Here is a 72,089-nt window from a genome sequence, read left to right as displayed (position 1 = left end):
AAAATCAATGAAAGTATGTACTAGCCCTGAATCAATGGATGGTGATAAACTAAGAGTGTGCTCAGCCTTGAGTGGACAAAGGATCTTTTGAAGCATATACCAGAATTAACACACTGGATTGTGATGAATTATTGGTTATGTATTTTCTGGAGAGAATGAAGAAGCAGTTGAGCAGGAAACAGCATTGAAACACTGGATGATGATAAACTACGGGGTTTGTTTGATACATGTTGAATGAGGAGAAACTGAAAGCATGGCACAGATTAAAACATGGGACCATCATAAACTTCTAAACGCGTTTTATCTAGAAAGGACTAAAGAAGGACTTTAAACTCTTCACAGAACCGAAACAGGAATTGTGATAAGCTACCTACCATATTTTATCTGAAGAGGATAAAGAAGTACATGAGGCATGCCACAGTACTGGAACACTGAATAGTGGTAAACGACAGGGAGTGTTTGACTACATGAGACAAAGGGACCCTTCAAGCCGGTAATAGCACAACATCAAGGAATGACGATAATTTACAGGGTGTGTTTTACCTGGAGGGGATGGAGGAGGCTCACAACATGTCACAATACAGAAAAAATGAATAGTGATAGCTGTCACATTAATTTCTCCTGGAGTGGATTAAAAACCACTTGAAGCATATCTAAACTTACACACTGGATGGGGATATAATATTGTGTGTATTTAATGCCAATAAGAAATAGAGGGAACAATAGAATAGGAAAGACGAGAAATCTTGCCCAGAAACTGAGAGACTCCAAGGGAATATTTCATGCAGACATGGGCACAATCCAGGACAGAAGTGGTATGAACCTAGAAGAAGAAGAAAATGTGATGAAGTGTTGGCAAGAGTATAAGAGAAGAGCTGTACCAAAGCAAGGTCTTAATCACCTGCTGCTGCTGCTGCTGCTGCTGCTGCTGCTGCTGCTGCTGCTGCTATGCCACTTCTCTCGTGTCCAACTCTTCAGCACCCCCATGGACAGCACATTACCAGGCACCTCTGTCCATGGGATTTTCCAGGCAAGAATATTGGAGTGGGGTGCCATCGCCTTCTCTGCTTAATCACCTATATAACCATAATGATGTGATAACTCACGTAGAGCAGAAAACCGGGGGTGTGAAGTCAAGTGGATCTTAGGAAGAATTACCACAAACAATGCTAGTCGAGAGGATGGACTTGAAGCTCAGCTATTTCAAATTGTTAAAGATAATGCTGTTAAAATGCTGCACTCAATGCTCCAGGAAATTTGGAAAACTCATCAATGACCACAGGACAAGAAAGTGTCAGATTCACTTTGATCCCAAAAAGGGGCATTGTGAAGGCATGCTCAAACTATGGCACAGTCGCTCTCATTTCATATGCTGGCAAGGCAATGCTCAAAATGCCTCCATCTAGGTTTCAACAATATGTGAACTGAGATCTTTCAAAAGTACCAATTGGATTATGAAATGCAGAGGAATCAGAGATCAAATTGCCAACATTCATTGGATCATAGAAAAAGCAGGGAATTCCAGAAAATGATCTACTTCTGCTTCATTCACTATGCTAAAGCCTTTGACTGTGGGGGTCACTGAAAGTGTGGAAAATTCTTAAACAGATGGGTATACTAGACCACTTTAGCTGGCTCCTGAGAAACCTGTATGCAGGTCACGAAGCATCAGAATCAGACAGGAGCAATGGAGTTGTTCAGAATTGGTAAAGGAGTATGTCAAGGGTGTCTTGTTGTCACCCCACTTATTTAAATTACATGCACATTATATTATGCAAAATGTCAGACTGGATGAAGTGCAAACTGGAATAAAAATTGCTGGGAGAAATATAAATAAACTCAGACATGCAGATGACAGAAAGTAGACAACGGATTAGAGCTCTTTGTTGAGATGAAAGTGTAGATTAAAAACTTGACTTAAAACTCGATATTCAAAAATTAAGATCATGTCATCCAGTCCCACTTCTTGATAGCAAATAAATCAGGATACAATGGAAACTGTGAAAGATTTTTATTCTCATGAGTTCCAAAATCACTGTGCATGGTGACTGCAAACATGAATTTAAATGACACTTGTTTCTTGCAGGAAAAGCTACGACAAACCCAGACAGCATATGAAACCAGAGACATCCCTTTGCTGGCAAAAGTCAAGGTGTGGTTTTTCCAATAGCCGTGCATGGATGTGGGATCTGAACTATAAAGAAGGTGGAATGCAAATTAATCGACGTCTTAGAACTTTAGTGCTGGAGAAGACTCTTGAGTCCCTTGAACTGCAAACGGATCAAACCAGTCGGTCCTAAAGGAAATCAACACTGACTACTTATTGGAAGGACTGATGTTGAAGTTGCAATAATTCGGCCACCTGATGCAACAGCCAAATCATTAGAAAAGACTAATGCTGGATTAGATTGTAAGCAGGTGGGGATGGGTGTGACAGAGAATAAGACGGTTGACTGCTGGCATAACTGTCTCAATGGGCACGAATTTGAGCTAATTCCAGGAGATAGTGAAGGACAGGGAAGCCTGGTGTGCTGTAGTTCATGGGATTTCAAAGAGGTGGACATGACTGTGTGACTGACAAACATCAATCATGGGTAAATAAAGAAGCATCTGAAATGTGTCACACTACTTAAACACTAGATGTTGATAAACTACTGTATGTATTTGAAAGAGGATAGTTGAGGAAGCACTTGTGCATTAATCAGCACTGAAAGAACGGATGTGTGTATTAACCCAGAGCAGTTAAGGAAGCACTGTAGTATGTCACAGCACTGATAGAATGAATGGTGATAAAACACTTGTTGAGTTTCACCTCTGGGGATCAAACAAGCTCCTACTATATGCCTTAAGTTACGGCCCTGAAACCTTGGCTAATGATAGAATGCTGGGAATGTGCAACTGATGTGGACCATTAAGCACTTGAAGCATATCACTGTACTTAATATTGGATGATGATACACTAATGAGTATGTTTTACAGGATAGGGTGAATCACATGAAGCCCATTACAGCACTGAAGCACTGAAGGGTGGTAAACTCCAAGGAGTGACGGGCCAGGATTGACAAAGGAGCATATGCAGTGATTTACAGTACTGAGATATAGATGTTGGAAATCTATTGAGTATTTGACACCAGGTGGACAAAGAAGCATTTGGAGCATGTCCTCTGTCAAGGCACTGAGCACTGCATGGTGATAAATGTTGGTTACTAGGAGTGAAATGACACAGAACATACGAGACATAAGAGATGTACACAAGAGACATACACTCTGGCCAGAGGGACAAGAACTGGGCAAACTAATTGCCATTTATTATTATAAAGCCCTCCTTAGGCAGAATTCCAGGCTGTAAAAATAAGCCTTTTCAGTACAGTGCAGGTGCATACATGTTATCGTACAGCAAAGGGGAGTGAAATCTCTGTCTACTGCAGAGTCTGCACAAAGCCTACATCTCCTTCTTATCTCAGGAAGGGAATGCTCCATTAAACTCAAGGCTGTGTCCACGCTCTTTGGCAGAACACCTCGTATGCAAGGACGCTCAGCCTGAGCAGAGAGACCCATTTGCAGGCACATCTCTGCTACCCTATTAACCCTTCATCTCCCCCCCCCCTTTTTTTTTTTATTTAAGCCCTCGAGACATTTGTATTGATGTTTTGTAGAGCAAGGCGTTAAGCTGTAGGTGGCCAGCCTCCAGCCTTGCCATCCCCTCTTGTGGCTGTGCCTGTCTTAGGTTGCCCTCCTCTGAGGGTCTTACCCATCATTGGCTATCCAGCCACCTCTTGGGGGCTAGGCAGAATCTCTCTAGAAGATGGGCATCTAGAACTCTTTTTATTTATATGTCTCGGTTAATCTCTTGAAGGGCTCATGTTAAATGGTACAGGTGTTATACAAAACAGAAGAATTCCAATCATATTTCAACACACTTCATGTAGATTAAACAGCCAATTGATCTCCAAGCCAGGAAATGGTGTGTTTGAAGATTAAGCACGTCAGTAGCAAGTTGTGCATCCAAATCTGGCTGTTGTTGCCATAACAAATGAGAGTCTTTTTGACAGTCCCAAACAAAATCAGCTGTTTGAATTCCTTAGTGTAATGCAAGAGTTGCCACCGCTGCTGTTGCAGTTACTGATGCAACTGCGAGAATTGAAGCAATGACCACACCAAGCATATGTCCAGATCAGTGTAGCAAAGTCTGTACAGTGGTTACTAGATGAGAAACAGCAAAAGAACCTGACCATGCTGAGTCAAATTTATAGGCAACCATGCTTCTGTCTGAGCTTTAATAATTACTAGCGAGAAATTGGAGTTAAAGGCTTGTCTTTCAAATTTTTCCTACCAAGACATTTACACATTGAGTTAAATTACAATAGTCACATGACATAGACCCCACAGTATCATTCCAGGTCCAATTCCCATATAACAATGCAAAAGGATATTTTACACATGCCGTTGCAGAATAAGATTTATTAACATGTAAATTAACATGGAATGGACCCGAAGAGTCACCACTGTCTAAAATAGAGTTTCCTGACCAGATAGCGAGATTACCAGAAACTGCCCATAGTTTCCAAATATCTCCTTGCAATTGTAATTGAGGAGGGGCAAGTGCAAAATGCTGCCATTTAACTGTTTCATTACCATTTTCCATCAAAGTGCCATTTGCATGAGCCACCTAAGAGATTTATCTGATCATTTTTCTAAGAATTGCCCATGATCTGGACTCCAGTCTACAATGATGGCCCCAGAATAATTCATGACCATAAAGGGTCAATGACCTCGGCAACGTTCCCACTCCAAAGATTCTAGAGAAGGTGCCAAAAAGTTAACAGGACATAGAGACATGTGTTTTCGATTATGAGTATCCAGCGGTTCTGTGGAGGTATTAAATCCCCTGGTGGAAACAAGCACAGTAAAAGTAGCAAAATGGTAATTATTATACTTTACACCCCATGTATTATAAAAATGATGAGAATGTTCCTTAGTGGACAGACAAAAGGGATGTCCCCCATACATAAAGGAATACCTTCCATTGCAATTCTCAAATTACTAATATTATATTGTTGTTTATGATAAGATAGTTGTTCTATTCCCCCGCAAGCTGGCAGGGGAAAGAAGGCAGTCTCATTAGTACATACCTGCACTTCTGGTTCCCCCCAGGAAACTGTTCTTACTAATGGGGGATTAGGTATATATGCCCAATATGTATGATTACTAGGTGATACACTGATTACCTGACATGTCACCACCACCATCATGGCAAGTAAAAGATTGGTTGGATTCAGAAGTTGCCCAGCTTTCACTGTCTTTTCTGCTTTCTGGGTCAACCTCTTCATTTGACCCCATGCAGGAGGTGTTGCTTCCCTTGTATGGGAGGTAAGGCTTCTCTGCATAGTAAGCTCTTCGAATTTTTGAACAAGGGGATCAGCCATTGTTGATTTTGATCAATCTTCCTAGGGTCCAAAACCTGTAATTATAAACAGAAATGAAAGCATACCCTCATCCAAAATATATTAAGGATGCTGGGATCCAACCTTTCTCTTTATCTTTATACCAAATAGGCATATTCAAGATCTTCTTATCCTCTTCTTTCCCTTGAAAATGGAACTCTGCTGCTGATAGATTTCCCTCGCTCCAAACATTCAAAAAATTTAGGGTAAGTAAGGTTTTATTCAGAATGTCTTTAGGTTTCATAAATCTTTCTTGTTCCCCCTTTTTTATTTTTTCAAGATAATCACGCAAGGTACGATTAGCTCTTTCAATGATAGCTTGCTCTTGACTATTATAAGGAATACCAAAAGTATGAGTTAGATGGTATTGAGATAAAAAGTGAGCTAATTTTGCGGATTGGTAAGCAGGTGCATTATCAGTTTTCAATTTAATTGGTAAACCCATAAGTGCAAAACAAGACAACAAATGAGTAATAACAGCGTCAGCCTTTTTAGAATGCAATGCAGTGGCCCATTGAAAATGTTTGCCAGTGTCTATAGTATGATGTACACGTTTTTGTTTTCTGAAAGAAGAAATGCAAATTACATTCATTTGCCATATCTGATTTGCTTGTTGACACCTGGTGGGTTAACAGCAAAGCAAAGGGTGCACATATGGAACAAGAACAAACAATATTTTGAGCTTGTTTTCGAGTAATAGCATGAGATTTTTGTAACCCTTTGGAGTTGGTATGCTGTAAGAGATGTTCTTGCTTTGCTGCTTCTATAGGATTAAGTAAGGCACCAATTGCAGCATTTCCGAATGATAAGGGTCCAGGAAGGGCAGAATGTGCAAGGATGTGAGTAAAGAAAACTAACTCTGAACGTTGCAAGAGTAATTGTTGTACTTGGTAAAACAATTTATCAATAGCTGTTTTAAGAGTCAGTGGAAGGGAGACATGAGGAAGCTGTAGGCAAGAGAGAACAGCATATCGAGAATCTGAAACAATGTTAATAGGAAGTTGGGGAAAATCTTGTAAAACTAAATAGATAGCCCACAATTCAGCGGGCTGTACAGAAGAAAAGAAGTGGGAGAGAACCTTAGAACTTGCCGGGGTCCAATATCCAGCAGTATTTTTATTTGCATCTGTAAAAATAGTAGGTTCCTTAGCTGGAACATCTGAAATTGGGGAAAAGACATCATAGTGTTAGTCTGGAAAAAGTCAGTTAATTTAGATGATGGATAATGATTAGAAAATGAACCAGGATATGAAGCAAGAAAAATTTGCCAGTTTTCATTAAATTGTAAACATCGAGATATTTGAGCAGTTGTTAACTGAGTAACAGTCTGGTGTGGTTTATATCCTGATAGTTGTAAAATACGATAGCAACCTTTCTGTATAAGGAAGGCTAATTTATCCATATATATATAGTCAATTTTTTGGAAAAACTGTTAGGTTAGAAAACCCATTCTATTAATCCTTCTTCTTGAGCAATTACACCAGATGGGCAATAAGGGGTATGAAATATGATAAGAGAAATAGGTTGAGTCGTATGTAAGTAAGTAAAAAAACCGTCATTCAGTTGTTGTTCAACAAATTGAAGTTCCTGTAAAGCCAATGGGGTTAAGGTCCGGGGGCTATCCAAAGCTGAATCTCCTTCTAAAGTAGAAAACAAATGTCATAGCTGATAAGTAGGAATCCCAAGTACGGGGCGTAGCCAATTAATAGCTCCCAATAATTTTTGAAAATCATTTAAGGTTCTGAGATTGTCTCTTCTAATTTTTAACTTTTGGGGCCTAATTCTATGTTGTTCCAATATTGTCCCTAAATATGAAATAGGAAAGTCCTTTTGAATTTTTTCCAGGGCTATTTGCATATTGTATAGTCTTAAAGCTTCTTGTACTTTTAAAAAGAATTCATCACATTCAGCAATACTAGCAGCTGCCAATAGGAGATCATCCATATAATGATATAGAATATAATTGGGATACATTTGATGGAGGGATTGTAAAGAGCGAGGTATGAATTCTTTACATAAGGTAGGACTATTTATCATTCCTTGTGGTAGGACTGTCCATTGATAACGCTTAACAGGCTGAGCATGATTAAGAACAGGAACTGTAAAAGCAAATTTATCTCTATATTGCAATTGCAGGGGAATGGTAAAAAAAAAAAAAAGCAAAAAAACAAAAAAACTGTCTTTTAAGATCTAGCACTATTAAGGACCAATTCTGAAGAATAAGAGCTGGAGTCCCAATTGCAATGCTCCCATAGGTTTAATACGTTTATTAACCTTTTGTAAATCAGTTAACATTTTTTAGATTTTTTTAAAATAACAAAAACAGGAGAATTTTAGGGAGAGGTAGAGGGCTCTATATGACCAAGTTGGAGTTGTTCTTGTACCCCTTGTTCTAATGCCTCGAGCGTCATTTGTGGTAATGGCCATTGCTCAACCCATTCTGGAGTATTAGTTAACCATTTTAATGGGAGTGCTCAAGGAATTTGAGCAGTGGCTACTAGTTTTTTGATGGAATGGTTACAGAAGCCCCCAAAGGAGAGAGAAGATCTCTCTTCCATATATTAATAGGTATATTTACAATATAAAAAGTAACAAACACTGATCTTCCATTATGGAATTGGCATTGCAAGGGATGGGTACTCTTCCAGACATCTGCAATGGAGCCCAATCCCGTTAGCATTAAAGGTTTTTTTCTTTTCTTTTCTTTTATCCCCCAATCTTGGGGCCATTGTTGAGAAGAAATGACTGAAACATCCGCCCCTGTATCTACTAGTCTCTCAAAGTTGTTTTTTTGTATAATCAAGGAGAGAACAGGGCAAGAATCTCTGATAAGCATTTCCCAAACTATACGTCACTCAGTACTTCCAAATCCCCCTGTTCATTTATTAGGAAGAGCCAAAAAGGGGTGATAAGTTAGGAGAAGTATTTGAGCAATACGTTCTCTAGCTAACAATGAAAGTATGGTAGAAGTAGAAACCATAATCAAAATTTTTTCAACATAGTCACAGTCTATTACCCCAGGAATTATGGTTAAACCTCTCAAAGCCGTGATGGTACGGCCTAATATCAAGCCAAAAGTGCCTTTAGGCAGTGGTCCAAATACATTCGTTTTTAATTTATAAATGCCTCCCCATGGTGACAAAAGAACATTATCAGCTAGTGGCAAATCAGCAGCAGCACTCCCTGAAGTAGCAGACCATAAGTCCGAAATCATCATCTGATGTCTTTTCAACGGGGCAGATGGAATGGGAGGAGGGCAAGGAGGAGAATTCCCCAGTATTGTTCCTGGGCCCTAAGGTCTCAGGCCCGCAGGATAGTTTCCCGGTACTGGGTTACCCATTTTATCTGTTTTAGATCTGCATTCATTACTCCAATGAAACCCCTTCCCATACTGACAGCAAAGTCCAGGAGGAGTCTTATTTTTCCCAGCAGGTGATCCGTCTTTAGGAATTGCACCTTGATCAGCTTTTAATTTTTGACACTCTTTTTTTTTTTTTTAAATATGACCAGGTTTTTTACAATGAAAGCAGTTACCTCCCTTTGGTGGTCTCAACCTTGGCCAAGGCTGTAGCAAAGACATTAGCCTGATGCTGTTTCTCCTACTCCCGAGCAGGCTCTGATGTATTCAGCTATAGATGCACCCTGTCCCTTTAAAGGTCCCAGTATACGCTTGCATTCAGGATTTGCATTTTCAAATGCCAAAGTTTGTAATAATATCCCTGAGATTTCATCCCTCCCTACAGCCCGTTCCATAGCTACCCTCAGTCTTGCTAGAAAATCAGTATATGGCTCATTAGGGGCTTGCACTGTTTTAACAAAGGAGGGCTGGGCTTGGCCAGTAGGCACCACATGGCGCCATGCTCGTAAAAAGACTTGGCAGACTTGTTGTAAGTCCTGATCAGAATATTGAGCCTGTTCTCTTAAAGCTCGAGAGAACCAGGGGGATTTTGTCCCTCGTTAATCTGAGCCTGCTTTCTAGCTTCTTCTTCCCACCAGCTATGAAGTTGCAACCATTGAGAACCCTCCAAGACAGCTTGGGCAATAGATTCTCAATCTAATGGAATGATTAATTTGCCTTTTCCCAATGATTTCAACATAGTCAAAACAAAGGGAGATAGAGGACATTACTGCACTACTACAGCTTTAAGATCTTCAAAAAATTTATATTCCAAAGGAGTGTATTGAAAATTTATCGCATTGCCATCCTGTTGTCTCTGGATGGGAAACAATTGCGGAGGGTCAATAAACCCACCAGGGGGAGCACATAGGTCATCATCATGAAGCATAGACAAGGAAAGGAGAACCAACAATGTTCCCTGCCCAAATTGGGCTGATGAACCACAGTGGGGAAAAGAGAAGCACAAGGAGGAGCAGAGGGTTTAGATTTTTTCTCCTCCTTATGGGATTTCCACTATTCCTGGAATAGATGGGTCGTTTCTTTAATCTATTTGCCCTCCTCTGACGAAACCAAAGAAGTCTCCGAATCTGATTCTGAACTATCAGATGTTTCACCATTTCCAGAAGGAGGCTTATTTGTATCCTTACTTTCAGGCAATGCAGAAATTCCACCAACATTTGGCATATCCTCATAAATTGTCTCTTCCTTCATTAAAGTATTAGATTTAGTCTCATTATCAGTAGATAGCAAAATCAAAGCCTGTGTTATAGCATTACATAAATTCTATAACATGATTCAATATATAAATTCACATATTGTGCCCGTAATGAGCATTTATTTCTTCCTAGCAGGATTTCCCCATGGTTTTTTGAACCATGAACTTTTGAAAGTTCCCCATCTGCTAGGGTGAAGAATTCCCCATGATTATGTACAAGAATTCACCTAGCAATTTTTTTCCGCTAGGGTGAGGAATTCCCCATGTTTCCGAAGGCTCCCCTGCTATGGATCTAAAATCCCCCCGGGGTTTCTTACCTCTTTAGGTTTCACTCGAGCCCCATCCGTTGGGCACCAGATGTTGGTTACTATGAGCAAAATGACACAGAACATACAAGACATACAAGATGCACACAAGAGATATACACTCTGGCCAGAGGGACAGGAACTGGGCAAACTAATTACAGTTTATTATTATAATGCCCTCCTTAGGCAGAATTCCAGACTGTAAGAATAAGCCTTTTCAGTACAGTGCAGGTGCATACATGTTATCGTACAGCAAAGGGAAGTGAAATCTCTGTCTACTGCAGAGTCTGCACAGAGCCCTCTTCTCCTTCTTATCTCAAGAAGGGAATGCTCCCTTGTTTGCAAGGGGCCATTAAACTCAAGGCTGTATCCAGACTCTTTGGCAGAATGCCTCGTATGCAAGGATGCTCAGCCTGAGCAGAAAGACCCATTTGCAGGCACATCTCTGCTACCCTATTAACCCTTCAATAAACTACAGAGTGTGTTTTTCCAGAGAGTGGATGAATAGGCACTTGAATCATCATAGCACTGAAACACTGACTTTAGTAAAGTACTGGATGTATTTTTCCAGTCTGGATGATGCAGCAGTTTGTGTCACAGCTTGGAAGTGCTGGATGGTGATAAACTCCTGGTGTGTTTGATAAAGATGCACTTGAACTTGTGACAGCAGTGAAAAGCAGCAAGTGATAAGCTGGTGAGGCTATTTTACCTGGGGTGGAGAAAGATGTGGCTGAACCTCCTCTCTGAAGTGTGGATAATGATAAGCTGCTTAGTATGTTAGACCAGGGGTGGATGAAGAAACACTGAAAGCATGTCACAGCAGTGAAACACTGGATGGAGATACACAACTGGATGTGTTTGACCCAGGGTGCATGAAGAATAACTCGAGGTGTCACTGCACTAAAACAGTAGATGATGATAATCTATTGGATACGTTCAACCAGTAATCAATGAAGAAGCACATGGAATGGCACTACATTGTGATAAACACCTGCTTGTATTTGACCAGTGTGGATGAAAAAGTTCCTGAAGCATGTCCAATCTTTGCAACCCTGGATGCTGATATGTTCCCATCAAACAATGTGTCTCTTTCATATGAGGTGTAAAAGCAGGCACTTACAGCATGTCACAGGGCCTCTCCTGGTGGTCCAGCGGTTAAGCATCCACCTTGTAGTGTAGGGGATGAAGGTTCAATCCCTGACTGGAAAACTAACATTCCATATGCTACAGAGTAACTAAACCTGCATAGCTGCAAATACTGAAGCTCTCACACTCCAGAGACTGAATGCCATGCTTAGAGTTGGCTTGTCTCAAGGACTATCTTACATGACACAACTAAGACCCAACACAGCCAACTAAATAAATTAAGAAGAATCACGTCACAGGTGAAACACTGGTGACAAACTGCGGAGTGTGCTTTACCTGGAGAAAAAGAAGAAATACGTGAATCATCTCACTGCACTGAAACATGGGATAGTGATAAGCTACTTGGTATGTTTGACATGGGGTGCATGAAGAAGACCTGTGGGATGTTCCACAGTTAAAACATTGGATGATGATAATCTACTGAGTGTATTAGACCTGGAGTGGATAGAAACATGTCACAAAGTGAAACACTAAGGGTGGTAAACTACTGTTGTGTTTAACTAGGGGAGGATGAAGAAACACTTAACCTGTCACAGTACTGAATACTAGATATGTCTGTCCTGGAGTGAGTTGAACAACCACTCGAAACAGGTTACAGAACTGAAATAAACACTGGATGGTGGTAAATGACACAGAGTTATGACCAGAGATGAAGAAGCAATGGAAACATCTCATGACAGCGAAACACTAGATGATGATAAACAGTGTTAGTAGTGGCAAGATGCATCCAGAGTTCAGGTTCAAGACGCAGCATGTTTGCACTAGAATACGGGCTTAATAAGTTTGTGATGCCTCCCCTAAAGTGCAAATTCAGCAGTTACCACAGCTTACCCTGGATCGTGATGTCAGAAGGGGTAAAATGAGAGCTGGAGGCTGCAAGCTCAGAATGTGCATGATGTGCACTAGAATGTGGGCTCCTTGGTGGCTGAAGCATGCATTAGGTTGCAATTTCAGAAGCTGTGACATGGCTATCCTATATCACCCATATAATAAAACCTCACACTGGTCTTCTATTTTTTACATATGGTACCGTACACATTTAAATGCGCTTTTCTCAAGTCATCCCACCTTCACCTTCTCCCACTGAGTCAAAGGTCTGTTCTTTAGATCTTTGTCTCTTCTCCTGGCCTGTGCATAGCCCATCTTTCTAAATTCCACATTTGTGAGTTAATATACAGCTTTGTCTTTCTCTTTCTTAGTTCCTTCACTCTGTGTAATAGGTTTCATGCTATTCCCACTCATTAGAGCTGACTCAAATGCATGACTTCTTATAACTGAGTAATATTTCATATGTATATGCAGCAAAACTTCCTTAACCGTGCATGTGCCGATGGACCTCCTGGTCACTTTCACATCCTAGGTATTGCAAACAGTGCTTCAATAAACATTGGAGTACTGTGTTTCTTACCATTCTACTTTCCTTGAAGTTCATGCCTAAGAGTGGGATCGCTGGGTCATATGGTATTTCTCTTTCCAACTTTCTAAGGCGTCTCCATAATGGTTGTACCAGTTTGCATTCCCATCAACAGTGAAAAAAGGTTCCCTTTTCTCCACACCCTCTCCAGCAATTATATTGTAGATATCTTAATGATGGCCAATCTGACTGGTGTGAAATGATACCTCAATGTGGTTTTGATTTGCATTTCTCTTATACTGAGTGATGCTGAGCAACGTTTCTGTGTCTCTTAGTAGTCTGTATATCTTCTTTGCAGAGGGCTTTACCTATGTTTTGATTGGTGGTTTGTTTACTGAGTAGTATGTGTAGCTGAGTATTGAGATGCATGAGCAGCTTGCATATTTTGGAGACTAATTTTTTGTTAGTTTTTCAGTTGCTATTCAGTTCAATTCAGTTCAGTTGCTCAGTCGTGTCTGACTCTTTGCGACGCCATGAATTGCAGCACGCCAGACCTCCCTGTCCATCGCCAACTCCCGGAGTTCACTCAGAGTTGCTATTATTTTCTCCCAATTCTGAAGCTACATATTCACCTTAATTATAGTTTCCTTCATTGTACAAAAGCTATAGAGCTTAATTAGGTTCCTTTTTAAAAACTTATTTTTATTTCCTTTAGGCAATGGGCCACAGAGGATCTTGCTGTGACTTATTTTGTGGTGGTTATACCTACGTTTTACTCTGAGAGTTGTATATTTTCTGGTCTTACTTTTACACCTATAATCCATTTTGAGTTTATTTTTTGAACATGATGTTGGATAGCGTTCTAGTTTCTACACATAGCTGTCCAGTTTTCCCAGTGACAATTTTTGAGGAAAATGTCTTTTTCTGTTGCACATTTTTGCCTGCATCGTCAAAGATAATGGGTGCATGAATCTATCATTGGACTTCATATTTTTTTCCATTGGTCTATATTTCTATGTTTATGCAAGTTTCATACTCTCATGATATCTTTGTAGTGTAGTCTGAAGCTAGAAAATTTGACTCCTCTAGTTCCATTCTTCTTTCTCAAAACTGCTTTGGCTCTTCGAGGTCTTATGTGTTTCCATGCAAATCATAAAATAATTTGTTCTAGTTTTATGAAAAATATTGTTGGTAGTTTGAGAGGTATTGTATTGAATCTATTGATTGTTTTGGCTGGTATATTCATTTTAACTCTATCAATTAGTCGAATCCAAGAACATGATATCTTTCTGCATCTATATATGTTTTGATTTCCTTCCTCAGTGCTTTCTTTTATCCTTCTGGGAAAGTGAATGTTGTTCAGTCACATCTGACTCTTTGCAATCCCATGGAATATGCAGTGTATGGAATTTGAAATTCTCCATGCCAGAATATTGGAAAGGGTAGGTTTCCCTTCTCCAGAGGATCTTCCCAACCCAGTGATCAAACACTGGTCTCACACATTGCAGGAGGATTCTTCACCAGCTGAGGCCACAAGGGAAGCCCAAGAACACTATAGTGGGTAGCCTATCCATTCTTCAGGGGGTCTTCCTGACCCAGGAATCAAATGCAGGAGTCTCCTGCATTGCAGGCAGCTTCTTTACCAATTGAGCAATCAGGGAAGTCCTTTGTCTCTTTATGCAAACTTATTTCTAGTTATTTTATTCCTCTCATTGCAATGGTGAACATGATTGTTCCTTATGTGGAGGATTATAAGGGTTTCTGTGTATTAATTTTATACCCTGCACATTTACTGTATTCATTGATTAACTCCAGTAATTTTCTGGTGACATCTCCTGGGTTTTCCTTGTAAAGGGTTATATCATGTGCAAATAGACAGTTATACCTCTTCTTTTCAAATGGGGATTTTTTTATATCTTTTTCTTCTTTGAAAATTGCGGCTAGAATTCCCAGAACGAGTAGTGATAAGTGTGGGCACATTGTCTTAATGCTGATTTTAAAGGAAAATTTTTCAGCTTTTCATTATTAACAATAATGTTTGCAATGGTTTTTGTCATATTTGGCTTTCATTATGTTGAGGTATGTTCCACCTATGACTACTTTGGAAGAGTTGGTTTTTTTTTTTTTCCTCTCTCTTCATAAAAACTCTGACTTTTGTTGAATTCAAATTTGAATTTTGGGCGGTTTAGCCTCCAAATTATTTGTGTTTCGTCTAGTTGTTGTTGTTGTTTTTCCTGTAGTTGATATGTGATCTAACAACATTGTGATCAGAAAATATGCTTGAAAATATTACAATTTCTTGAATTTATCAAGGTTAGATGTGATCTAACCTTGAATGTGATCTGTCCTAAGATAATGTTCCATTTGCACTTGAGAGAAAGGAGAAAAAAAGGAGAAAAAGGTGAAATCTGTTCTTTTGCGGTGGGATGACCTGTAGATATCAATTAGCTCAAACTGGTCTAATCTATCTTCTAAAACTTGAGTTTTCCTTATTTCATTTTCTGTCTGGATGATCTGTTCATGTTATGAGTGAAGTATTAAAATCACCTAATTCTATTGGTTAGTGTCTATTTCTGCTCTTATAGTTGTTGGCATTTGCTTCTTGTATTGAGGTTCTCCTACATTGGGTGCATATAGCTTCTTCTTCGATTGATACCTTGATTGTTATGTAATGCAACCTTCTTTGTCTCCTATAGTGGTCTTTAATTAAAGTCCATTTATCTGATATGAATACTGTTCCTCCTACTTTTGCTCTCCATTTTCACAAAATAGCTTTTCCCTGGCCATCACTTTCAGGCTGTATGTGTCCCTAGTAATGAGGCGGTTTTCTTGCAGACAGTATATTCTTGTATGCATTCCCCCAGTCTTTGTCTTTTTATTGGAGCTTTTAGCCCATTTCTGTTTAAGGTAGTTGTTGATAAGTATGATCTTCTTACCATTTACTATATATTTTGTGGCTCTGTTTTTATAAGCTTTTCTTTTTTCTTTCTAGAGAAGATCCTTCAGCATTTCCTGAAGTGCTGGTTTGGTGGTTCTGAACACTAACTGCTTTTGTTTGTTTGTATAGCTCTTGTTTTCTCTTTTGAATGAGAATACTATCATTCTTGGATACAGTAATTTTGGCTTTAGGTTTTTGCCTTTCAGTACTTCAGGTGCATCCTGCCATTCCCTTCTAAGCTGAAGAGTTTCTATTATAAGATCAGATGTTATCCTTATGGGGATTACTTTCTATGTTATTTGTTGTGATTCCTTTGTTACCTTGAATATTTGTTCATTGTGTATATTTATTTGTTTGTTTGTTTTTATTTTGATTAATGTGTGTTCTGACATGTTTTGTCTTTGTTTTATTCCTATGGGACACACTGGGATTTTTCATTTTAGGTGTCTATTCCTTTTCCCATTTCAGGGAAGTTCTTAACTATTTCTTCCTCAAATATTTCTCATGCCCTTTCCTTTTGTCTTATTTCTCCAAGAAACCTATGATTTAAATATGGGGGCATTTAACATTGTCCCATAGGTCTCTGAGATTTTCTTCGTTTCTCTCTCTCTTTTTTTTTCTATTCTGCTTCATTTATTTCCAATATCTGATCTTCCAGCTCACTTAGTCTTTCTTCTGCCTCAGTTACGCTACCGTTCCTGTTGTCCAGGGTGATTTCTATCTCAGTTATTTCATTGTTCATTATTGATTGACTACTCATTATTTATTCTAGGTCCATTTAAAACACCCCTTTCATCTTCTCAATCCATGCTTGAAGTCTATTTATCTGTAGATCCATTTGTTTCCAAGACATTGACTATTATTGTGCTGAACTGTTTTTCCTGTAGACTTCCTACCTCCTCCTCTTTCATTGGTTTGTTGATTTTTATTGTGTTCCTTCATATCCTCTGCTGGATATGTCTCTGCCTTTTCATGTTGTTTCAATGACTGTCTTCAAGGGCCATCATTGCTATTAATTGGGTGGTCTCCTCCAAGTGAATGTGGTGGGACAAGTGGCTTCTAAAAGTTTTCTAGTTGAGATAACTTTCTGTTGTTGTTGTTGTTGTTGTTGTTATAGAAGATGGCTGTTGATTTCATTTGATCTGAGAGTCAATGCAGTGTCCATTAGAGAATTAGGGGGCTCTATTATGGCTTTGATTCCAGATGAGCTATTTCAAATTCTTGAAGATGATGCTGTGAAACTGATGTACTCAATATGACAAGAAATTTGAGGATCTCAGCTCTGGCTCAATTGGAAATGGTCATTTTTCATTCCAATCTCAGAAAAAGCAATGCCAACGAATGCTCAAACTACCATGCAATTGCATGCATCTCACATGCTAATAAAGGAATGCTCACAATTCTCCAAGCCAGGCTTCAGCAATATGTGAACCATGAACTTTCAGATATTCAATCTTGTTTTAGGAAACATAGAGGAACCAAAGATCAAATTCCCAAGATCTGCTGGATCTTCAAACAAAGCAAGTAAGTTCCAGAAAAACATCTAGTTCTGCTTTACTGAGTATGTCAAAGCCTTTGACTATACAGATCAAAATAAACTGGAAAATTCTGAAAGAGATGGTAAAAGCACAGCACCAGACCTGCCTCTTGAGAAGCCTGTATGCAGTTCAAGAAGCAACAGTTAGAACTGGACATTGAATAACAGACTGGTTCCAAATAGGAAAAGGAGTACCTCAAGAGTATGTATTGTCACACTGCTTATTTAACTTCTATGCAGAGAAATGTTTAGCTGGAGGAAATGCAAACTGGAATCAAGACTACCAGGAGAAATGTAAAAAACTTCAGATATGTAGATGACACCACCCTTATGGCAGAAACTGAAGAGGAACTGAAGAGTCTGTTGATGACAGTGAAAGAGGAAAGTGAAGAGGTAGGCTTAAAGCTCTTCATTAGGAAAACTGAGGTGGCATCCAGTCCGATCACTTCATGGCAAATAGATGGGTAAACAGTGGAAATGGTGGCAGACATTTTTTTGGGGGGGTGGTGGTGGGGGGCTCCAAAATCACTGAAGATAGTGACAACAGCCATGAAATTAAAAGATGCTTACTCCTCCTAGACAGCATAAAACAAGACCAGAGGCTGACTGCGGCTCAGATCATGAAGTCTGTATTGCCAAAATTCAGACTTAAATTGAAGAAAGTAGGAAAAACCTGCTAAACCATTCAAGAATGACCTATATCAAATCCCTTATGATTATACAGTGTAAGTGAGAAATAAATTTAAGGGACTAGAACTGATAGAATGCCTGACGAACTATGGAGGGAGGTTCATGACATTGTACAGGAGACAGGGATTAAGACCATTCCCAAGAAAAAAGAAATGCAAAAAGGCAAAATGGATGCCTGAGGAGGCCTTATGATTATCTGTGAAATGAAGAGAAATGAAGGCAAAGGAGAGGAGGAAAGGTATACCTATATGAACACAGACTTCCAAAGAATAGCAAGGAGAGATAAGAAAGCCTTCCTCAGTGATCAGTGCCAAGAAATAAAGCAAAGCAATAAAATGGGGAAGACTAGAGATTTCTTCAAGAAAATTTGAAATACCAAGGGGGCATTTCATGCAAAGATGGGCACAATAAAGGACATAAATTGCATGGACCTAACAGAAGCAATAGATATTAAGACGAGGTGGCAAAGAATACACAGAAGAACTGTACATCAAAGATCTTCACAACCCAAATAATCATGATGATGTGATCACTCACCTACATCTGGATATCTTGGAATGTGAAGTCAAGTGGGCATTAAGAAGCATCACTATGAACAAAGTTATTGGAAGTGATACAATGCCAGTTGAGCTATATGAAATCCTAAAAGATTATGCTATGGAAGTGTTTCCCTCAATATGTCAGCAAATTAAAAAAAAAAAAAAACTAAACAGTGGCTCATGACTGGGAAAGGTCAGTTTTCATTCCAATCCCAAACAAAGGCCAAAGAATGCTCAAACTACTGAGCAATTGCCCTCATCTCACACCCTAGCAGAGTAACACACAAAAATATCCAAGCCATGCTTCAGCAATACGTGAACCATAAACTTCCAGATGCTCAAGCTGGTTTTGGAAAAGTCAGAGGAACCAGAGATCAAATGGCCAACATCCACTGCATCATCAATAAAGCAAGAGAGTTCCAGAAAAAGATCTACTTCTGCTTTGTTGACTATTCCAAAGACTTTCACTGTGTGCATTACAATAAACGCTGGGAAATTCTGAAAGAGATGTGAATATCAGAGCAGCTGACCTGCCTCTTCAGAGGCCTCTATGCAGGTCAGAAAGCAGCAGTTTGAATGGAATCTGAACAACTGCTTCTGCATAGGAAAAGGAGTATGTCAAGGCTGTATATTGTCACTCTGCTTATTTAACTTCTATGCAGAGTACATCATGAGAAAGGCTGTGCTCGATGAAGCACAAGCTGGAATCAAGTTTGTCAGGAGAAATAACCTCAGATATGCAGATGACACCACCCTTATGGCAGAAAGGGATGAAGAACTAAAGAGCAGTTTAATGAAATTGAAAGAGGGGAGTGAAAATGTTGGCTTAAAGCTCAGCATTCTAGAAACTAAGATCATGGCATCTCATCTGATCACTTTATGCCAAATAGATGGGCAATCACTGTTTCACTTTCTTTTGAGGGGCTCCAGAATCACTACAGATGGTGACTGCAGCTATGAAATTCAAAGATGCTTACTCTTTGGAAGGAAAGTTATGACCAACCTAGACAGCATATTAAAAAGCAGAGACTTAACTTTTCTGACAAAGGTCTGTCTAGTAAAAGCCATGGTTTTTCTAATAGTCGCGTATGGATGTGAGATTTGGACTATAAAGAAAGTTGAGCATCGACAAACGGATGCTTTTGAATTGCAGTGTTGGGGAACTCTCTTGAGAGTCCCTTGTACTGCAAAAAGATTCAACAAGTCCATCCTGATGGAAATCAGTCTTGAATATTTATTGGAAGGACTGATGCTGAAGCTGAAACTCCAATATTTTGGCGACCTGATGCAAAGAGCTGACTCATTTGAAAAGACCTTGATGCTGGGAAAGATTGAGGCCCAGAGGAGAAAGGCATGCCAGAGGATGAAATGGTTGGATGGCATCACTGACTCAGTGGCCATGAGTTGAGTAAACTTTGAGAGTTGGTAATTGACAGGGAGGCCTGGTGCACTGCATTCCATGGGGTTGCAAAGAGGCAGAGACAATTGAGTGACTGAACTGAGAAGGCTGTCTTTTAATTTTCTTTAGTGTGTCCCTGTTTTTCTGGAAGATGAGCATGGGTTGTCTTGCACTGGAGCTTGCTGCTCTTGGGTGGAGCTTGCTTTCAGTGTAGGCATGTATCCTTTTGTATGGGATCTTGTTTATCACTATTCCCTGGTGCCAGGGGTTCTATGATGATCCAAAATTCTGGAGCTGTGCTACCTGCCTCTGGCTTTTGGTCCCCCTCTTTAAGTAACCTTGACTACTTTTTCAACATTGCACAGAAGAAAAAGCCCCATGTGAGTAATGAAACAAGTCCACATCCTGAACTGTCAAAGAGATTCACAGTGTTATATAGAGAAAAGAAGAGGGAAGAGCTAGATAGATATGATGAGGAGGAGAAAAGAAAGTCAAAGGAAAAGAGAGCAATCAAGCCTGTAATGAAATCCCTGAGTGAAAATAGATATTAAAACAATAGAGTCTTAATGCTACAGCAACGGCAACCCACTCCAGTACTCTTGCCTGGAAAATCCCATGGATGGAAGAGCCTGGTAGGCTGAAGTCCCTGGGGTCGCTAAGAGTTGGGCACGACTGAGCGATTTCACTTTCACTTTTCACTTTCATGCATTGGAGAAGAAAATCTTAACCCACTCCAGTACTCTTGCCTGGAGAATGCCAGGGACAGACGAGCCTAGTGGGCTGCTGTCTATGGGGTCGCACAGAGTCGGACACGACTGAAGCGACTTAGCAACAGCAGCTACAAAACTAATAGCAAATATCAGAAAGCAAAATTTAAAACATAGACTAGAATTTGGGCTCCCCAATGTGCAATAGAAAATAAATCAAAAAATAATTAAACACAAAAATTAGAAAAAATATTGTGGGGTCTGTTCAGTGTCAGGCAATCCCTTGCTCTAGCTTGCACTTTTTTTCAAAGTCTGCAATAGTCCTTAAATGCAATTTTACTTCTTGACTTTAATCTGTTGTACCTGTCACTTCTGGAATGGATCTCCTGTTTTATCTTTACTTAGGATGGCCTCCTCAGCTTACAAATCTTTTCAACATCTAATCTTAGCCATAATAGGAAGTGGTAACAGTAGACTTTATTCAGGGTCACTTGCCCTTCTGTGCGGTGGAGAGGCAGGAACACTGCAAAGAAATACCACTGGGATTTGTGGGGAACCCTGGTATGAATGGAAAGCACAGGGTCTGCCAAAATCCAAGGTGATGTGCACTTCTCAGATCCAACCACTCAAGCTCCTGGGTGCTCCGTGAAGGTGCAGTCACAGCTGGGCCATGTATCTGTATCTCATGCACTTCCCAGGTCCATGCTGCTCAGGTTCCAGGATGTTCCAGAGTACATGGTTCCAATGAGCAACTCAGGCTCTCGGGATAGCTGTGATGTCATAGTACCTGGTGGGCCATCATTTTCGTACACTGCTCAGGTTCAATCTGGGCAGTTTCTCAGATACTTCAAAAAGATACAGTCCATGGTGAGCTGTGCATCTCCTCAGAGGAGCTGATCTCAGGTTATGACACTCTTGGCAGCTTTACACTGTCCCAGATCCCAGGAAGCCATGGTTAGAGGCTGTTCATGGATAGACTCTGCTCACAGCTTAGAAGGAGATGCAGTCTCCTGGGCCTAAAAGTTTATGGCCTTCTGCCTCTGGTTATCAACAGAAACTTTGCCTCCTGGGAGGGCTGTAATGGAAGCTGGCTTGCTCTCCTTTGGTAAATACTAGGGTACAATCTGTTATGTGAGCAGGTCAGGGGTCGCTTTGTGGTCTTAGAGCCTTCTTATAGGAACATTCCTTTTATTTATTAAATTTTTTTAAATTTTATCTATCTAGCATTCTGTGGTTCGGGCTGCTACATTACATTAGTCCTCTCAGAGTGTCCTCAGGGCATTGAAACCCCATCTTTATTCTAAGGACTGAAGATGCAGAGGGCGCCTCCGTACATAGCCCCCACTCAAGGTGGTTGAACACGAGAGTGTGAGGCAATTCTTCACTGATAATTGCCTTTTTGGCTTGAATTCTGAGATGATTTTTGTTTGAGGGGGAGTGGGTGCTTATACTACGCTCTGAGATTCCAAAGTGGCCCACTGAATCAACTTCTGAGAGGGTTTCCTGCGGTATGGAAACTTCTCCTTCTCTAATAGCTTAAGATGAATAGTTCCATAAACATAATCTCTGAAGAAGAAGATTTAACTTCAGGATCAGGGACCAGACTTGATCACTCAAGAGCTCTTGCACAGCAGAGTTTTATTAAAGTAAGAAAAGGGACAGAGAAAGCTTCTGACATGGACATCAGAAGGGGACCGGAGAAAGCCCCCCCGACCCCACCCCTTGCTAGTGTTAGCTAGGGTGTTACACACATTTTAATATAGCTATTATAATAAATCAAAAGAATGTCTCAAGTTTGTGAAAATTTTACCAGACCTATTCCCACAATTTATATTTTAGGATCAAAGGATTAGAATTTAACAATAGAAAGACCCTACCAGACCCACTCCGATAATACACCTTCTAAAATATTAGGATTAGTCAGAAGGTTTTCAGAAAGGAGAAACTGTCCTCAAACATGATACACTGTTGCTATACAATCTCAGTTACAGAGTTTAAACTGAGTTGTTTTCTGTGTAATCATCAGTTCCATTTTTAAAGGAAAAAAAAAAGCACTTTATGTGACTAAGACTAAGGAATATAGAGAATATAGGAATATAGAGAAATGCAAACAACCAGCAAACAAACATGTTTGCCATTTTCTCCTCCTTGAGAATTCTAGACCCCTCCATCTCCTCCTCAACAATCCAGACACCTTTCTCTGCTTTGGGGAGCCCAGACTTCTTATCAAACTAACTCAGAATTGGCTTTCTATCCCCAACACAAGTTCAGTTCAGTTGCTCAGCTCAGCTATTTGTAACCCCAAGAACTGTGGCACACCCTGCTCCTCTGTCCATCACCAGCTTCCATAGCTTGCTCAAACTCATCTCCATTGAGTCAGTGATGGACTCAATCTCATCCTCTCTCATCCACTTTTCCTCCTGCCTTCTTCTTCATTTGTGAGAGTCAGTTCTTCGCATCAGGTAGCCAAGGTATTGTAGCTTCAGCTTTAGCATCAGTCCTTCCAATGAATATTCAGAACTGAATTTCTTACTGACTGATTTTATTTCGTTGCTATCCAAGGGACTCTCAATAGTCTTCTCCAACACCACACTTCAAAAACATCAAGTTTTCAGGGCTCAGCTTTCTGTATAGTTCAACTCTCACATCCATTCATGACTACTGGAAAAATTATAGCTTAGACTAGAAAGACATTTGATGGCAAGGTAATGTCTCTGCTTTTAAATATGCTGTCTAGTTTGGTCAGAGCTTTATTTCCCAAGAAGCATGTATCTTTTAATTTTATGCTGCAGCCACCATCTACAGTGACTTTGGAGCCAAGAAAATAAAGTCTCACACTGTTTCCATTGTTTCCCCATCTACTTGCCATGAAATCATGGGACCAGATACCATGATCTTCATTTTTGAATGTTGAATTTTAAGCCAGCATTTTCACTCTCCTGTTTCACTTTCATCAAGAGGGCTCTTCAGCCCCTCTTCGCTTTCTGCTATATGGGTTTTGCCATCTGTGTATCTGAAGTTATTGCTATTTCTCCCAGCAATCTTGATTCAGGCTTGTGTTTCATCCAGTCTGGCATTTCACATGATGTACTCTGCATCTAATTTAAACAAGCAGGGTTACAATTCAGAACCAGTCCATTGTTGCATGTCCGGTTCTAGAATCAGTCTCTATCCCTAAATCATTTGTTCCTCTATTCTTGTTTATCCCTTCTCCTACCTCATTATTGGCCTTTCTGGGTATCTAGTGTCCTCTGCCAGCATATAGAACTTGTTTAGTGAAAGTTACTCCATATCCTGACAATCTTTGGAGGTATTTACTGAGGAATATTTGAACTCCTTCTCATATGTCACTGCCATCTTAGGATGAGTCTGCTGAGTTTATTTTCAGAGTATGCATTCTGTCACTACTAAGCAAGTGCTCTAAAGTAAGCATACTGTCAACATAACACCATCAAGTACTGTTTAGCTCATAGTGTGAAGCATGCACTCAGTGAAGCTACTGAGCTCACCCTCTGTAGTATGCATCCAGCAGCAACTTACTTTGAACTCTGAAGTATGCTTCTTACCACTGTTGTGCCCCATTTGGTGGCAATTATCCTGCAGTTCATGATCTGACACTCATGAGTGTATGCACCACTACTTCGGATTATGCATGCAGCAACTACTGAGGTTGAAATCACGAGTTTGCATTCTGCTTTTACTAAGAATTGAATTAGGGCAGGTGCAGTATTTAGCTAGGACTCTGGAACATACATTACAACTCTAGAGCATAAGTATCACAACCAAGTGCGTCTGCACTCTGGACCTGGCATGTGTTAACGACTGAAAATGCAAGAAGCTTTTCACAGTTACTGACCCCTGATTTGAAACTGCTGCTGCTGCTGCTGCTGCTGCTGCTGCTGCTGCTGCTGCTGCTACTGCTGCTAAGTCACTTCAGTTGTGTCCGACTCTGTGTGACTGCATAGATAGCAGCCCACCAGGCTCCCCTATCCCTGGGATTTTCGGGGCAAGAATACTGGAGTGAGTTGCCACTTCCGTCTCCAATGCATGCATGCATGCTAAGTCGCTTTAGTCTTATCCGACTCCGTGCGAACCTATGGACAGTAGCCCACGATGCCACTCTGTCCACAAGATTCTCCAGACAAGAATATTGGGGTGGGTTGACATTTCCTTCTCTTATTTAAAACGACTCATGCTACAAACACTGAGCTTGCCCTCTGGAATATGCGCTTGTCAATACTGAGGCCGCCATGTAGAGGACTCTCGCCTGGACTACTTAGTTTCCAATCTGGATCACCCTTTCTGCCACTATTGAGATTATCAACAAGCTTTAGAACAAGTGCATTTCTGTCACTGAGACTGCACAGTAGAGCATACATCCCATCACTCCTAAACCTGGATTCTTTAGGATATGGCCTGCCACTACTGAGCCTGTCCTTAAAACATGCATGTTGTAAGTACACATACACTTTTTGTATATTACACTCTGGATCCTGCATCCCTGTACAACTGAAATTGCCTTCCAGAAGAAGAGTTCATCACCGGCTGAACTTTCACTCTAAAGCATAAATATCACGATCAGTAGCTTGTTGCTTTATAGGTAAGTCAGGCCACTACTCAACCTGCACTGTAGTTCAGGTGTGCCTAAACTGTTACTGAACTTGCACTCTGAAGTTCGCTTCTGGACACAACTGAGCCAGCACTCCTGTAGACAGAGTGAGTTTAAACACTGGAGGATATTGTATGCCTCTACTGAGCATGAGCTCAAGTGCAGGCATCTGGACATGGCTGAGAACATGCTCTAGTTGCACACATGCCACAGTAACTGAACGTGCAGCTGGGAGTACAGATCTCATGACTACAGAGTGAGTACATTTCATCATGGGTTTTGCACTACTGAGATTTACTTAGAAGCATATATCCCATCATGGCTGCGTGTGCCTTCAAGAGCCAATGTTCTGACACTACTGAGACTGTGCTGTCAAGTAAGAATGCCTGAACTACACAACTGCACACTGAATCATGCATCCCAGCAGTATAAATCCTAACACTACAGCACACTTGTCACTTCTGAGTCCTTAAACTAAGCAGGCATGGCACAGCTAGTGAACATGTGGTCTAGAGCATGTGTGTGGCCATTACTTATTTCAGACTCGGAAGCCTGTGTCTTGCCACTTGTAAGCCCAGACCCCAAAATATTCACGTTTCAGCTACTGATTCTGCACCCTGGTACACTGCTTTATCACTGCTGAGCCTGCCTTATACAGCATGAGTTCCAGTACTACTAATCTTGCTCGATGGCCTGTGTGCTTAAACCTGTGAGCCTACACTCTGCAGCTGAAAATTACCAATGACTTGGCTTGCCCTCTGTTGCATATTTTCCCCACTGTTCTTCCTGAACTCTAGAGCAGGTGTCCCAACTACTGAGGTTGCACTCTGGAGGACCTACTCCAGGAGGCTGCTTTCTAAAACACATATCCTACCCACAAGTGAACCGTCATTCTAGATCAACTGTGTGACCACTAGTGACCTTGAATTCTGAAGTATTATATTAACTTCCTTGAGGTATTGCTCGAGAAGGTGTGTGCAACAATTACCCCAGTGACATTTTATACCAGCCATTTTGCTGCTAGTCACCTAGCACTCTAGACTGTGCAAGCTGTGAGTAGTGTACCTGTATATATATGGGTGACATGCCACCACTACAGACTTGGTGTATACTTCATATGTCCTGCCTCAATTGGTCGTGTGTCACAATATGCATATGCCACAACCCTTGCGCTTGCACTGTTGAGGGCTTGTCTTCCCACTACTGAGCTTGTGTGGCAGAGCAGGTATATCACATTTTCTGAATTTAATCTCTGGATATGCAGCCAAAAATAAAAACCCAGCTTTCAAGAGAACATGTCCCTCTGCAGTCTGCACTCTTGAGCAAGAGCACTGCAACTCCTGAGACAACACTCTGAAGCACATGTAGAGCAGGCATGCTGCATCTGCTGAACTTAGCTCTTCAACATGCCTCTCAACAGTGAAACACACTTTAGGCATATCCCTGTTAATACAGACCCATGATCTAGAGCAGGCATGCTTCAAATACTGAATCTTGGCTTTAGAGAACACGTGCTTCATCTTCTGAGATGGTGCTTTTGCGGATTCTCCCCACCACTACTTAGACTGTGCTCTAGAGCGGGTGTGACACAAATAGTAGGATGGCACTTTGAAGCCTGCATGCATCACTACTGCGTCTTAGCTCTAGCCTGGAAGTACTGAAACAGCTTAGCTTGCAATCTGGAGCACACGTTCTGCCACTAGTGTGCTTGCACTTAAAGCAGGCTGTCTGAAGCCATCCCATTGGCACTGGCAACATGCTTCCAGCCACTGCTGAATGCACACTAGAGCACAGTTCCTGCCACTATTGACCATGTACTCTACCACAAGATGTCTAAAACTGCTCAGTTGCATTGCGGAGCATACCTCTTTTCACAATTAAACTTGCATTCTACAGGAAATGTTACACAACCACTGATCTTGCGCTCTAGAATTGGCACACCATAAATAATTTTCTTTACATTTGAAGCATGTGTCTGGCCAACACTAAAGGTATGCTTTAGATCAGCTGTGCTAAAATCACTGAGCTTGCCCTCAAGAGTATATCCGAACTCACATTTTATAGCACACACACTACGACGGTGGATTCTGTGCTCTAAAACTCTCTTGAAATGAGAGAACAAGATGATGGAGCTGTAAGTGGATGTGGAGTACATCTCTCCATGGATACATCAGGCATACACCTTCAGACACAGAAGAGTAATCAGAACAGTACCGGAAAGTAGACAGGAGTACCTGACAAGTGGAAAAGAATATATAGAACCATGCAAAACTTAGTAGGATGAAAGAACTGGGGGTAAATCAGGAGTATTAGTAGGACTGGATCTACCCTGAGTGGGTGAAGCAACTGAAGCTGAGGTCCAATCCCACATTGGGTCAATCGTCTGAATCATAGAATACACATTTAAAGCTGAGAGTGAAACAGCTGATCTGTGGAAAGCTAGGTGCAATGAGAATCAGAGGGTCCTTGCTGCAGCCATACATTCCCCAACAAGGACATCTATCCCCTGAAAGGCACGGTGGCTGGGAACTGCAGTTTAGGGATTTTGCAAAAATTCATGGGGAGGGCTGCTGTTTACTGGGGAGAGATAGAGAGAGGGGGTGTGAGGGAGGAGACTGTGGTAGGGTCTGCCTGTGCAGGAAAGCCAGGCAGCCATGAAAGCAAGGCAATAACACCGAGTCACATGTAGGGGGTGGAGCAATCACCATAGCCTCTCTCTCCCCACATGCTAGCATCAGCAGTTACTACAATAGTGAAGCTGACCCATCAAATGCTGAACACACTGAAATGCAGAGCAGGACATCACCTGCAGGGTCCTCCTTTAAGTGCCTGATGCACCATGCTAGAGTAGAATCCCACTCAGGATACTCCTTAAAGTGTCAGATGCACTGATTTACACAGTAGGACCCCAGCCAGGAAGTTCTCTCTATGTGTTGATACATTGAACGACAGAGAAGGATCCCAGGCAAGGAAGCCTTCTGAATGGCTGAATAGGTGGAACTAGGGAGAAGACTGGCCAAAGACGCCTTCTTATCACCTGATACAAGACCTAAAAAAAAAAAAAAAAAAAAAGATTCTGGTAGGGCCATAACTCCTGTGGTGTAGTTAGTCTGTGTCCCTGCACCCTCCCCATTTGACACCACCTGAGTCCCTCAAAGCCAAGCAGCTGCTCCACCTTCACAGTCAACTCTCATTGGAAAAAAGCTGCTACAGGTTAAAAAAAAAATCTTGCAACTATTTGCACAGGATTGCTTCAGTCTTGTCTAACTCTGTGTGGAACATATTTCACCACTACAGAGAAGAAGCTCTAAAATGCATATACTGGAACAGCTGATCTTTTCCAGTCTTGTAGCCACTGCTGAGTTTTCCAAATTTGCTTGCATATTGAGTTCAGCACATTCACAGCACTATCTATTAGGATTTGAAATCACTCAACTGAAGTTCTGTATCTCCACTAGCTTTGTTTCTATTGATGCTTCTTGCGGCCCGCTTGACCTCACATTCCAGGATGTTTGGCTCTAGGTGAGTGATTAGATCATGATAATTATCTGGATCATGGAGATCTTTTCTGCATAGTTCTTCAATCTTTGCTGTATAGATTTTTGCTACCTCTTCTTAATATCTTCTGCTACTGTTCAGTCCATAGAATCTCTGTCCTTTATTGTGTCCACCTTTGCATGAAATGTTCCCTTGGTATCTCTAATTTTCTTAAAGAGATCTCTAGTCTTTCCCATTCTGTTGCTTTCACCTATTTTTTTGCACTCATCACCGAGGAAGGCTTTCTTATCGCTCTTTGCTATTCTTTGGTTCACTGTATTCATATGGGTATATCTTCCCTTTTCTCCTTTGCCTTTTGTTTCTATTCCTTTCTCAGTTATTTGTAAGGCCTCCTCAGACAACCATTCTGCCTTTTTGCATTCATTTTCTTGGGATGGTCTTCATCACTGCCTCCTCTACAATTTCATGAACCTCCATATGTAGTTCTTCAAACACTCTATTATACCTAATGCCTTAAATATTTTCTCATGTCCACTGTACCATCATAAGGGATCTGATTTAGGTCAAACCTGAATCATCTAGTGGTCTTCCCTACTGTCTTCATCTTAAATCTAAGTCTATAGCAAATACTGAACTTCCACTCTGAACCTTCCTTCTTACAAGTATTTGTCCACCATTTTAGAGCACTTTTGCTGCACCTATTTATCTTCACTCTGAAACATACGTACCGTCACTCCTGAAAGGATGCTCAAGTGCATGCATTTAACTCCTACTGAGCCTACGCTCCACAGTAGTCATGCTGATCTACTAAGCTTGCATTCTGCTGCATGCATCTTTCACTATTTAGATTATGATACTGAGGTCATGCTGCAACTGCATAGTTGCAATCTCAAGCTTATCTTCTTCGACTTTCAGCTTTTATACCAGCACACATGTTCTGCCCCTCCTAAGCCCGCTTTCTTGAATAGATATGAAACAACTGTTGAGGTTGTATTCTGGAGCATGTCCCTGTGATTTCTGAATGCACTCTTTTTTATTTCTTCATATTTCTTTTAAAAAATGATTTTTTTCATTGGAATAGAATTACTGTGTATTACTGTGTTGGTTTTTGACATATACATCAAAATGAATCAGCCACATGGATATATGTGCCCCCCTATCCTGAACACAACTCAAACCTCCCTTGTTACCCCATGCTTCTGGGTTCTTCCACAGCACAAGAGTTGGATGTATCTTTCATGCATTGAACTTGCACTAGTCATCTCTTTTGTATATGGAAATGTACCTGTTTCAATGCTATTTTCTCAAATCATCCCATCCTTGAACTCTCCCACTGAGTCTCAGTGTCTGTTCTTTATATGTGGATCTTTTTTACTATCCTTCATGCAGAATCATTGTTACTGTCTTCCTAAATCCCATTTATACACATTAATAAACAATATTTGCCTCTCTCTTTCTAACTTTTTTTTTTACTCTGAATAATAGGCTGCAGGTTGAACTGCCTCACTAAAAGTGACACAAATATATATTTTTCTGTAGCTAAGTAATATTCTGTTTGAATATATAACACAACGTCCTTATATTTTCATTGGCTGATGTGCATCTAGATTACATCCATGTCATAGTTTTGTAAAGAGAATTGTAATAAACATTTCGGTACATGTGTCTCTTTTGATTGTAATTCCCTCTGGGTATATGCCAAGAAGGGGTGTTGTTCAATTGTATGACAGTTCTAGTCCCAGTTTCTCAAGGATTCACCAAATTGTTCTGCATGCAGGTTGTACCAGTTTGTGTTACCACTAGCAGTGTATTAGGATTAACTTTTCTCCACAACCTCCCCAGGATTTCGTGCTTGTAGAATTTCTGGTGATGGCCACTCTGAACAGTGTGACATGACTACACATTAATTTTAATTTTTTGTTTCTCTAATAAGGAATGATTTTAAGCATATTTCCTGTGTTTGTTAGCCATCTGTATGTCTTCTTTAAAGAAATGTCTGTTTACGGATTTTGCCCCCTTTTAGAGGTGCCGTGAAAGTGCTTCACTCAATATGGCAGCAAATTTGGGAAACTCAGTAGTGGCCACAGGACTGGAAAACATCAGTTTTCATTCCAATCCCAAAGAAAGGCAGAACCAAAGAATGCTCAATCACTGCACAATTGCATCCATCTCAAACGCTAGTAAAGTACTGCTCCAAATTCTCCAAGCCAGGCTTCAGTAATACATGAACCATTAACTTCCAGATGTTCAAGCTGGTTTTACAAAAGGCTGAGGAACCAGAATCAAAATGCCAACATTAGCTGGATCATTGACAAAGCAAGAGAGTTCCGGAATAACATCTACTTCTGCCTTATTGACTATGCCAAAGTCTTTGACTGTGTGGATCACAGTAAACTGTGGAAAATTCTGAAAGTGATGGGTATACCAGACCACCTGACCTGCCTCTTGAGAAACCTATATGCAGGTCAGGAAGCAGCAGTTCGAACAGGACATGGAACTACAGACTGGTTCCAAATAGGAAAATGAGTCTGTCAAGGCTATATATTGTCACTCTGCTTGTTTAACATATATGCAGAGTATATCACGAGAAATACTGGGCTGGAAGTAGCACAAGCTGGAACAAAGACTGTCAGGAGAAATATCAATCACCTCAGATATGCAGATGACACCACCCTTATGGCAGAAAGTGAAGAGGAACTAAAAAGCTTCTTGATGAAACTGAAAGAGGAGAGTGAAAATGTTGGCTGAAAGGTCAAAATTCAGAAAACTAAGATCCTGGCATCTGGTCCCATGACTTCACTGGAAATATGTGGGGAAACAGTGGAAACAGTGTCAGATTTTATTTTGGGGGGCTCCAAAATCACTGCAGATGGTGACTGCAGCCATGAAATTAAAAGACGCTTACCCTATGACAGGAAAGTTATGACCATCCTAGACAGCATATTCAAAAGCAGAGACATTATTTTGCCAACAAAGTTCCATCTGGTCAAGACTATGGTTTTTCCAATAGTCTTGTTAGGATATGAGAGTTGGACTGCGAAGAAAGCTGAGCACTGCAGAATTGATGCTTTTAACTGTAGTGTTGGAAAAGACTCTTGAGAGTCCCTTGGACTGCAAGGAGGTCCAACCAGTCCATTCTAAAGAAGATAATTCCTGGGCGTTCTTTGGAAGAAATGATGCTAACGCTGAAACTCCAGTACTTTGGCCACCTCATATGAAGAGTTGGCTCACTGGAAAACTCTGAAGCTTGGAGGGATTGGAGGCAGGAGAAGGGGACGACAGAGGATGAGATGGCTGGATGGTATCACTGACTCGACGGACATGAGTTTGCGTGAACTCCGGGAGTTGGTGATGGACGGGGAGTCCTGGTGTGCTGCAATTTATGGAGTTTCACAAAGTCACACACGACTGAACTGAACTGAATTGAACTGAACTGAACTGAAGCAACTGACAAAGAATTTATCTCAAAAGTATACAAACAACTCCTGAACTTCAATTCCAGGAAAATAAACGACCCCATGATAAAATAGGTGAAAGAAGTAAACAAACATTTCTCCAAAGACGACATACAGATGGCTAACAAACATATGAAAAGATTCCCAACATTACTTATTATCAGAAAAATGCTAATCAAAACTATATAGAGGTACCATTTCATGCCTGTCAGAATGACTGCTATCCAAAGTTTACAAGCAATAAATGCTGGGGAGGGTGTGGAGAAAAGGGAATGCTCTTACACTGTTAGCGGAATTGCAAACTAGTATAGCCACTATGGAGAACACTGTGGAGATTCCTTAAAAAACAAACAAACAAACAAACAAAAAACTGTAAATAGAACTATCATACGACCCAGCAATCCCACTTCTGGCCATACACACCAAGGAAACCAGAATTGAAAGAGACACGTGTACCCCAATGTTCACCACAGGGCTGTTTATAATAGCCAGGGCTTGGATGCAACCTAGATGTCCATCAGCAGACTAATGGATAAGAAAGTGGTGGTACACATACACGATGGAGTATTACTCAACCACTAAAAGGAATACATTTCAATCAGTTCTAGTGAGGTGGATGAAATTGAAGCCTATTTTACAGAGTGAAGTTAGCCAGAAAGAAAAATACCAATAGAGTAAACTAGCGCATATATGTGGAATTTAGAAAGATGGTCATGATAAACCTGTACATGAGATAGCAAACTAGACGGATGTATAGAACAGTCTTTTGGACTCTGTGAGAGAAGGTGAGGGTGGGATGATTTGGGATAATGGCATTGAAACATGTATAATATTATTTGTCAAACAAATCGCCAGACCAGTTCGATGCATGATACAGGATCCTCGGGGCTGGTGCACTGGGATAACCATGAGGAATGGTTTGAGGAGGGAGGTAGCAGGGGTTTTCAGGATAGGGAACACGTGTACACCCGTGGCAGATCCATGTTAATGTATGGCAAAACCGATGCAATATTGTAAAGCAATCAGATTACTCTTAAAACAAATTAATTTATGTTAAAAATAAATAAAATAAAATTGTGTCCAATGTGAGGAAAACAACAGCATTTTTTGAACAATATCACTAAGTAAATTGAGTTGCAATTTTCTGAGTTCAAGGTGCCCTCATAATTATGAGCCCTAACTCTAATTACAGAAAGAATAGTGGAAAATGAGCTAGATTAAAGGAGAGCTTTTCAGCAACAAGATATTAATGTTTAAGCCAGAAAGATATTAAGTAATGTAGGGCTTCCTACACAATTTATTAAGATCTTGGGAGCTAGCAATGAGTTTGGTCACCTAAATAAAGTTGCCTAAAATTATATTTTGATATATATATATATATATACATATATACACCTGTCTATGCATGACTGTGTGTATGAAAAAAAGTGCAATGGCTTTTAATTCATGTTAGGTGTAATAAAAATGGGAAAAAAAGAAAACCCAAATGTAGAACGATTCAAAATCTACTCAATTATTGAATATTATGTAAGTTGAAATACTTCAAAATATGTTTTCTTGGCTGCATGTAAAATATGAGGACTCTTTTATATCATTCAGCTCTCTTCTTTTCATAAATATATACCAATTTTCAAATGTTTGTCCAGTTTAATGACAAAATACTCATATAGAAATATATATATTATATATAAAGAAGAGAGATATGTTTTCATATCATAAACTATTGATAGCAAGCTTAGATTTTAGAATTATTTCCAACTCCATGCTCCATCTCAACAGAAAAAAGCCAAAGTTGTTGCAGACTCATTCACTCCAAGAGCTGGGAAACATGAAAAAGGAACTGAACCTGCACTGAGATTTTCTGTCACATTTATGATTGAGCTCTAAGTCCAAGACTGTTTTTCCTTTCTTGTACTAAGCAGTCCCTTCTTAAGATTGAAAAGCATTGAAATTGAGAGAGAGGTAGGAGATTTTTGACCTCCTCACGTTCAAAAGTAATTTTAATCAGAGAAGCTAGAAAAGACAGAAACAGAGGAAAATGATCAAGCAATAGAGAATAATAATGATTTAGCCATTAATCAAATTCAAGGGTCTTTAGTCCCTCCTCAAGGGCCGTCGTGGAGAAGGAAATGGCAACCCACTCCAGTGTTCTTGCCTGGAGAATCCCAGGGACGGGGGAGCCTGGTGGGCTGCCGTCTTTGGGGTGGCACAGAGTCGGACACGACTGAAGCAAATTAGCAGCAGCAGCAGCAGCAGCAAGGGCCATCGACAACATTCTTAGCAATATCCTGTAAACAGTTTTAGAGATGCTAAAGCCCAAACCAGGCTGAAATTAAAGTACATAGTTGGAACTAGACTGTCGATGATGTGGACTCCCAGTATCCTCAGTAATAGGCCATTAGTAGAATGTCCCAATATTGATCACAGACCCCATGTTCCACTCTCGCTCAGTCATTAAAATATTTCCCCTGAAAGTATTTGAAGGCTTGTGTTTTTGAAGCAAGAGCTGCTAAGACATCTTCCTCGGTACTACAATAAACACTTTTTTTTTTTTTAATTACTGAAACCCACAGTCAGTTCATAATTTTTTTTGCACAGAAGCAAGTAGACCAAGTTTGTGAGGGTAACAGTACTGAATATTAAGAATGTGTCTATAGAAGGATGATAAATCACTTGTATTTTAGAAATAAAGTAGATTTATAGATGTGATTTTTCGATAACCCTGTATGTGAGACAGCAAAAGAGACACAGATGTATAGAAAATTCTTTTGGACTCTGTGGGAGAGTGAGAGGGTGGGATGATTTGGAAGAATGACATTGAAACATGTATAATATCATATATGAAATGAGTCACCAGCCCAGGTTCAATGGATGATACTGGATGCTTGGGGCTAGTGCACTGGGACTACCCAGAGGGATGGTATGGATTCGGAGGAGGGAAGGGGTTCAGAAAGGGGAACACGTGTATACTTGTGGCAGATATATGTTAATGCATGACAAAAGAAATACAATAATGTAAAGTAATTATCCTCCAAATAAAATAAATAAATTTATTTTAAAAAAGAGAAATCATCCACAAACCTCCATACCTATGTTGAAACCAAGCACCACCCAAGAGCCAATAAGTTCCAGAGCAAGACATACCACAAAAATTCTCCAGCAACACAAGAGCATAGCCCGGAGCTTCAATATACAGGCTGCCCAAACAGCAAGCATAAACATCTCAAAACTCGCTACTGGACACTTCATTGCACTCCAGAGAGAAGAGATGCAGCTCCACCCACCAGAACACTGACTCAAGCTTCCCTAACCAGGAAACTTGACAAGCCACTCTTCCAACTCCACCCACAGGGAGGAATCTCCACAATGAAGAGGAACCACTAACTGCCGGAAAGAGAAAGGCCATCCCAAACACAGCAACCAAAACAAAGCAAAACAAAACAACAACAACAAAAAAACCTTTAGTAATGAGGTGTTGCATCCTTCATGGTTTTGGTTATTATTTCTGTAAGCAGTCTGTATTTTAAGTTGATGCTGAAGTAAACACTGGTTGAAAATTACCCTTCAATTGCTAGGAGACCAGTGACTTTGTGATGTCACAACTAACCTTAGATTGCTAGGAGACCAGTGATTTTGTGATGTCACAGCTTTTTGACTGGGAGGACCTCTGTGATGGTCGAGAGAGTTTCTCTCTTTAGGCCAGCCAAACATCATTTGAAGTTGCATTGTGTAAAACTAGACAAATGAGAAAATTATCTGAAGAAAGATTTCCCTGAGATGGCACATATTTCTTCAGAAATTCAAGATGGGCCTCCTAAAGATGAACCCACTGGTTCAGAAACCTCCATTAGATCTTCTTTGTATGATTATACAACTGAGGACTCAGTTTTGAGATCTATGATTGAAGAATATGCTTTTCAGGCTTTATCTGAGGATCTTGTGATAAAAAGGCCACACTACACATATTCTGTCTCTAAAAGAGATGATGTGAATGATTTTCTTTCACTCACATTTCCACAAAAACTTTGGAATATAGTTGAAAGTGATCAGTTTGAATCTATTTGGTGGGATGACACAGGCACATGTATAGTGATCAATGAAGAACTCTTTAAGAAAGAAGTCTTGGAAAGAAAGGATTCTTTCAGAATATTTGAAACCAAGAGTATGAAGAGTTTAATTCGACAGCTTAACCTTTATGGATTTCATAAAAAGCGGCAAACTGTTCAAAGATCGGCTTCACTACCTGTCTTTCTGGAAGAAGAAAACAACATCTCTCTTTTGAGTAAGGTATTCCAAAATTTTCACTTATTGACAATATGTCAGATTAACTCATGTGACCTAGAAAGCATGTTTATATATGTAGGTAAAACGGAATTTAAACTTGAGATAACAAATTGTTGAAAAAGTTTTATTTTTTTTGAAGTTGAAAACAGCTGGAGGTTAGATTATTGGATGTTAACAAACTTTCCTAACAACTCGAAATCAGATACAAGTGCTGAAGCTTCTTAAAATGATATTTACTATATATATATACAACATACTTTTAGTTGAGCATATTTTTTCCTAACATGTGACCTGTTAAAACTATCAACAGAGGTATTTTAGTTGATGTTATTTAATTGGTTCCATTAAAGGAATACGTTTTTATAACTTAGCTTTGTTTGTCAGTTTTACCTTGGTTTATAAAGAAACTAAATAATTTAATTCTTTGATTTTAGTTACAGACCTACTATAATCCAAATTTCAAAAGAGGCCATCCCCAACTTTTAGTAAGAATGCAAAGAAGAGTTGGAATTAACAATGTGTCTCCAATATCTTCATTAGTTCAAGATAACAAGAAGCATGCTAAAGCAAGTGTCAAAAAAGATGATCATAACTCTGAATTTCTTCCAGAAACTAGTGGAGAGAGCGCATTTCCAGCCTCCACAAGTTTAAGTGTGCCTTTCATACAAAAGCCTCATACCAGCCAGATAGTCACTCATACAAGTGCCCTATCTCCAGCCCAATCAGCAATATCAGTTAGACACACAGACCAGATTGTGGTAGATCAAACTGAAATTTTTAAAAAGTTGAGCATTTTTAATTGGCACTCACAGAGCAGCTACCCTCAAGTAAATGGCCACGTTGAGGACTTTGCCACTACAACTACATCTACTTCTCGGAAACACATCGAATCTCCATTACAGAGCAGTTATTCTGGACTGATGGTGGAACCTTCTAAATTTCCAGACAGGCACAGAGATATGTCAGCCCATGACAGTCCTTTTCTTAACCTGCAAGAGAGAGGCAACTCATGGTTCTCAGTGTCAACAATCGCTTATACATCTGCCTCCTCTCTTTCAAGTAAACTCATCAATAATCATCATTATGTGAAAACCACCCTAATTAAAAATGATCTATCTAACATTTGTCAGATTATGGAGCCTAAGGGAGATTGAAATTTGCATTTGTAGATGTCAACAAATATCTACAATTCTTGTATTTGAACAATAAATTTCCATGTTCATCTTCATAGTTTCATTTTCTATTTCCAAACAAGGAAGAGTAAAATGAGGCTTTAGTTCAATGGTTGGCTATTTTAATGCATGGTTTTATAAACTCATCAGTTCAAGAAAACTTTCGTTATGCATCCTAGGTAAATGACACCGGATATAATATTCGTAAGCAAGAAAATGAGAACAAAGCGAAAAGAGGTAATGGGTGTAAAGTGATTTCTGAAACCATCCCTGATGAAATGAAGGGGTGCTAAATTAGGATGGTATGGGTGAAGGAAGAGATGCAAATAAAGTTAGAAAAATGAAAATATACAGTATGAACTTTGGTGCATTCACACATTATATTCTATTAGTTACTGGTAGAGTCTTAAAAGGTTAGACAGCAATTGCTTTCATTATAGAAATTCATTCTGTCTTTGAAAATATAGATATTATAGCATGTCCAAAATCTTGATTCCAATTATGCCATCACTGTAAAGATAACATGACATAATGAGTGACTGGCCCATGGTCAGCACAAGATATGTACTTTACAAGATGTATGCTATCGGTTCATTTTGGTCTGCTGTCCTTAAGGACACTTTTTATTTCCTGACACCAAGATTCCACCCGATAATTCCAAATGCATTTTTAGACGTTGCTTATCTGTTGCCACAGAGACAGAGTAAATTCGTGGTGGTGACTGCAGCACATCAGCGTGGTTAAAAAGTTCTTGAACAACATGATATCTGTTTTCCTTAGTAATTTCATTATCTTTCTCTTATACTGTGCTTCTGAAGCTACAATCACGCAAATTATTTTCAATCATGCTAAGCCCCTTCTCACAACTTTCTCTCAACATTTTCTTCGGATTGGAAGGAACTTCTGTTTGCCCTCCCATGAAGGAGAGCACAGATATCAGGTCTTTAATGTATCTTTCACATAAGCTGAAACATAGAGCCTGCCAATGACACATTTTAAGTGCTTACTGAATTATCAATAAAGAAATGTAATAACCAATCAAATGCTCTACACATTACTCAACAACATTCTATAACCTGCACTACTATCATAGTTCACCTTTGCTATTTACTGAGAAAAATTTCCAAGTTGATAAATATTTATTATATTTACATGGGTGTGCGATTTCTCGGGAGGCATGTATTCCCGTGTTTTGAAGAATAGTTCACGTTTTGATGTCATTTTTCTCTTGTGTTATTTTGTTGTGTCAATCAAAGTCTTTGGCATAGTCAAATAGGAATGGATGCTTTCTTGGATTTCTCTTGTTTTTTGGAGGACACAACAGGTGTTGACAATTTAATCTTGGATTCCCCAGCCCTTTGTAAATCCAGCTTGAACATCTGGAAGCTCATGGTTCATATTCTGCTGAAACTTGGCTTGGGGAATTTTGAGCAGTTCTTGAGATTCTCTGCTGTTGCTGCTGCTGCTAAGTAGCATCAGTCGTCTCCGACTCTGGCGACCACATAGAAAGCAGCCCACCATGCTCTGCTGTCCCTGGGATTCTCCAGACAAGAACACTGGATAGGGTTGCCATTTCCTTCTCCAATGAATGAAAGTGAAAAAAAAAAAAAGTGAAGTCTCTCAGTCGTGTCTGACCTTTCATGACTCCATGGACTGAAGCCTACCAGGCTCCTCCATCCATGGGATTTTCCAGGCAAGAGTACTGGGGCGGGTTGCCATTGCCTTCTCGGCAACTGTGTGAAATGTGTGCAATTAAGCAGTTGTGTGGACATTCTTTGGATTGCCTTTCTTTGTGGTTGGAATGAAAACTAACCATTTGCAGTCCTCTGGCCACAGCTGAGTCTCCCAAACTTGCTGGCATATGGAGGGCAACACACTCAGAGCATCTTCTTTTAGAACTTGAAATATCTCAACTGAATTCCATTACCTCCACGAGGTTTGTTTGTAAGTATGCTTCCTAAGTCCCCTAGACTTTGTATTACAGGACGTCCGGCCCTAGGTGAATGATCATACCATCGTGCTTAACTGGGTCATAGTACATAGTTCATCTGCTTAACTGGGTCATAGTTCATAGTTCATCTGTTTATTCTTCCCACTTCTTAATAGCTTCTACTTCTGTTACGTCCGTACCATTTCTGTCCTTTATTGTGCTCATCTTTGTATGAAATTTTCCCTTGGCATATCTGATTTTCTTGATGAGATCAGTAAGGATACAATTCTATTTATTTCCTTTATTTATTGGCTTTGACAACTGTGGAAGGTATTACCTCTTTTTACTATTCCTTACGAGTCTGCATCCAAATATGTATCATTTTCCTTTTTCTCTTTTCATTTAGCTTCACTAATCTTCTCAGCTCATTTTGAGGCCAGGTAATTTTCAGTTCAGTTCGGTTCAGTCACTCAGTCATGTCCAATGCTTTGTGACCATCGAATTGCAGCACGCCAGGCCTCCCTGTCCATCACCAACTCCTGGAGTTCACTCAGACTAACATCTATTGAGTAAGTGATGCCATCCAGCCATCTCATCCTCTGTCGTTCCCTTCTCCTCCTGCCCACAATCCCTCCCAGCATCACAGTATTTTCCAATGAGTCAAGTCTTCGCATGAGGTGGCCAAAGTACTGGAGCTTCAGCTTTAGCATCATTCCTTCCAATGAAATCCCAGGGTTGATCTCCCTCAGATTGGACTGGTTGGATGTCCTTGCAGTCGAAGGTACTCTCAAGAGCCTTCTCCAACACCACAGTTCAAAAACATCAATTCTTCAGTGCTCAGCCTTATTCACAGTCCAACTCTCACATCCATACATCACCACAGGAAAAACCATAGCTTTGACTAGACAGACATTAGCCGGCAAAGTAATGTCTCTGCTTTTGAATATACTATCTAGGTTGGTCATAACTTTTCTTCCAAGGAGTAAGCCTCTTTTAATTTCATGGCTGCAGTCACCATCTGCAGTGATTTCGGAGCCCAAAAAATAAAGTCTGACACTGTTTCCACTATTTCTCCATCTATTTCCCATGAAGTGATGGGACCGGATGCCATGATCTTCATTTCCTGAATGTTGAGATTTAAGCCAACTTTTTCAGTCTCCTCTTTCACTTTCATCAAGAGGCTTTTTAGTTCCTTTTCACTTTCTGCCATGAGGGTGGAGTCATTTCCATATCTGGGGTTATTGATATTTCTTCCAGCAGTCTTGATTCCAGCCTGTATTTCTTCCAGTACAGTGTTTCTCATGATGTACTCTGCATAGAGGTTAAATAAGCAGGGTGAAAATATGCATCCTTGAAGTATTCCTTTTCCTATTTGGAACCAGTCTGTTGTTCCATGTCCAGTTTTAACTGTTGCTTACTTACCTGCATACAGATTTCTCAAGAGGCAGGTCAAATTGTCTGCTATTCCCATCTCTTTCAGAATTTTCCAGAGTTGATTGTGATCCACACAGTCAAAGGCTTTGGCATAGTCACTAAAGCAGAGAGAGATGTTTTTCTGGATCTCTGTTTCTTTTTTGATGGTCCAGTGGACGTTGGCAATTTGATCTCTGGTTCCTATGCCTTTTCTAAAGCCAGCTTGAACATCAGGAAGTTCACGGTTCACATATTGCTGAAGCCTGGCTTGGAGAATTGTGAGCATTACTTTACTAGCATGTGAGATGAGTGCAATTGTGTGGTAGATTGAGCATTCTTTGGCCTTGCCTATCTTTGGGATTGGAATGAAAATTGACCTTTTCCAGTCTTTTGGCCACTGCTGAGTTTTCCAAATTTGCTGGCATATTGAGCATAGCACTTTCACAGCATCATCTTTCAGGATTAGAATTAGCTCCACTGGAATTCTATCACATCCACTAGCTTTGTTTGTAGTGATGGTTTTAAGGCCCACTTGACTTCACATTATAGGATGTCTGGCTCTTGATGAGTGATCACACCATCGTGATTATCCGGATCATGAAGATCTTTTTTGTACAGTTCTGTGTATTCTTGCAACATCTTCTTAATATCTTCTGATTCTGTTATGTCCAGACTATATCTGTCCTTTATCGACACCATCTTTGCATGAAATGTTCCCTTGGTATATCTAATTTTCTTGAAGACATCTCTGGTCTTTCCCATTCTGTTCTTTTCCTTCATTTCTTTGCACTGATCACTGAAGAAGGCTTTCTTATCTCTCCTTGCTATTCTTCGGAACTCTGCGTTCAGATGCTTATATCTTTCCTTTTTTTCTTTTCGCCTCTCTTCTTTTCACAGCTATTTGAAAGGCCTCGCCAGACAGCCACTTTGCTTTTTTGCATTTCTTTTCCATGGATGGTCTTGATCCCTGTCTCCTGTACAATGTCACAAACCCCATTCCATAGTTCATCAGGCAGTCTATCTACCAGTTCTAGGCCCTTAAACATATTTCTCACTTCCACCGTATAATCATAACGGATTTGATTTGTCATACCTATATGGTCTAAATGGTTTTCCCTACTTTCTTCAGTTTAAGACTGAATTTGGTAATAATCAGTTCGTGATTGAGCCACAGTCTACCCCTTGTCTTATTTTTGCTGGCTGTATAGAGGTTCTCCATTTTTGACAACAAAGAATATACTCAATCTGATTTCAGTGTTGAACATGTAGTGATATCCATGTATAGAGTCTTCTATTGTGTTGTTGGAAGAGGGTGTTTTCTATGACCAATGCATTTTATTGGTAAAACTCTATTAGTCTTTGCCCTGATTCATTCCGCATCCCAAGGCCAAATTTGCCTTTTAACCTAGGTGTATTTTGACTTCCTACTTTTACATTCCAGTCCCCTATAATGAAAAGGACATATTTCTTGGGTGTTTGTTCTACAAGGTCTTGTAGGTCTTCATAGAACCGTTCAACTTCAGCTTCTTCAGCATTACTGGTTGGGGCATAGACTTGGACTAGGTTGATATTGAATGGTTTGCCTTGGAAACGAACAGAGATCATTCTGTCATTTTTGAGACTGCATCCAAGTACTGCATTTTGGACTCTTCTGTTGACCATGATGGCTACTCCATTTCTTCTGAGGGATTCCTGCCTGCAGTAGTAGATATAATGGTCATCTGAGTTAAACTCATCCGTTCCAGTCTATTTTGCTTCGCTGATTCCTAGAATGTAGATGTTCACCCTTACCATCACTTATTTGACCACTTCCAATTTGCCTTGATTCATGGACCTGACTTTCCAGGTTCCTATGCAATATTGCACTTTATAGCATTGGACTTGGTTTCTATCACCAGTCACATCCACTGCTGGGTATTGTTTTTGCTTTGACTCCATCCCTTCATTCTTTCTGGAGTTATTTCTCCACTGGTCTCCAGTAGCATATTGGATACTACTGACCTGGGGAGTTCCTCGTTCAGTATCCTATTATTTTGCCTTTTCATACTGTTCCTGGGGTTCTCAAGGCAAGAATACTGAAGTGGTTTGCCATTCCTTTCTCCAGTGGACCACATTCTGTCAGACCTCTCTACCATGACCCTCCTGTCTTGGGTTGCTCTGTGGGCATGGCTTGGTTTCATTAAGTCAGACAAGGCTGTGGTCCTAGTGTGATTAGATTGACTAGTTTTCTGTGAGTATGGTTTCAGTGTGTCTGCCCTCTGATGCCCTCTTGCAACACCTACCGTCTTACTTGGGTTTCTCTTACCTGGGGTGTGTGGTATCTCTTCATGGCTGTTCCAGCAAAGCACAGCAACTGCTCCTTACCTTGGATGAAGGGTATCTCATCACCACCACCCTTCCTGACCTTACTTGATATAACTCCTCTAGGCCCACCTGTGCCAGTGCAGCCACCACTCCTTGGATGTGGGTTGCCCTTCCCAGCCGCCACCCTGGACTCGGCCATGGGGGGGCTCCTCCCAGCTGCTGCCCCTGGCCTTGGGAGTGGGGTGGCTCCTCCCGGCTCCCGACCCTGACCTTGGACCAGGGTGACTCCTCTCGGCCGTTCCTGCGCGGCCCCACCCTGCCACTCTTGGCCACTGCCCCTGACCTCAGACGTAGGGTAGCTCCTCTTGGCCATGCTGAGTGCACTAGCTGTCACAGCCACTTTACCATTTTGCATTTCTTTTCCATGCAGATTTTCTTGATCACTGCTTTGTATTCAACATCACAAACCTCCATCTATAGGTCTCCAGGCGCTCACCTATCAGATAGAATCCCCTGTATCTATTTATCACTTCCACCATATAATCATAAGGGTTTTGATTTTACATATGTAAAATATATTAATTCCCTATTTCATCTAGAGAAATTTTCACCCAGATTTTCATCAAAGAAATACAGAAAACTCTATATGTTATTTGGGAAATACATGAAATATAGCTTTTTGGTGTATGCCATTTAGCTCAGGCCTTAATTTCTGAATCATGTAAAATTGTCTTTCTTGTGTATGAATATGGAAAGTGTTTCAAATGTGAAAATTTGAGAATTCATATTTCATATGAGAACATTTCTCCCCAGATTGTCAGATGTGAAAGAGACAGAATTTCAAATCTCATATCTGAAGACTGTAATTCAAACTTGTTTGATGGAAATATAGAGAATTTCAGAGCTCATGCATGAAATCCGTGGGCAAATTCTATATTTCTTGTAGGAAAATTGACACAGGTTTTTCAAATGTTAGACAGTATTCAGTATTTCATGAAGGAAATACTTCACAAATATTTTCAAATTACAAATATGAAAAAATTCCATGTTTCCTGTGTCTATTTTGGGATATATGACATAGATATTTTTTTTTATTTCCTGTCAAAGAATCTGCATCCAGATTTTCATAACTCTAATGTAAAAATTTCCACATTTTCTGCAGAATATTTTGTGTCCATACTTTCACGTATGATGTAAGATAATTCTGTATTTTAATTTGGAAATACTTTCTCCAGATATGTATGTGTGAATAATAGATAATCTTATTTTTCACAACCTGAAATCTGCATCTAGAGTTTCACATGTGAAACAGAATTTCATCTTTTATGTAGGATACTCTCATTTCATTTTTCTACACTTGAAACAGACAATATTTTCATCAAGAGGCGCCTTACTTACTATTTTTCTTCTGTCATTGCGGTGTTTTCATTGGGATTACTAAGGCTATTCATAACTCCAACATAAATTTTGTTTCTAACTTGACCTTCATCTTGACTTTTATTTTTTTCATCGTATTCTCTGCACAGAAGTTAAATAAGCAGGACAACAATACAAACCTATGACTTCTTCCTTTCCCAATTTTGAATCAGTTCATTGCCCCATGTCCAGTTCTAACTGCTGCACCTTCACTTGCATACACATTTCCCAGGAGACATATAAGGTATTCTCTTATTCTTATCTCTAAAAATTTAAAAATATATTATTATTATTATTATTATTGGTTTGTGTGTGATTTGCAGTGTCTAAGTCATTAGCAGAGACAGTTAAGCAAATATAGATGATTGTATGCTATCTCCTTGCTTATTCTATGATACAAATATCAACTCATGTGTACTTGTTATGATTAAATAATTAACTACACATTCCTGTGTTTGTTGGTTTTGTTATTTTATTTTTTAGTCATTGTTGCTGTTGCCATTTTCTCTCTTTTTCAAGTAGTCAAGTACCAACTGGTAATTTGCCATGAATTTGCCATCTTATTCTACATGAATTAAATTATGCCCATGGCAGTCTCTGACCTTTGATAGCCACTGAATGGAGTTACACTTCAAGACCCGAAATCAGTCATATGTACTCTGGGAAAATGTCAGGAACGTCAAAAACTAGCTAGATATATTCAAGTGCTGACTTTTTGAGCCCAATTATGCTATTATATTCTATCTGGAAAGTTCTGCATTTCTTCATACCAATGACAATTAATCATTAACAGAAATTTCCTAGGGAGAAAGTAAAACAACAACAACACAATATGCTTGATTGCATGGTGGAAGTTAAAGTAGTACCAATTACATGTGTATGTAAGCGACGTCCCATCAAACAGATTAATTCATGGCAATTAATGTTTCCTGTTTTACTGTCAAGGAAAGAAGAATAAGAGAGATTGCCAGGAAAAACTGAGAAGTTCCAAGAAGGCAGAATTGTAGGCAGATGTGAAATGCAACTCTCTCAATGAATGGACCACAAATAATACTACTACATGGACAATAGTTCTCCCACAGCCTCAGATAAATACTAGCAGAAGACCTTGGTCACCAGAGTGTCCCATGTGGGTTCCAGATATACCTGTGTAGAAAGGAACTAAGAAGGGAGAAGGAGGATAAGAGGAAGCAAGACAAAACCTGTGCCTTGTGGTGGGAGATGGAGAAGAAGGGAAGAGATTTCCAGAGTGAGGCAAGCTCTATCACTAAAGGGTAAATTACCTTGGACTGAAAGGAAACAAGATAAAACAACTGATGAAATATAATTTGGTTAGAGCAAGAGCCACACAGACAATGTGTCATGGCCCTGTATGGCTCAAACTGCAATGCAGTTCAGCCAGTGTGTATGGGGTCTAGAAGCCAGAAGGTGGGATTTAGAGAGCCATTCTGGGAGAGGACTGCTGTTGACTGTGTGGAGATGGCCTGATGGTCCACGTATGAGTAGTTTTGTTGCAGGGAATGTCTTTTGAGAATTCCCAAACTGCCAAAGAGGGAGGACCTTACTGCATTGTCACATACAGGAGGTAAGATATCTTGGTAGACCCTCACCTTCCCACCTGTTAACACCTACTACAAGGCAATAGAGAAAGACCAGCAGAAGTACCACTCATGCTCCTGAAAACACAGGCTAGAAGAGGATCCCATTAAGGCCAAATCTTTTCTGCTTATGGCTGCTGCCTCCTATTCAAAATTGAAACCACCATGGTTCCCGCATTTCAAAAAGCTATACCACCTCCTGTGATCATCATGGCAGATCCAAGTGTTCCACAAGTGCCTCAGGGAAGACATCTTTGGTGACCACATGGCCTTGGAATGCAGAATGAAGCAGGGCAAATACTAATAGAGTTTTGCAAAGAAAATGCACTGGTCATAGCAAACACCCTCTTCCAACAACACAATAGAAGACTCTATGCATGGATATCACCAGATGGTCAACACTGGAATCAGATTGATTATATTCTCTAGAGCCAAAGATGGAGAAGCTCTATACAGCCAACAAAAACAAGACCAGGAGCTGGCTGTGGCTCAGATTATGAACTCCTTATTACCAAATTCAGACTTAAACTGAAGAAAGAAGGGAAAAGCGCTAGACCATTCAGGTATGATCTAATCAAATCCCTTATGATTCTACAGTGGAAGTGAGAAATAGATTTAAGGGCCTAGATCTGATAGACAGAGTGCCTGATGAACTATGGAATGAGGTTCATGACATTGTAAAGGAGACAAGGATCAAGACCCCATGAGAAAGAAACACAAAAAAGTAAAATGACTGCCTGGGGAGGCCATACAAATAGTGGTAGAAAGAGGAGAAGTAAAAAGCAAATAAAAGGAAAGGAAAAAAAAAATCTGAATTCAGATTTCCAAAGAATAGCAAGAAGAGATAAGAAAACCTTCTTCAGTAATCAATGCAAATAAATAGAGGAAACAAACAGAATGGGAAATACTAGAGATCTCTTCAAGAAAATCAGAGATATGAAGGAAACATTTCATGCAAAGATGGGATTGATATAGGACAGAAATTGTATGGATCTAACAGAAGCAGAAGATATTAAGAACTTTGCAGAACTGTACAAAAAAGATCATCATGACCCAGATAATCACGATGATGTGATCACTCATCTAGAGCCAGACATCCTGGAATGTGAAGTCAAGTGGGCATTAGAAAGCATCACTACAAACAAAGCTAGTGGAGGTGATGGAATTCCAGTGGAGCTGTTTCAAATCCTGAAATATGATGCTGTAAGAGTGCTGCACTCAGTATGTCAGTAAATTTGGAAAACTCAGCATAGGCCATAGGACTGGAAAAGATCAGTTTTCATTCCAATTCCAAAGAAGAGCAATGCCAAAGAATGCAACTGCACAATTGCACTTAACTCACTTGCTAGTAAAGTAATGCTCAAAATTCTCCAAGCCAGGCTTCAGCAATACGTGAACTGTGAATTTTTTGATGTTCATGCTAGTTTTAGAAAAGGCAGAGGAACCAGAGATCAAATTGCCAACATCTGCTGATCATGGGAAAAGCAAGAGAGTTCCAGAAAAACATCTCTTTCTGATTTATTGACTATGCCAAAGCCTTTGATTGTGTGGATCACAATGAACTGTGGAAAATTCTCAAAGAGATGAGAATACCAGGCCACCTGACCTGCCTCTTGAGAACTCTGTATGCAGGTCAGAAAGCAACAGTTAAAACTGGACATGGAACAACAGACTGGTTGCAAATAGGAAAAGGAGTATATCAAGGCTGTTCATTGTCATCCTACTTCTTTATCTTCTATGCAGAGTACATCATGAGAAACGCTGGACTGGAAGAAACACACGCTAAAGTCAAGACTGCTGGGAGAAATATAAATAACCTCAGATATGTAGATGGCACCACCCTTATGGTAGAAAGTGAAGAGGAACTAAAAAGCCTCTCGAAAGTGAAAGAGGACAGTGAAAAAGTTGGCTTAAAGCTCAACATTCAGAAAATGAAGATCATGGCATCCGGTTCCATCACTTCATGGGGAATAGATGAGGAAACACTGGAGGCAATGTCAGACTTTATTTTGTGGGGCTCCAAAATCACTGCACATGGTAACTGCAGTCACGAAATTAAAGGATGCTTACCCCTTGGAAGAAAAGTTATGACCAACCTAGAGAGCATATTCAAAAGCAGAGACATTACTTTGTCAACTAAGATCCGTCTAGTCAAAGCTATGGGTTTTCCTGTGGTCATGAATGGATGTGAGAGTTAGACTGTGAATAAGGCTGAGCACCGAAGAATTGATGCTTTTGAACTGTGGTGTTGGAGAAGACTCTTGAGAGTCCCTTGGACTGCAAGGAGATTCAACCAGTCCATTCTGAAGGAGATCAGCCCTGAGATTTCTTTGGAAGGAATGATGCCGAAGCACAAACTCCAGTACTTTGGCCACCTTATGCAAAGAGTTGACTCATTGGAAAAGACTTTGATGCTGGGAGGTATTGGGGGCAGGAGAAGGAGGGGACAACAGAGGTTGAAATGGCTGGATGGCATAATTGGCTTGATTGATGTGAATCTGAATGAACTCCAGGAGTTGGTGATGGACAGGGAGGCTTGGAATGCTGCATTTCATGGGGTAGCCAAAAGTCAGACATGACTGAGCGACTGCACTGAATGATTTATGGAGATGATAAATCTGGGAGATGGGAAACTGAAAATGGCAAACCTCTGTCCTAATCATTCGGTAAAAGTATAAAAGATATTCTTAAACTTGGATAAACAGGCAGCCCAAAAATAACTGAGGGGCTATCTCATTCGCCAACACCTTTCACCTCTTCAAGATGAATCCCTGGCTGCTGGAGTTGGACTCCAGCACTCTGGCCCATGTTGAGGACTAGGACACGTTCAGATGCAGCACTAGGAAATATGTGTTATTCTTTTGATGCTTTCAATTGTTGTGTTGTTTGTGCATCATTTTTCTCAGTTGTAGGCTTCTTTGTTACTAAACATTGATTTGATCTTTGAAGATTATTTCAACCAAGTTTCCATTTTTGTATTGCTCTTTCTACTTTTACTTTGCTTTCCTATTTTCTGTGCCTTTTGTTGCTGCTGCAACATTTCATTTTTTAACACAGGTATGTATTCTATAATAAATGGGGTTTCTTGTTATTCTGTAGGGCCTGCTCTGATCTTCTTGTCATATTTGTTTTCTTTATTCTTCAGTTGGCACTCTGCTCTGGTGTTGTTTTTTACTTGATTGAGTTTTACTTGATTGGTTCTCTTTATGAATCTCTTGTCTTCTTTTTAATGTTTATTGCTTGTGGTGCCTTCTATTTATTTATCTATTTGTCATGTATCTATGTTACTTTTTTAATATCCTCAATATTTACTATGGTGTTGTAGTTCTTTGGGCATAAGTTGAGCCTGATCTTTTCGGGTGTCAGCACCTGAGAGGGTAGCAGGCAGGAAGGCCAAGGGTATCCAAATAAAGGAAATAGCATGCAAGTGTCAGACATTTTTACCTCTCTCAAGTGGCAGGAGGAAGCAAACTACCAATATTTGTGCCTTTTTCCCTTCTCTATACAAATTTAAAAGGTGGTTTCTCTTAAAATATTGTGTTGCCATAATGACACTTGGTTTCATCTGAAGTTAACTATTCCCAAACCTTGAGATAACCAATGCATTTTTCTTATGGAAATGTTTGTCTTAAACTATGCTATTGTACTGTGCTTTTACCCAAACTTTGTAGTCGAGTCAGTGCCACCTAATGTCTCAGAACCTACTTGACCAACCAGAATGTTATACTCAGGTATTATTTCCCTAATCTATGTAAAGAAAAAAAAATGTACTGTAATATGTCCTTCTACAAGATTCAAGTTAAAAATTGTATGGCCCGGGACGAGTCATCTGATGCCAGGATTATCCCAAAATATATCTTATGGGTGAGGGGGCCTGGTACCACTCTGAGTTGTAAAACATTCCTTTCTTTCATTAACAGACTGCTAGTGAGTATATAACATCTAGCTGAAGACTAGCATTGGGGTATTCTTTCTGCCCCCATCTGATGCCTATGTCAGAAGTTTTCTCTATCTCTTTATATTTTAATAAAACTTTATTATACAAAGCTCTGAGTGATCCAGCCTTGTCTCTGGTCCCAGATGAATTCCTCCCCTCCAGAGGCCAAGAATCTGGGCGTATTTTCATTCCACTACAACCTTTCACACTGAGACCAGGATGATGGGACACCTGGGAATTCCTGTCTACTGTGAATATCAACTGATGATAGTCTCCATGAAGGCCTCTTTCTTAATCTCTGATGCACTGCACCCAACTGCCTGCACAACCCACGGCTGACGCTTTACACATCACAACAAGCAAGACGGAAAAACATAGCCACTCATCAGCAGATAGACTGCCTAATGTCAGACTAATCCCATAGACACCTACAAATGACATGAACAGATATGGTCCCACCATTAGAGAAGGAAGACTTAGCTGCAGATTCAAGAATATTGTTGTCAGTCTCTCCAACTCCAAAACCAACACTAGCCACTCAATCAGCTTTATCAACTTGGAGTGAAGACGAGGCATAATAAATATAATGCAACAGTTTGTGAAGAAATAACCATTAACATGGTAAGTAGAGAAATATATTGTGGGCTAAAGAATGTGGTAAAAACTCAAAACATAATGAAAGAAAAACTGGGCAGGCTCCCTGAAAGTGGCTTGGATGTTGTGGTAGTAAAGGTGATAAGACATTCTAGAAATGGAATGCAGAAAGACGAGAACCATTTCTGAAGGGCCTAGAAAAATGAAAAAGTAACAACAAACAATGAACAACACAGAAAAGGACTTTGGTCTCCTATATGCTAATACACTCTGCTGTACAGCAGAAGACAACACAACATTGGAAAGAAATTATCCTCCATTTTAGAAATGTAGTTTAAAATGAAACACAAGTTTTCAAAGGCACAAGAGACTTGACAAAGTTAATTGATCCTTATAGGACAATTCACTGAAACATAGCAGAATATACATTTTTCAAAAGTGAAAATAAAATATCTTCAGGATATATCACAAAGTGGATCTCAAATCAAGCCTTGGTAATTTTAAGAGAGTGGTAATTTTATCTTTTTTTTTTAAACCACAATGCTATGATTTATATACCAGATTTTGTGGGTGAGGACTTGAAAATCACGAGTCCATGTAGACTAATAAATACAACTCTACATGGCCATAAGATCATTCACGAAATCTGAGATAATGAAAGAAAAATCTTAGAAATAAATGATATTAAAAACATGATTATCTGAAAGTTATGGAGCATACTAAAGCAGTAGAAGTGAAGTTGATAAATACTATACATCTCAAGTAGTCAGCAGAGCCTTTAATCTAAAGCATTTAAGGAAGGAAGAAAAAGCAGACAAAATTCCCCAAAATAAATAGAAGAGGAAGAAATGATAAAAATCAGAGCAGAAATTAAAGAAAGGAAATGATGAAAAAATAGCCAAAATCAGTATCACTAAAAGGTATCTCTTAGAGAGGAGAAACAAAATAGATAAATAAAGGTCCAGACTTATCAAGAAGAAAATGGCAATCAAATCAATTAAGTGTGACATGATGAAAGATGAGATTATAACTGATACCACATAAATAACAAAGAATCATAAGAGCCTACAACAAATAACTATAAGTCAATAAAATTTAGAATCTAATCCATAGACAAATGTTCAGAAATTCAGCTAAGAAGAAGCAGAAAATATGAACAGAGCAATTATAAACACTAATATTGAAATTGCGATGAAAAACTTCTAGTTGACAAACTTAAAGCCAGATGGCTTCACATGGAAATTTTATGAGCTAGTCAGAGAACTGCTAGCACATGCACTTCTGAAACACTTCCAAAATCCTAGAGTGGAAGGAAAACCCAAAACTTATTCTACAAGGTCACCATCACACTAATACCAACATCGAGATAACACAGAAAAAGAAAGTTACAGACCAATATCACATAGATGAACAGAGGCAAACATATGAACAAAAATTTCCACCAATACCTTAAAAGGATTGAACACGATTCAATCCTTCCAGATATCGAAACATTCTTCAGTAGCTGCACATCAATGTATAGTGAAGGATTAAAATCATATGATCACCTCAGTAGTTGGTTAAAAAATTTTGATATAATTCAACAAGTGTTTGTGATAGAAACTCTCCAAAAACTGAACACAGCAAAAACTACCTCAGCTTATCAAAGGCACACGGATCAAAGCTACAACAGCATATCACCTCTTACCATTCCAAAAGATCATCAGTATATATTAAAAAAAAAAAAAACTACCCTGTTAGTCCAGTGGCTAAGACACCATGATCCCTATGCAGGAGTCCCAGGTTTGATCCCTGGTCGTGGAATTGGATTCCACACACAGTAATTGAGGTTTGTGGCAACAAAATAGAGAAATAAATATTTATGTGTGCATATTAATGCATTCAAGTGGAATCCAGAAAACAGGCGCTAAATAACCCATTTAGGAAGGGGTGTAGGGGTGTAAATAACCCAGTGTAGGAAGAGGTGGACTAATAGAAAACAGACTTGTGGACACAGTGCAGAAAGGACATATGTAACATACCAAGCATGTAGTAGATAGCTATTGCTGTGGAGTGCTCTAATGGAGTTGGTTTTGGAGTAGGAGAGGAGGCTCAAGAGGGAGATGGCAGGACTGCTCAAATGGGAGGCTCAACTATATTTACTAATAACTGATTTATTTTTCTGGGCAGCAGATACTAACACAACATTGTAAAGAAAGAAAACCAGTCCTTGGCTAATTGGTGCTACTGATAAGTAAAGCATCACTGCGCATGTCAAGTAAAATGTGTACCCAGAATGGCTTTAGAACATATAGACAAAACAAAAGAAAAAAAAAAGGCAAACTTAACTGCAGAGCTATTTTAGCCAGAATAAATTCAGACTCTTCAGATGTCCCTTCACTTCATTAATTTGTCATTGTTTCTAAAAGTAAAGAACATCTTTCTAAAAGTAAGGTAAACATATACAGTTATATGTTTTCATAAACTGATGTCACCAATTTATGAAACCATGAATCCCCTCAAGTTTTAATAATAGCTGACCTTTGACTTTCAGTACTATGCTAAGTAGAAATTAGTAAAAATAGGTTAACACTGAGGTGGTGCACAAGAATCCCTTATATTGCAGTTCTAGAATGGTGCTACTGACTGGGAAAAAATACATAGTCCAAAAGTGGAGAATTATGTTTTCTTCATCAGGCCTCTCATTCTAATAACTTAATCATGAGGAGCAGCTTCTCGTATTGCTAAAAGACTGCTCTGAAGAAGGATAGGAAGATCCAGGTTTTACAGACGTTTTGGTACAACGATCAGGTATGGAGAATGTCCGAATATTATGGTTAATGAAAGAAAAACTGGACACTAAAGGTGAATGGATTCAGGGATTTTCTACCTGTTGGAAGATGCAAGAATCTGGGCTCCTTGAAATAATTCCTTTGATAAGCACCTTAACTAGGGCTAGTATCTAGTTTTTCTGTCTCAAGCCAGTTCTTCAGGCAACATAAGTGGCAGGTGCAGTAACTAAGGACTTGATAGTGGGCAACTTGATGTCATCAAGAGTTTCCCCCAGATTTCACATTTATGGATGAATGCAAAGGCTTATGACTTGATGACTGCAGCATCCTTTGTTTAATGATAAGGCTGGAAAATTTCTTAGCTCACAGTGGGCTCTATTCTCTACAACCTCAGAAAAACTTACTATCTTTAGAAAGATTTTTAAACTCTCAAAGAAGTTGACTGTGGGCTTCTACCTCAACAGGACATCAGTTCAGTTCAGTCGCTCTGTTGTGTCTGACTCTTTGCAACCCCATGAATCTCAGCACGCCAGGCCTCCTTGCCCATCACCAACTTCAGGAATTCACTCTGACTCACATCCTTTGAGTCAGTGATGTCATTCAGCCATCTCATCTTCTGTCGTCCCCTTCTCCTCCTGCCCCAATCCCTCCCAGCATCAGAGTCAGAGGACCTAAAGTAATGTGAAAATACCTAATACAGGTTTAGTAGAAATCTCAAAGAGACAGGAGACTGATGGTAAACTATAAATCTGAAAAAAATGACCTGAAACGCTTCAAGATCAAGGAAGGGTAAAATATATGTATATATGGATATTTACAATTGTGTACCTAACTGATATGTTCAAATAGGCATACACACTTATATAGCATGTATATATTTATATATACTTATATATCTACTCATATGTATATACACACACACACTTATATTTCAATTGTACTGAAATTTTATCTGAAATATTCTCAAATATATGCTTTACATTAAGGCATAACACAAGGCTTAGTATTTTAACTCATACCAAGTACATTCTCTGAAAACCAAGATGTGAAGCTCAAATTTTAAGATGGGATATGTGTTTGCAAATATGTCAATGCGTGAAAAATTAAACAAGACATCCCTAAAGAACCAATATTTCAAAGGGTAAGTCACAAGGGGAATTATATAATTCTCTGAGGTGAATGTAAATGAAAGCACTTTTAGCAAATCATCAGATCCTACAAAAGTACATACCTTCAAAAGTTATATACCTCCTGCAAAATATATACTGCAGCCTCTAGACATCAAAATTATAAACCTAAACTTTTGACATATACATATGCATGTATATGTGTAGCTATATATAAACTAACGGTTGCCCAGGTAGTACTAGTACTAAGGAACCTGGCTTCTAATGCAGAGATCATAGATATGTAGGTTCGACTCATGGATTGAGAAGATCTCCTGGAAATAAGGATGGCAACCCATTTCAATTTTTTCACCTTGAGAATCCCATGGATTGAGAATACACGATGGTAACAGTCTGTGTGATACAGCCTGTCAGACAGGAGTGCAGTGACTTAACATATGATATGTCACTTGAACAGGTATATTCTATACTATATATATATATATATATATATATATATATATATATATATATAACAAGTATATCTATCTATCTATCTATATAGTACAAGTATATATATGCCTATATATAGTAGAAGTGTATATATATATATATATATAAACAAGTATATATATAGTACAAGTATATATATATACACTACAAGTATCTATATATATATAGTACAAGTATATATATATATAATACTAGTGTATATATATATATAATACTAGTATGTATATATATAGTACAAGTATATAAATATATACACACAAGTGTATATATATATATATATATATAGTACAAGTATATATATATATATACACACACAAGTATATATATGTAGTAAAAGTATGTATATATATAGTACAAGCATTTGTGTATATATATATATATATATAACAAGTGTATATATAAAGTATATAGTACAAGTGTATTAGTGTACAACTTGTTCCTTTTATATATTACCAATGACATGCTCAGCAAAAATTCAGTTCACTTACTCACTTCACTTCAGTCACAGAGTCGTGTCCAACTCTTTGCAATCGTATGAATCACACCACCCCAGGCCTCCCTATCCATCACCAACTCCTGGAGTTCACCCAAACATATGTTCATCAAGACGATGATGGCATCCAGCCTTCTCATCTTGTGTCGTTCCCCTCTCCTCCTGATCCAAATCCCTCCATCATCAGAGATGTTTATGAGACAACACTTCGTATGAGGTGGCCAAAGTACTGGACTTTCAGCTTTAGCATCATTCCTTCCAAAGAACACCCAGGCCTGGTCTCCTTAAGGATGGACCGGTGGGATCTGCTTGCAGTCTGAGAGATGCTCAAGAGTGTTCTCCAACACCACAGTTCAAAAGCATCAATTCTTTGGTGCTCAGCTTTTCTCACAGTCCAACTCTCACATTCATACATGACCACTGGAAAAACTAAAGCCTTGACTATATGGACTTTTGTTTGCAAAATAATGTCTCTGCTTTTTAATATGCTATCTAAGTTGGGCATAACTTATCCTCCATGGAGTAAACGTCTTTTAATTTCATGGTTGCAGTCACCATCTGCAGTGATTTTGGAGCCCCAAAAATTAAAGCCTGACACTGTTTTGACTATTTCCCAATCTATTTCCTATGAAGTGATGGGACCAGATGTCATGATCTTTTTGCAGAATGTTAAGCTCTAAGCCCAGGTTTTCACTTCCTTCTTTCAGTTTCAACAAGAGGCTTTACAGTTCCTCTTCATTTTCTGCCCTAAGAGTGGTGTCATCTGCATATCTGAAATGACTGATATTTCTCCTGGCAATCTGGACTCCAGCTTGTGCTTCTTTCAGCCCAGAGTTTCTCATAATGTTCTCTGCATACCAGTCACATAAGCAGGGTGACAATATATAGCCTTGATGTCCTCATCTTTCTATTTGGAAAGTGCCTGTTTTTCCATGTCCAGCTCTAATTGTTGCTTCCTGACGTGCATATAGGTTTCTCCAGAGGCAGGTCAGGTGGTCTGGTATTTCCATCTCTTTCAGAGTCTTCCACAGTTTATAGTGATCCACATATTTAAAGGCTTTGACATAGTCAATAACGCAGAAATAGGTGTGTGTGTGTGTGTGTGTGTGCATGTGTGTGTGGGGTTTTTTTTTCCCCCTGGAACCTTCTTGTTTTTCAGTGATCCAAGATTGTTGCATTGGGTTCTCTGGTTCCTCTGCCTTTTCTAAACCCAGTTTGAACATCTGGAAGCTCAAGGTTCATGTATTGCTTGAAGAACTTTGAGCATTACTTTACTAGAATGTGAGATGAGTATAACTGTGTGGTAGATTGATCATTCTTTGGCATTGTGTTTCTTTGGTATTGGAATGAAAACTGACCTTTTCCAGTCCCAGGGCCACTGCTATGTTTTCCAATTTGCTGGCATATTGAGTGCAGCACTTTCACAGCATCATCTTTCAGGATTTGAAATAGCTCAACGAGAATTCCATAAACTCCACTAGCTTTGTTCATAGTGATGCTTTCTAAGGCCCACTTGACTTCACATTCCAGGATGTCTGGCTCTAGGTGAGCAATCACTCCATTGTGGATATCTGGGTCGTGAATATCTTTTCTGTACAGCTCTACTGTGTATTAATGCCACATCTTCTTAATGTCTCCTGTGTCCCTTAAGTTGTAACATTTCTATCATTTATCAAGCCCATCTGTGCATGAAGTGTTCCCTCAGTAACTCTAATTTTCTTGAGAGGATCTCTGTTCTTTCCCATTCTTTTGCTTCCCTCTATTTCTTTGTGTTGATCTCTGAGGAATCTTCCTTATCTCTTCTTGCTAACCTTTGGAACACTGCATTCAGATACTTATATCATGTCTTTTCTCCTTTCCTTTTCACTTCTCTTCTTTTACAGCTATTTCTAAGGCATCCCCAGACAACTATTTTGCTATTTTGCAATTCTTTTCCATGTGGATTGTCTTGATCCCTGTCTCATGTACAGTGTCTCAAGCCTCCATCTATAGTTCATCATTCACTCTATTTGTCAGATCTAGTCCCTTAAATCAATTTCTTACTTCCACTGTATAATCATAAAGGATTGGATTTAGGTCATACTTGAAAAGTTGGCTTAACAGGTAACATTCAGAAAACTTAGATCATGGCATCTTTTCCCATCACTTCATTCCTGGGAAATAGATGGGAAAACAGTGGAAACTTTGTCAGACTTTATTTTTGTTGTTGTTGTTGTTGTTGGAGGGGGGTGGTTTCCAAAATCACTGCAGATGGTGATTGCAGCCATGAAATTAAAAGTTTCTTACTCCTTGGAAGAAACGTTATGACCAACCTAGATAGCATATTCAAAAGCAGAGACATTAATTTGCCAACAAAGGACAGTTTAGTCAAGGCTATGGTTTTTCAAGTAGTCATGTATGGATGTGAGAGTTTGACTGTGATGAAAGCTGAGTATTGAAGAATTGATGCTTTTGAACTGTGGTGTTAGAGAAGACTCTTGAAAGTCCCATAGACTGCAAGAAAATCCAACCAGTCCATTCTAAAGAGATCAATCCTGGGTGTTCTTTGGAAGGAATGATGCTAAAGCTGAAACTCCCATACTTTGGCCACCTCATGTGAAGAATAGACTCATTGGAAAAGACTCTGATGGTGGGAGGGTTTGGGGCAGGAGAAAAAGGGAACAACAGAGGATGAGTTGTCTGGATGGCATCACTGATCTGTGGACGTGAGTTTGAGTGAACTCCGGGAGTTGGTGATGAACAGGGAGGCCTGGTGTGCTGCAATTCATGGGGCCCCAAAGAATCAGACAAGACTGAGCAACTGAACTAAGGAGAATGTGTGGAAAATTAAACAACATTTTCTGTAGGGCTCGATGAGGCAAAGAATAACTCACAGGGAAACGAGAAAATATTCTGAGGTGATCCAAAATGAAAACTCAATGTAGAAAGTCATCAGATAGAGCAGAAGAAGGGCCCATATATATTTAAAAGTACACAAAAAGAAAGCTATCCAGTTCTGGGAAGAAGATAATGCCTTCTTCAAAAGCTGAAAAAAAAATCTAATTTCACAAGAAGAAAGAGGAAATGAACAAATATTAGTATGGGTGTCAGTTCAGTTCAGTCACCCATATTCTGGCAGTCAGTTCTTGTGTTCCTGCTCACTCCTCCATATGTTAGTCCCAAAAATCAACTTTGACTATTCATGTCTTGTTCCATAATCTCTCAGATTTGTAATATGGTTTCTAGATTGGTCACAGCTTTTCACCCAAGGGGCAAGTGCCTTTTATTTTCATGGCTGCAGTCACATCACATAGTCATTTCAGAGGTCAAGAAAGTGAAACCTATTACTAACTCAACTCTATCCCATAGAAATATCTCAAAATCATGGGACAACATTCCATGAGCTTATTTTTTCTTTGTTTTTGTATTGAGTTTTAATCCAACTTTTTCAATCTCCCCTTTCACCTTCTTCAAAAGGTTCTTTAGTTCCTAGTGTTTTTCAGCCATTTGTGTGTTGTCATCTTATACCTAAGGTTAATCTTACTTCTCACAGTAATGTTATATGCAGCTTTAGATTTTTTTCAGCAAGTTACTTTTCATAAAGTATTCTGCAGAGAAGTCAAATAAGCTGGATGACAATATATTGCCTTGATGTATTTCCTTCCCTATTTTGTACCAGTTTATTATTCCTTTTCCAATTCCAACTGCCATGTCTTGATCTGCCTGCATGCTTCCCTGGAAACAGGTATGGTGGTCTAGTACTCTGATCCCTTTAATGCTTTTCCACAATTTGTTGTTACCCTCACAGTAAAAAGGCTTCCCTGGTGGCTCAGGTGATAAACCATCTGCCTGCAATGGTGCAGACCAGTTTGGTACCGGTTCTGGAAGATCCCCAGGAAAAGGAAATTGTAGGCTACAGTCCATGGGGGTCACAAAGTGTCAGACACGACTGAATGACCTCATTCTCACACACTGTCTAAGTCAGTAACAGAGACAATTAAGTAGATGTAGATGACATTATGAAACCCCCTTGCTTTTTCTATTATCCAAACTCCAATTAAGGTTTACCTATTAAGATTACATGAGTACAGCTAACTATACCTGCCTGTTCTTTTTAAATTTTTTTTTTGTATTTTTTTTCCTCAGTCTTTTTCAAGCTATCGTCTACATAGTGTTACATTCCTGGGCACTTGCCATCTTCTTGTACAAAAATTAAATTATGCCCATGGCAGTCTCTGACCTTTCACAACCTCTTAAATCAGTTAAGTTTCCAGAACAGAGATAAGGAATCTGTGCTCCGGGAAAATGTCAGGACAGTTTGATAAATAGCTAGATATTTTCAGGAACTGATTTTGAGCCCAATTCCTGTACCATCTCTTATCTGCAAAAGGACTGTTTCCTCAAGCTAAAGGCAATTCATCATTAGCAGAAATTTCAGGAAAAAATAAATGTGTTTATTTGCATGTTCAAGTCAGTGATATACCAATTGTGTGAGTACATATGTAACCTTCCATCATACAGATTAATTCATGTCAAGTAATGTTTTTGTTTCACCAGCATGTCTAAAGGAATTACCTAGTTTGCCAAAAAGAAAATCAGAACTTCTGATTTGGCAGAATATAAAAGAGCATGTTGACTGCAACTCTCTCATGGAGGCATCACAAATAATCCTTCTATAAGACAACATTCCTCCAGAGCATAAGATGAATATTAGCAGAAGACCTTGCTCAACAGAGAAGACTATATGAAAAGTAGACATAACTGGAAAGAATGGAGGGAAGATGGGAGAAGGAGGACGAGAGGAGGAGAACCAGGCCTGTGTCCTGGGGTGGGAGATGGAGAAGCTGGGAATACATTGAGAATTCAGGTAAGTCACCTCACTAAACTTAAATTACTTTTGACTGAAAGGAAGCAAGGTGAAGAGGCTAAGAACATTTAGTTTGTCTAGCGTGAAAATCAAACAGAGAATCTGTGCTGTGGTCCTGCATACCCCAAACTGCAGTGCAGGTGAACTAGTTTGCATAGGGCCTGGAAGATGAAACAAGGGGTTAGAAAGCCAACCTGGGAGGGAACTGCTTTTTACTCTGTGGAGATGGAATGATGGATCTGTGATTACAAAGTATGTAGAAACAAAAGCCTTTTGAAAAATCCTAAACTGACAAAGAAGCTGGACCTTAGGGCTCAGTCACACATTGAAGAGGGGGCAGTATTGAATTTTCCCCTCTTGCCACATGCTAAGACCTAAAATCAGGCAATACAAAAAGACTAACAGGAACTACCACCCATGATTCTGCAATCACAAGCTAGAAGATGATCCCATTGGCCATAACTTTTCTGCGTGTCGTTGCTGGCTCCTCCACAAAACTGACACTGCCAGGATTCCAATACTCCAATCACCTGTAAAATACTACACCTTTTTCAAAGATCTGCTTCACTAGCTGACTGTCTGGCAGGAGAAAACACTGTATTTGTTTTGAGTAAGGCATTCCATAAATTTCCATTATTAAAGGAAATATATATATATATATATATATATATATTAATATACTGACCAATATCTATGTTACCATAGATAGCTAAAACTGACTTTAAGATATTGAGATAATATGCTGCTGAAATATTTTTCTATTCTTTTCAAGTTGAGAACACATGTATACTAAGACATTTTAAGTGTAATAAATTTAAGTTTTAAGTTTCCCTAGCAATTTGGAACCAGAGAGAAATCCTGAAGCCACTTAAGGGGTATTTAGTGTAGATAGACAATATATTGTTACATGAGGAGTGAAATAAATTTGAATAGGTAAGTATTTAAATCTGTTAATGGAGGTGTATTATTTGAAGCTATTATCTTTGTATGTTTTATTTTTTTTTCAACTCTTTTATTTTATTTATTTATTTATTTATTTATTTATTTATTTTTTAGTTTTTTATTTTTTACATTTTAAAATCTTTAATTCTTACATGCATTCCCAAACATGAACCCCCCTCCCACCTCCTTCCCCATAACATCTTTCTGGGTCATCCCCATGCACCAGCCCCAAGCATGCTGCATCCTGCGTCAGACATAGACTGGCGATTCAATTCACATGATAGTATACATGTTAGAATGTCATTCTCCCAAATCATCCCACCCTCTCCCTCTCACTCTGAGTCCAAAAGTCCGTTATACACATCTGTGTCTCTTTCCCTGTCTTGCATACAGGGTCGTCATAGCCATCTTCCTAAATTCCATATATATGTGTTAGTATACTGTATTGGTGTTTTTCTTTCTGGCTTACTTCACTCTGTATAATCGGCTCCAGTTTCATCCATCTCATCAGAACTGATTCAAATGAATTCTTTTTAACGGCTGAGTAATACTCCATTGTGTATATGTACCGCAGCTTTCTTATCCATTCATCTGCTGATGGACATCTAGGTTGTTTCCATGTCCTGGCTATTATAAACAGTGCTGCGATGAACATTGGGGTACATGTGTCTCTTTCAATTCTGGTTTCCTCGGTGTGTATGCCCAGAAGTGGGATTGCTGGGTCATAAGGGAGTTCTATTTGCAATTTTTTAAGGAATCTCCACACTGTTCTCCATAGTGGCTGTACTAGTTTGCATTCCCACCAACAGTGTAGGAGGGTTCCCTTTTTTCCACACCCTCTCCAGCATTTATTGCTTGCAGATTTTTGGATCGCAGCCATTCTGACTGGTGTGAAGTGGTACCTCATTGTGGTTTTGATTTGCATTTCTCTAATAATGAGTGATGTTGAGCATCTTTTCATGTGTTTGTTAGCCATCCGTATGTCTTCTTTGGAGAAATGTCTATTTAGTTCTTTGGCTCATTTTTTGATAGGGTCGTTTATTTTTCTGGAGTTGAGCTGCAGAAGTTGCTTGTATATTTTTGAGATTAGTTGTTTGTCAGTTGCTTCATTTGCTATTATTTTCTCCCATTCAGAAGGCTGTCTTTTCACCTTGCTTATATTTTCCTTTGTTGTGCAGAAGCTTTTAATTTTAATTAGATCCCATTTGTTTATTTTTGCTTTTATTTCCAGCATTCTGGGAGGTGGATCATAGAGGATCCTGCTGTGATTTATGTCTGAGAGTGTTTTGCCTATGTTCTCCTCTAGGAGTTTTATAGTTTCTGATCTTACATTTAGATCTTTAATCCATTTTGAGTTTATTTTTGTGTGCGGTGTTAGAAAGTGATCTAGTTTCATTCTTTTACAAGTGGTTGACCAGTTTTCCCAGCACCACTTGTTAAAGAGATTGTCTTTACTCCGTTGTATATTCTTGCCTCCTTTGTCAAAGATAAGGTGTCCATATGTGTGTGGATTTATCTCTGGGCTTTCTATTTTGTTCCATTGATCTATATGTCTGTCTTTGTGCCAGTACCATACTGTCTTGATGACTGTGGCTTTGTAGTAGAGCCTGAAGTCAGGCAAGTTGATTCCTCCAGTTCCATTCTTCTTTCTCAAGATTGCTTTGGCTATTCGAGGTTTTTTGTATTTCCATACAAATCTTGAAATTATTTGTTCTAGTTCTGTGAAAAATGTGGCTGGTAGCTTGATAGGGATTGCATTGAATTTGTAAATTGCTTTGGGTAGTATACTCATTTTCACTATATTGATTCTTCCAATCCATGAACATGGTATATTTCTCCATCTATTAGTGTCCTCTTTGATTTAACCAACAAATCACAGAAGAAATCAAAAAAGAAATCAAAATATTCATAGAAACTAATGAAAATGAAAACACAACAACCCAAAACCTGTGGGGCCACTATAAAAGCAGTGCTAAGAGGAAAGTTCATAGCAATACAGGCATACCTCAAGAAGCAAGAAAAAAGTCAAATAAACAACCTAACTCTACAACTAAAGCAACTAGAAAAGGAAGAGTTGGAGAACCCCAGAGTTAGTAGAAGGAAAGAAATCTTAAAAATTAGGTCAGAAATAAATGCAAAAGAAACAAAAGAGACCATAGCAAAAATCAACAAAGCCAAAAGCTGGTTCTTTGAAAGGATAAATAAAATTGACAAGCCATTAGCCAGACTCATCAAGAAGCAAAGAGAGAAAAATCAAATCAATAAAATTAGAAATGAAAATGGAGAGATCACAACAGACAACACAGAAATACAAAGGATCATAAGAGACTACTATCAGCAGTTGTATGCCAATAAAATGGACAACATGGAAGAAATGGACAAATTCTTAGAAAAGTACAATTTTCCAAAACTGAACCAGGAAGAAATAGAAAATCTTAACAGACCCATCACAAGCACGGAAATTGATACTGCAATCAGAAATCTTCCAGCAAACAAAAGCCCAGGTCCAGATGGCTTCACAGCTGAATTCTACCAAAAATTTTGAGAAGAGCTAACACCTATCCTACTCAAACTCTTCCAGAAAATTGCAGAGGAAGGTAAACTTCCAAACTCATTCTATGAGGCCACCATCACCCTAATACCAAAACCTGACAAAGATGTCACAAAAAAAGAAAACTACAGGCCAATATCTCTGATGAACATAGATGCAAAAATCCTCAACAAAATTCTAGCAATCAGAATCCAACAACACATTAAAAAGATCATACACCATGACCAAGTGGGCTTTATCCCAGGGATGCAAGGATTCTTCAATATCCGCAAATCAATCAATGTAATTCACCACATTAACAAATTGAAAAATAAAAACCATATGATTATCTCAATAGATGCAGAGAAGGCCTTTGACAAAATTCAACATCCATTTATGATAAAAACTCTCCAGAAAGCAGGAATAGAAGGAACATGCCTCAACATAATAAAAGCTATCTATGACAAACCCACAGCAAACATTATCCTCAATGGTGAAAAATTGAAAGCATTTCCCCTAAAGTCAGGAACAAGACAAGGGTGTCCACTTTCACCGCTACTATTCAACATAGTTCTGGAAGTTTTGGCCACAGCAATCAGAGCAGAAAAAGAAATAAAAGGAATCCAAATTGGAAAAGAAGAAGGAAAACTCTCACTGTTTGCAGATGACATGATCCTCTACATGGAAAACCCTAAAGACTCCACCAGAAAATTACTAGAGCTCATCAATGAATATAGTAAAGTTGCAGGATATAAAATCAACACACAGAAATCCCTTGCATTCCTATACACGAATAATGAGAAAGTAGAAAAAGAAATTAAGGAAACAATTCCATTCACCATTGCAACGAAAAGAATAAAATACTTAGGAATATATCTACCTAAAGAAACTAAAGACCTATATATAGAAAACTATAAAATACTGATGAAAGAAATCTTTGTATGTTTTAAAGGATCAATATTTAGAGTCTGGTTTTGTTTCTCTATTTTACCTTGGTTTGAAAAGTCACTAATAATTTTCTTCTTTGGTTTTAGTTGAAGTTGTATCATAATCCAAATGTTAAGTGATGCTACCCCCAACTTTTATTAAGAATGAATAGAAGAGTTGGCACTAAAATTGTCTCTCCAGTACCTTAACTAGTTTGTGATTACAAGATGATGCATGCCATTGGAAGGAGCCTGGATTCTTCCTGAAACTAGAGGACAGTGTGTATTTTCAGCCTCCACAATGTTAAGTGTGTCTTTCATATGAAAGCTTTCTACCAGCCACATATTTGCTAATACAAGTGTCCCAAATCAAAGTGATTTATTTCTTCATCATCAATGTCAGTTAGACTGAAACAGCAAATTGTGATAGATTAAGCTGATATTTAAAATCTGTTGATCATTTTACTTCAGCATTCACAGAGCAGCTGCAATCAAGCAAACGACCACAGGGAGAATTTTGTTACTATGACTATTTCTGCTTCTCAGTACCATGTCGCATCTCCTTTGCAGATACCTGATTTTGACTGATGATCAGCCTTGCACCTTTACAGTTAGATACAGCGATATGTCAGCCCATGAAGATATTTTCATTACACTGCAAGTGGGAGGCATGGTTCCCAGTGTAAACAATTACTGATGCATCTGCCATCTCTCTTTCAAGGTCAATTCATCAACCATCTTTTATTTAAATACATATAATAACTTTCATATAATTAGTACATACAACTGATCTATCAAGTAGGAATCTGATCATGCAGGATAATGTAGACTAAAATTTATCATATTCCTACATTTCTCTTATTAAAATATTAAATTTACATGTTCACCTTCATAGTTACATTTTCTATTCTGAAATAATTAAGAGGAAATTGAGGCTTTATCTCAATGCCTGTCTGTTTCATTGTGCATTGGATGGTCATCTGAATTAAATTTGTCCATTACAGTGAATCTTAATTCACCTGATTCCTGAAAGTCTGATGTTCAAACCTGTCATTTTCTGTTTGACCGCTTCCAATTTACCTTCATTCATGAACCAAACATTCTAGTTTCATATGAAATATCATTCTTTACAGCACCAAACTTTACTTGTATCCATAGTTATATCCACAATTAGGTCTTGTTTTCCCTTTGGCTCCATCTCTTTCTTTATAGTGATTTCCAGAAGAATATAGGCTGTCAACCAACCTGGAGAGTTCACTTTCAGTGTCCTATTTTTTGTTTTTTCATATTGTTCATGGAGTATCCAAAGCAAGAATAATAAAGAGGTTTTCCATTTCCCTTCTCCAGTGCACCACATTTTGTCAGAATTCTCCACCATGTCCAATCCATCCTGTATGGCCCAAAATGCTGGAGAGGGTGTGGAGAAAAGGGAACCCTCCTACACTGTTGGTGGGAATGCAAACTAGTACAGCCACTATGGAGAACAGTGTGGAGATTCCTTAAAAAATTGCAAATAGAACTACCTTATGACCCAGCAATCCCACTTCTGGGCATACACACCGAGGAAACCAGAATTGAAAGAGACACATGTACCCCAATGTTCATCGCAGTACTGTTTATAATAGCCAGGACATGGAAACAACCTAGATGTCCATCAGCAGATGAATGGATAAGAAAGCTGTGGTACATATACACAATGGAGTATTACTCAGCCGTTAAAAAGAATTCATTTGAATCAGTTCTGATGAGATGGATGAAACTGGAGCCGATTATACAGAGTGAAGTAAGCCAGAAAGAAAAACACCAATACAGTATACTAACACATATATATGGAATTTAGGAAGATGGCAATGATGACCCTGTATGCAAGACAGGGAAAGAGACACAGATGTGTATAATGGACTTTTGGACTCAGAGGGAGAGGGAGAGGGTGGGATGATTTGGGAGAATGACATTCTAACATGTATACTATCATGTGAATTGAATCGCCAGTCTATGTCTGACGCAGGATGCAGCATGCTTGGGGCTGGTGCATGGGGATGACCCAGAAAGATGTTCTGGGGAGGGAGGTGGGAGGGGGGTTCATGTTAGGGAATGCATGTAAGAATTAAAGATTTTAAAATTTAAAAAATAAAAAACTAAAAATTAAAAAAAAAAAAAAGAAAGCTGTGGTACATATACACAATGGAGTATTAGTCAGCCGTTAAGAAGAATTCATTTGAATCAGTTCTGATGAGATGGATGAAACTGGAGCCGATTATACAGAGTGAAGTAAGCCAGAAAGAAAAACACCGATACAGTATACTAACACATATATATGGAATTTAGGAAGATGGCAATGACGACCCTGTATGCAAGACAGGAAAAAAGACACAGATGTGTATAGCGGACTTTTGGACTCAGAGGGAGAGGGAGAGGGTGGGATGATTTGGGAGAATGGCATTCTAACATGTATACTATCATGTAAGAATTGAATCGCCAGTCTATGTCTGACGCAGGATACAGCATGCTTGGGGCTGGTGCATGGGGATGACCCAGAGAGATGTTATGGGGAGGGAGGTGGGAGGGGGTTCATGTTTGGGAACACATGTAAGAATTAAAGATTTTAAAATTTAAAAAATAAAAAACTGAAAAAAAAAAAAAAAAAAAAAAAAAAAAAAAAAAAAAAAAAAAAAAAAAAAAAATTTCATGGCTACAGTCACCATTGCAGTGATTTTGGAGCCCAGAAAAATAAAGTCTGACACTGTTTCCACTGTTTCCCATCTTTTTCTCATGAAGTGATGGGACCAGATGCCATGATCTTTGTTTTCTGAATGTGGACCTTTAGGCCAACTTTTTCACTCTCCACTTTCATTTCATCAAGAGGCTTTTTAGGTCCTCTTCACTTTCTGCATAAGGGTGCTGTCATCTGCATAACTGAGGTTATTGATATTTCTCCTGGCAATCTTGATTCCAGCTTGTGTTTCTTCTAGTCCAGCGTTTCTCATTATGTACTCTGCATAGAAGTTAAATAAGTAGGATGATAACATACAGCCTTGACATACTCCTTTTCCTAATTGGAACCAGTCTGTTGTTCCATGTCCAGTTCTAACTGTTGCTTCCTGACCTGCATACAGATTTCTCAAGAGGCAGGTCAGGTGGTCTGGTATTCCCATCCCTTTCAGAATTTTCCACAGTTGATTTTGATCCCCACAAAGGCTTTGGCATAGTCACTAAAGCAGAGAGAGATGTTTTTCTGAAACTCTCTTGCCTTTTCCATGATCCAGTGGATGTTGGCAATTTGATCTCTGGTTCCTCTGCCTCTTCTAAAACTAGCATGAACATCAGGAAGTTCACGGTTCAAATATTGCTGAAGCTTGGCTTGGAGAATTTTGAGCATTACTTTACTAGCATGTGAGTTGAGTGCAATTGTGTGGTAGTTTGAGTATTCTTTGGCATTGTCATTCTTTGAAATTGGAATGAAAACTGACCTTTTCCAGTCCTGTGGCCACTGGTGAGTTTTCCAAATTTGCTGGCACTTTGAGTGCAGCACTTTCACAGCATCATCTTTCAGGATTTTAAACAGCTCAACTGGAATGTCATCACCTCCAGCGGCTTTGTCCATAGAGATGCTTTCCAAAGCCCACTTGACTTCATACTCCAGGATGTCTGGCTCTAGATGAGTGATCATACCATCATGATTATCCAGGTCATGATGTTCTCTTTTGAACAGTTCTTCTGTGTATTCTTGCCACCTCCTCTTAATATCTTCTGCTTCTGTTAGGTCCATACCATTTCTATCCTTTATCAAGCCCATTTTTTCATAAAGTGTTCCCTTGGTATCTCTGATTTGCTTGAAGAGATCTCTAGACTTTCCCATCCTGTTGTTTCCCTCTATTTCTTTGCATTCATCGTAGAGGAAGGCTTTCTTTTCTCTTCTTGCTATTGTCTGGATCTGTGCATTCAGATGCTTATATCTTTCTTTTTCCTTTGCTTGTCATTTCTCTTCTTTTCACAGCTATTTGTAAGGCCTCCCCAGGCAGCCATTTTGCTTTTTTGCATTTCTTTTCCATGCTGATGGTCTTGATCCCTATCTCCTATACAATGTCACGAACCTCATTCATAGTTCATTAGGCACTCTGTCTATCAGATCTAGGCCCTTAAATCTATTTCTCACTTCCACTGTATAATCATAAGGGATTTGATTGAGGTCATATCTGAATGATCTAGCAGTTTTCCCTACTTTCTTCCATTTGAGTCTGAATTTTGTAATAAGGTGTTCATGATCTGAGCCACACTCAGCTCCTGGTCTTGTTTTTATTAACTGTATAGAGCGTCTACACCTTTGGCTGCAAAGAATATAATCAATCTGATTTTGGTATTGACCATCTGATGATGTCCATGTGTAGAGTTTTCCAGAATCTGAATCCTATTCTGATATATGGGGCCATATTCAATAAATCTTTAATCCAAATTACTCTTGATGGGTGTGGCTGTATTCAAGCCCTGTTGTTTGAAATGAGGCCTAACTATGGTATGGGTAATGAAAGTAATTGGGACCTTCTTCAAAAGGACTTGAGCAAGCACTCTTGTATTCAGTGCCCATCACCCTGATGCTTCCCATTCTTGGACCATGTCTCTACCAGACACTCCTGGACACTCACAAGCAACACTGGCTCAGTTTCTGGTGGGAACACTACTCTTGCTTTTGGCTCCTGGTGAATACAAGGCTTCATTTGTGCCTTCCAATAGTCTGCTTCAGTCCGGTGGAAGTTATATAATCAAATCCAGCTGGCCCACAATGTCAAATTTCCTGTGCGTTCTCAGTCCTGTGGGTTTTCAGTCCCTTTGCCCGATCCCACATTGAAAAAGCTGTAGTTGTTCTAAAACTTCCTTACCTGAACAAGAATTTCTTTAGAAAAATTATCCTGCAACTTGTGCATTGTGCGCTAGGCCACTTTTTGATCGGTTGAAAGGCTACCTCCTCTGAGAGGGCTTATGTTCCAAACTGCATGAACAAGGGCTGTAGCAGCCAGATATCTCTTCCTTGTCAGACCATTGCTGACCCATGCCTCTGCAGGAGACTCTCAATCACTGAAAGACAGTCCTGACTCTGTTTGGGACAGTCCCTGAGTATAGGTGCATAAAATGTTTTACTGAGCACTCAGTGTGGCTGGTAGGTATTAATTCTAAATGCAAATTCACCCCTGCTGCAGTCTTGTTGGGACTTTACCTTTGCTTGGACTTTTTTTTTTTTTTTTTGGTGGGACCCAATATTCTCCTGTCAATGGTAATTTAGCAACAAGCTGTAATTTTGGAGCTATTACAGGAAAAGATGAGTTCACACCCTTCTACTTTGCCATCTTCACTTCCTCACAGGCACAAACCAGCAAAGGGGGAAATAACTACACCCCACCTCTGCACTTTCTTCACCTTTCTGCACTGTCAGGTAGGGTGGAAGCCCATGGACACAACCAAGGTCACCTCTTCTCTTCTAGGATGCCTGTGCTTTCACAATGAAGGACCCTACCTTATCATGTCATTTGTCTCACATGATGATAGAGTGTGCTTCCTGATGGGCTGACCCGAGGCAGCACTATCCCAGAGACTTTCTCAAAATTGGAAAACTTCTCCAGGCACTAGCTTATCTTTCTGTTCCAACTCCTTCCAGTCTCTACTCTTTTTGGAAGGACATTCACCTCTACACAGACTTGGATACAGTTAAAGCCATATCCACCATTTCCACAGGCCAGCCCAATTCTCATAGAGTGAGGGGTCCACAGGCTATGCTTCAAAATCTCCACCCCACTGGATTTACACTGGATGAGTCCTCAGGCCTTCCACATCCTCTTCCTGATAAACACAGACACACCAACACAGCAGAAACTGTGAGCTTCTTTATGTCTCTTGATGTAAATCCAAGTTTGTGAACGCTCTGTCCTGAATTGTCACTGGCCATCCTCTCCTCACTCCTGTCTTGATCAGGACCACGAAAGAGATGCATGTACCAGTCTCCCACACTCTGTGGATGCCTGGTGAGACTTCTGCTTGCTCCATATCTCATGGTTTGTAACATTCATCTCTGCCAGCTGTGGTTGAACATACATCCACACAGAAATACACACAAACGTGTGCAATAAGCTTATGTGGTTAGACAACCAAATTTTCAAGCCATGTGAAAATATAAGGAAAAAGAGAACATAGATCTTTTTGTAGCTGAAGAACCAGTGCTTCATATGAAATATAGATATTTCAATTTTCTTAGAGAAAAATCTCTATTCTGAACTGAAATGTGAAGTAAAGAAAAGTCCAAATTCCATGATGGAGACTTAGCACCTAGGTTTTGATACAGTAAAAACAAACCATTCCCCACTTCATGGAATCAGTCTTTGTTTCCGCATATATTATTAGAAATGCAGCAAACTCCTTACTTCATTAAGAAAGATGGGTGCCCAGATTTTAATTTGTGCAATGGAGATATTTCCATTTTCATATGGGTTTTCCATATCTTCAGAAAGCAGTGAAGATTGCCCTAAATGAAATATCCAGAACCTCACATTAATGGTAAAAAAACACGACCTAGATTCATATATGAGGTATAGACAAGTCTAAATTTCACATAAGAAAAACAGCTTCCAGATTTTCATAAAGTGAAAGAAAAAATGAGATAGATCATGGAGGCAAACAAGAATCACTCTATTTGCATGTAAAAATGTAGGTACTTCTACATTTGAGTTCAATTCAGTTCAATCTCTCAGTCGTGTTCAACTTTTGCAACCCCCATATTCTGCTCCCTGCCCATCACCAATTACCCGAACCTTCACAAACTCATGTCGATCGAGCCGGTGATGCCATCTAACCATCTCATCCTCGATCATCCTCTTCTCTTGTTGGCTTTAATGATTCTCAGCATCAGGGTCTTATTCAATGAGTCCATTCTTTGGATCAGGGTGCAGATTATTGGAGTTTTAGCTTCAAGATCAGTGCTTCCAATGTATATTCAGGACTGATTTCCTTTAGCGTCATTGCAGTCCAAGCGACTCTCAAAATTCTTCACTAACACCACATTTTATTTTATTTTATTTTATTTTTTTCTAGGTG

At 39.3% G+C, this 72,089-nt stretch overlaps 1 protein-coding gene across 1 annotated transcript; it reads left to right on the top strand.

Moving 5' to 3' along the window:
- The first annotated feature begins 36,011 nt into the window (after nucleotides 1–36,011).
- Nucleotides 36,012–37,672, top strand: LOC138431391 (heat shock transcription factor, Y-linked-like). Its single transcript, XM_069573496.1, has 2 exons — nucleotides 36,012–36,521; nucleotides 36,953–37,672. The coding sequence occupies exons 1-2, from the start codon at nucleotides 36,012–36,014 to the stop codon at nucleotides 37,670–37,672; spliced, it is 1,230 nt and encodes a 409-aa protein (XP_069429597.1).
- The last annotated feature ends 34,417 nt before the right edge of the window (nucleotides 37,673–72,089 follow it).

This window comes from Ovis canadensis, chromosome Y (assembly GCF_042477335.2).
Source record: "Ovis canadensis isolate MfBH-ARS-UI-01 breed Bighorn chromosome Y, ARS-UI_OviCan_v2, whole genome shotgun sequence".
Lineage (NCBI taxonomy): Eukaryota > Metazoa > Chordata > Mammalia > Artiodactyla > Bovidae > Ovis > Ovis canadensis.
The sequence above is the reverse complement of the archived record's forward strand: the minus strand, read 5'-3'. Positions and strand labels throughout refer to the sequence as shown.

What these genes read in the sequence shown, in the direction of transcription:
- LOC138431391 (XM_069573496.1), top strand. Translation starts at nt 36,012, where the DNA reads ATGGCACATATTTCTTCAGAAATTCAAGATGGGCCTCCTAAAGATGAA. An exon ending in ACATCTCTCTTTTGAGTAAG is followed by an intron (nt 36,522 to 36,952) that starts GTATTCCAAAAT and finishes CTTTGATTTTAG; the next exon opens with TTACAGACCTACTATAATCC.